Raw genomic sequence first — 72,089 nt, 5'->3', positions numbered from 1 at the left:
ACACAAGTTAGATCTCTCTCATACTGCATCTCATAACATGCCTAGTATATTCACTTATGCTTCACAAAGTAGTTAGATTCCTCACTTGTACTGATCTCTGGATTCGTACAAATCTGGAACCAACTCCTTATCTATGAATGAATGTCTTCGCACGATGAGGTCAATGTCTTCTAAACTGATTTATATTCAAAATCTTCTGAGAATGCATATGACCTCTTCCCCTTCCCTCGCACCTTAATGCTGTCACAGGTACATGTCCATGGGAGAATCCATTGGTTCTCATAGTCTGCATTCATTTGCAGAATTCTTACAGCATCATATAAATTCACCTGAAGCAAGTTCCTGTTTGTCCAGCAAGCAAAAATCTTTGAAGCCTTTGAACGTGTTGAAGCCTTTCAGTTTAAAGTTCATGGCTTCGGAGAAATCAGCAAGGAAGGGTGGCAGAAAGCGTCGTGGAGAAACATCTAGAGATCTGCCAGATGACCTCTAAGAACTGTACAAGACAGATCCTGAAGAGGATTACAATCAGCGCAAGACCCGAATCCAATGGATTCGAAGATATTGGGCAGAACAATGGTTCAAATACCGATTTGTAACCCAGGAATATGCTGAGAAAATGCCATCAAGAGACCGTGGGGAGACATCCTATACAAGAATCTTAACCCAGGTCCAGAGATGAAGCCATTGAACAAGGCTTCTATCCCTGCATGGTCCGTGGGCCACAGCCTGTTGATGCACACCCATCGTCACTACTATGGTGTCGTGACGACAATCTGTTTAAGCGCAACTTCCAGTTTGCCCAGAACTCAGCGAAGCAGAACAAGAAGACATTGGGACTAGACTTCAACCCTGGTCCCTCAGCTCTAGGGGTTGATGGCACACGAGATGCAGAACCCAATGTCATCGGTCCTTTCTACAACCTTGAAGGCCTCATCACCCATATCTTGGTTCAAGGGACTGCAGTGAATGAGCCTGCAGTTGATGCTGAATCAGATGAAGCGCCTGCAGCGCCGAAGCCAAAGAAGTTGAAGAAGCCTAAAGCTTCAAAGCCTGCCCCTTCACCAAAAATCTCACGGGCGAAGCCACTGGCAACTGCACCTCCTGAAGACAGTGTGCAGTCCGAAGATTTATCACGCATCTCCAAGCCCCAGAAGGTCAAGATGCCTCTGCCACACACCGGCCAAGAGCTAACAGCTGCTGCCATTCTGCGCAATGATGCCATTGATCTATCAAGTGATGAAGATCTTGCAGATGACGCTCTTGAGCAACTCATCAAGAGCAAAGAAGAAGCAGAAATCTTCAATGATATGCCTCTCTTTGATGTAACCATCATCCACAACTTCATTGATGAGTGGTTTGACACGCCAAACATCAGCTTCGAAGATCTGCAACTACCCATTGGCCTCAGTGTCGCCTTCCATGGCGCCATTGCTTCAGAGTTAGCTATCGCCCAGCGCATTGTTGAACTGAAGCAAAAGATTGACTATGAAAAGGCTCAGTTCAATAAGCATATGGCCAAGCTCAGCGTGCAAGAGGTGAAGAACTTCAAGATTATGTTGCACGAGGTCAAGGAAGCCTTTCTCAAGAAACGTGCAGAAGCTCAAGGTTCTCGTGAGCGCATGAAGATTCTGGCTGACAAATGTGTGTAGGCCTACAATGAGGCTGAGAAGCGCAAGGCCCCTGGGCGTCCTAGCATCGACCCCAGGATGGCAGCAAAGAAGATGAAGAAGCCCGCTACGGCTGAACCTGACGCACCAAGGCAGGAAGCAGATCCCATTGTCTTCCCAACTAGAATGACTGGCTCGAAGCCAAAAAGTCGGTCAACCGCTTCAGAACTCAAGAAGACGAGGACTGCTGAGGCTGAAGCCAGGAAGAGGAAACATCCTGAAGCCTCTCCTATTGCCCCCTCCAAGAAGAAGAGGAAGAGCAAGAAAGATCGGGCTGCTCCCACAGAGCCTTTGATAGTTGAACCCATTTCCATGGTTTGTCCTGATGCTGAACGCCAACTGACAATCCATGAGCCTGCTTTCACAGAGGCTCATAAGACTGAAGACTTTCCAGCAGCTGATCCCATCACTGCTGAAGACATTGGTCACCATGACCATGTAGAAGATGGTGCAGTCCTTCCTCAGCTCGAGCACAACGAACTCATCAGCATTGGTCGTCCTCTGATGCCAATCACCCAGGATGCTTCATGGGCTGATCGCCCACAAGAGGAAGAAGACTTTGAGGCCCAGCCAACTCCAACTACACAGGCGTCGCCTGCGTTGCGCAGGCTTCGCAAAGGACCAAGGCCTCCAGTCTCTGTGTCTGAAGCTGAATCTGCTGAAGACATTCCGGCTGCATCAGCCGATGAAGAAGAAGTCCCACAAGCTACTAGTCCCCTGTCCCACCAAGAAGCGGTTCTCGAGGAGAACGTGATTGTGACCGACCCTCCAGCTCGTCAAGTGGAGGTTGAAAATCTTGAGGCTGCCACCACCACCACCAATGAAGCCACTGACGCTGTCATGGCTGAAGCTAATGTGGAGCCCTCCCCAACAAAAGCATCAGAAGTCAGCAAAGCCACTGATCCCACTGCTTCTGTTCCTGCACCTGCTGCCGGTCCCCAGTTCGACTATCATGTTGAGCACATGCCTCAGGTACAGAAGCCAATCCCAAGATTGCCCAGGTTCCCAGGTCCTGCATCAACACCTGGATCCTTCAATATCAATGGCTTTAGAGCAGACAACACATTCTTCAATAGCTCCAGGAACCCCTACTCAAGGGAAAGGATATCATCTGATCGGTTCTGGAGCTATCCGCAGCAAAGCTATTACTCCTGCATTCTATAAAATCAAGGTCGCATCTTCCCCCACAAGCGTCTTGACATTGAAGCTATAGCTGGTCTGCCATGTCTGGAAGAAGCTCTGGATTGCTTCAAAGAAGTTGGATTGCTGCCATTCGTCACTGACCAAGAGCATTGGAATGAAGAATTGCTGCTCCAATTCTATGCCACACTTCATATCCGCGGGTATAACAGAGATCCAAAGACTTGGGTCTTGGAGTGGATGACAGGAAACGTTCATCATGAAGCCAAAGCCTTTGACATCATTGAGCTCACTGGTCTGCCCACTCCCGGAGATCTCTACGAATCTGGCTATCAACTTCACAGTGAAGCTGTGGAGAGCATATTTCAGAAGCCTGAACCTAACATGAGTCAGATGCTCAGTATGATGAAGCCATTACCCCAAGATGCTGCATATCCCAAAGAGTTCTTTGTTGAAGACCTAGAGTATCTGCCAAGGACTATTTATCACATCATAAGGCGAACTCTCTGGCCCATCAAAGGGCACTCTCCACATGCCAAGCTTGAAGGTGCAATGAAGACTTTGGTCTTCTGTATTCTTCATGGAAAATGCTTCAATGCATAGGACTTCTTCATAACTTGCTGCATTAGGCTCTGATCTGTTTGGCTTGAAGTTCTACGCCCCATGGGTCATGCGGCTGATCAAACTTCACTCCACTATCTCATATCAGCCATCTGCTCGCAATCATCGGACTTTTCTGCCTGATGTGGATATGTCGATTGAAGCCATCCATCTTGAGCTTGCCAAGGAACCCCTAAGTCTTCAGAATGCAGAGCATCAGAGTTTTTCTCAGAACATTGAAGGAGTTGAAGCAGTCGCTCATGTGTATCCTTTTTCTGGCACTACACGTGCACCGCATCCTGCTCTCACTGAAGCCACTGACAGTACAACTGCTCCACGACCCAAGAAGCGCACTCGTGTTCTCAATGACCGAGAGCTTCTTGTGGCTCTTCATCAGAAACAGGATAGGCATCATGACTGGCTGAAGCGTCAGATGCAAAGCCTCTTGATGGATGTTAATCACATTCGCATTCTTGCCACCAAGAATGCTTTTGTTGCCCATGAAACCTCTCGCCGCACATGGAAAGGGCTAACGCTGATGTGTTCTGAAGATGATCTTCAAGAGGATGGCTTCACTGAGCGATTCAAGTTTGACTCCACACCTCCTCGAAGGGCAGTGCTGCGACGAACTCCATCCCTTGAAGACTCTGAGTTCTCTTCCTCTGCTGCAACTGTGAATGCCAGAGTGATCGAGGATGACGACGATGCTACTTCACCGCCGCCTCCTTCAGCACGCTTCAACACTGCTCCAAGCTCTTCTGCACCGCCAAACACCACCAACGACCCTGCTGCATCACCTACTCTTCATGGGAACGAGTAGATGCTCTATGTCTTCAGACCTTTTTGGTCCTTACTAACAAAAGGGGGAGAAGCATATGAGGTTGATAGTCTTCAAGCGGGTCCATATGGGCGGGTGCTTTATATTTTGCTTCATGCTTACAACTCTCGTTTTTCTACATTTGGTTCTTTGAGTTGTAACACTTAAACTCGATGGTCGTCTGCTACTTATCTGCCACCTTGTGTTGCGATGATAAATTTCGCATGTGTGACGATAAATTCCGCACTTAGATCATTCTGCAGACGTCCATTTTCCATTATGCATGTCATTATCTTCATATACTTTCACATGCATAGTGGATTGTCATCATAAGTTGAAGTGGATCTCCACAAGTACAACCTGCCATGTGCATTTGCATTCCAAAAGCAAATTACTTATATGCACATCTTCAGGGGGAGCCCTTGTAACTTATGAAGACAATTCCTTATCCTTTTCAATTTCACAGATTATATTCCCCGTTGAAAACTTCAACTAGTTTGTCATCAATCACCAAAAAGGGGGAGATTGTAAGTGCATCTAGTGCCACCCCTAGTTGGTTTTGGAGTATTGACGACAAACCTAGTTGAGGGACTAATGTGTTTGTGACAATTGCAGGATAACACAGGTAGAAGTCCCTCATTGATTCGGTTTTCCTACCAGAGATGACCCCTAAAAATGTATGAAGACATTGAAGTCAAAGGTGGTATATGAAGATATTCACATTAAAGACTATGAGAAGAGAAGACACCACATGAAGCCTATGGAGCTCGAAGACTTAGATCTTTCGTAGTTCTCTTTCTTCTGTGTTGAGTCATAGGAACCACCGTACTCTTAAGTGGGGTCCAAGAGAACCAGTCAGAATGACTGAAGTGATGCCAAACCAAAACCTATGTCTTTGAGTGAAGACTATGAGAGCAAAACTTGTCCAGAGTCGGACAAGTCAGCTTTGCTTGCAGCCCAAGTAAAGTTGTCGTGTGAGTTTGAAATCTGACCGTTGGAATACGTGTCAGTTCCTTAGTGACCCAGGGTCATTTCGGACAAATCATGTCGGGTTGCCAAGTGGCTATAAATAGCCCACCCCCTACAACCATAAACGGTTGGCTGCTCAGATTCAGAGTACGGCTTTTGTCGTTCGAGAGCAACCCACCTCAAAGCCTTTGAGAGAGAATTCCTTGCGAGGATAAAGCCCTATCCACCTAGAGCCAAAGAGAATTAGGCACCACTTAAGTCTTCTTGTCTGTGTGATCTGAAGACTTATTACACTTGAGGACTGTGCATCCTCCAGCCGGTTAGGCGTCGCGTTCTGAGCATCCAAGAGACATTGTGGATTGCCGGTGAATGAAGTCTGTGGAGGTTTGGGAGTCTACCTTGAAGACTTACCAGAGTGATTGGGCGAGGTCTGTGTGACCTTAGCTCAAGGGGAATACGGTGAGGACTGAGTGTCCTGAGCTGTATGTTCAGGACTGGGTGTCCGGGACTGAGTGTCCTAAGGTTTAAATACCTAGCCGCCCTAACCAGACGTACAGTTGTCACAGCAACTGGAACTGGTCCAACAAATCATTGTCTTCAGCGAGTCACTGGTTTCATCTTCCCTTCCCTTTACTTACTGTTACTCCTTGTGAAGTCTTGTGAAGTCATTGTATGTTCACACTATCTTTTGTCTTCACTGAGTGACTGCCTGTTCTGTGTGGCTTCACAATATCTTCCTACCCGATCCTTACTACATTGCTGCTATTAGTCATTGTGCTTTCACTCTATTGAATACTTGACTATGGCTTGCCTAGTGTAGTCTACCTTCCGCTGCAGGGTAATAGGTTTATTTCTATCGTTTGTCTTCATAACTTCCACGTTTTGAAGACTTTCATAAAAATCGCCTATTCACCCCCCATCTAGTCGATATAACGCACTTTCACATAGCCATAGCCAGAAACCCTAATCAGTTTGGTCTTACCGATAGGGATCTTGGTCTCACCAAGATGGGATTGCAAACTCTTTGTTTCCCTTCATAACGTTTTGGTCTAACCGAGATGAGCTATCGGTCCCACCGAGTTGGCAATGCAAACTCTCTATTTCCTTTTCGTAACATTTCTGTCGTATTGAGATGAGTGATTGGTCCCACCGAATTTGCCTGACAAACTCTCTGTTTGCTTATTACTGAAATCGGTCTCACCGAGTTGAAGTAACCGGTCAAAACGATATCAAGTTTTGTGCATCGGTCTCACCAGTTGGTACTATCGGTCCCACAAAAAAGCCTAACATTCACATTTTGAACTAGATCGGTCTCACCGAGTTTCACCATTCGGTCTCACCGAGTTTGGTAAATTGTGTATAACGGTTAGATTTTGTGTGGAGGCTATATGTACCCCTCCACCCTCCTCTCCATAAGTGAGAGAGGCATTAGAAAGCGCCTACACTTCCAGCATTTATTTTCTGAGAAAGAACCACCTACTCATGTGTTGAGACCAAGATTCCAATCCAAACACAAGAATCTTGATCTCTAGCCTTCCCCAAGTTTCTTTCCACTCAAATCATCTTTCCACCATATCCAAATCTGAGAGAGAGAGTTGAATGTTGGCGAGACTATCATTTGAAGCACAAGAGCAAGGAGTTCATCATTAACACACCATCTATTACCTTTTGGAGAGTGGTGTCTCCTAGATTGCTTAGTTGTCACTTGGGAGCCTCCGACAAGATTGTGGAGTTGAACCAAGGACTTTGTAAGGGCAAGGAGATCGCCTACTTCGTGAAGATCTACCCAAGTGAGGCAAGTCCTTCATGGGCGATGGCCATCGTGGGATATACAAGGTTGCTTCTTTGTGGACCCTTCGTGGGTGGAGCCCTCCATGGACTCGCGCAACCATTACCCTTTGTGGGTTGAAGTCTACATCAATGTGGATGTATGATAGCACCACCTATCGAAACCACGCCAAAAATCTCCGTGTCTACATTGCGTTTGCTCCCTCCAAACTCCTCCCCTTTACCTTCATATGCAATGATTTACATTCCACTTTTATACTCTTAGAATTGCATGTGTAGGTTGATTTCTTGACTTGTGTTAAGTTGCTCAAATCTGTCAAGACTTAAAATTGGGAAAAGTCTAGATTTTTATTTGGTTAAGTAGTCTAATCACCCCCCTCTAGACATACTTTCGATCCTACACTAAGTGCTAATGCTTTGGTCTGGTACTCTATTAAAAGGAGGCCTTAATATCGTTTAGTTTCCACTAGGACCCCGCTACCACGGGAGGGTAGGACAAAAGATGTCATGCAAGTTGTTTTCCATAAGCACGTATGACTATATTCAGAATACATGCCTACATTACATTATTGAATTGGAGCTAGTTTCGTGTCATCCTAGGTTATAACCGTTGCATGATGAATGCCATCCGACATAATTATACATCATTGATCCATTACCTACGAGCTTTTCACATATTGATCTTTGATCATTTACTTTTCCGTTGGCACTCTTACGATTGCTACAAAACTGCTACTGTTACTTTTGCTACCATTACCGCTACTTCCATACTACTTTGCTACTAAATACTTTGCTGCAGATATTAAGTCTTTCGGGTGTAGTTGAATTGACAACTCAGCTTGTGATACTCGAGAATATTCTTTGGCTCCCCTTGTGTCTAATCAATAAATTTGGGTTGACTACTCTATCCTCAAAAACTGCTGTGATCCCGTATAGTTGTGGGTTATCACGGCCAATATCAACATCAACAAGCAACCCATGATATTCAACATTGGAGATCTTGTATGGCTACACCATCGCAAGAACCGCTTCCCCAACGAACGCATGTCCAAGATTCTACCTCGAGCCGACAGAACCTTCAAGGTGCTAGCATGCTAAAACAACAACGCTTACAAGATTGACCTCCCACGCGACAAGTACAACATGAGCGACGTATTCTATGTCAAAGATCTCTATCCCTACCATGGTGATGAAGAATTCGATCCAAGGTCGGATCTTTCCCAAGGGGGAGGGGGAGATGACACGGAGCATCCCAAGGTCATACCCATGGACCTACCTACATCTCCCATGACACCACTTGGACCAATGACAAGAGCTTGAGCAAATGCTATTGATGATAAGGTGAACTCACTACTCTCTGAACTACCACTTTCTACACATGAGACATGGCTACTACCTCAAGTGGAAAACCTATCTATGATCAGGTGCTTGGAGGAAGGCCACAGATCAGCGACACCCAACGGACAAGACGACCAGGACACCAAGTACAAGGAACAACAAGAAGAGTAGTCAAAAGTCTACAGCCATCGGAAAACCGGTCTGGACCGGATGTCTGAATCCTAGAAGCTCCAGCCAGCCAGCCAAGTCCCAGCATGTGACAACTCCAGCGCCCGGACGACCGACATGGACCGGACGTCCAACAACTCCCTCCAGCGGCTGGACGACCGAGCCCCTATGGACATCCGATGCCACTCAACAAAAGGGAAAATCTCGGAAGTCCGAAGCCTCCGAACGACCGACAACTAGATGACCGACCATCTCCAGAAATCCGACACCACCTGACCTGAGCCGAAGTGTCGGACGTCCGACCTCTTCTGGACGTCCGAACCCTCGTGAGCCATCGGACATCCAACAGCGTCCGGATGACTGACGCCTGTCTGTGCACAGCGTGTTGGGCCGAGGCCCTTGTACCCTTTCGCCCCCTTAGACTATATAGGGTTAGCATTGGTTTAGCTCATACTTGAGATAGAGATTTGCTCATCCATAAGGATCTACTCCACCGAGAGAGACCGCGACCTCCACAGAGAAGATCCACCTTGGATTCAAGACTGCTAACACGAAGACCTTCAAGACCTCCTCACGAAGAAGAACTAGCTACTTGTATCGTCCCTTGTTGACCGTGGATCATGTATCTCTTTGTGTTTCGAGGATCTACCACATGCGTAATCGAATCTTGTTGGTTTGAGTGTTTCCTCTCATATTTTCCCTCGTGTTTCCCCCCATGTTCTTCGTGTTCTTCGTAGGATCCCCTCCATTTCGTGAAAGATCGGGCATCAAGGGTTCTACCCTACATCATAGAGTCTCATCCCAACATGCGAGGGAATCATAGCTTCCATCATCCTTTCCTCACATGGGACAATGCTCTAATAATGATGATCATCACACTTTTATTTACTTATAGCTCAAAAATTACAACTCCATACTAGAACATGATATGACTCTATATGAATGCCTCTGACGATGTACCGGGATGTGCAATGATGAAGAGTGATATGTATAAAAAATATGAATGGTGGCCTTGTCACAAATACTATGCCAACTACATGATCATGCAAAGCAATATGACAATGATGGTATTGTGTCATAATAAACGGAACGATGGAAGTTGCATGGAAATATATCTTGGAATGGCTATGGAAATGCCATAATAGGTAGGTATGGTGGCTGTTTTGAGGACGGGTATATGGTGGGTTTAATGCACCAAAGAAAGTTGTGCGGTACTAGAGAGGCTAGCAATGGTGGAAGGGTGAGAGTGCGTATAAACCATGGACTCAACATTAGTCATAAAGAACTCACATACATATTGCAAAAAATTATTAGCCATTGAAAAAAAGTACTACACGCATCCTCCTAGGGGTAGATTGGTAGGAAAAGACCATCGCTCGTCCCCGACCGCCACTCGTAAGGAATACAATCAAAAAATAAATCATGCTCTGACTTCATCACATAATGGTTCACCATATGTGCATGCTACGGGAATCACAAACTTTAACACAAGTATTTCCACCAATCCACAATTACTCACTAGCATGACTCTAATATCACCATCTTTATATCTCAAAACAAATGCAAGGAATCAAACTTCTCATATTATTCAGTGCTCTTTATATGAAAGTTTTTATTATACCCCTCTTGGATGCCCATTATATTAGGACTAAATTCATAACCTAAGAAAATTGCCATAATATTTATAAGACTCTCAAAATAATATAAGTGAAGCATGAGAGTTCATCAATTTCTTCAAAATAAAACCACCGTCGTGGTCTAAAAATATATAAGTGAAGCACTAGAGCAACTACCTAGCTCAAAAGATATAAGTGAAGCACATAGAGTATTCTAATAAATTCATGATTAATGTGTGTCCGTCTCAAAAGTTGTGTACAGAAAGTATGATTGGCAAACTGAAAAGCAAAGACTAATATCATACAAGATGCTCCCAGCAAAACACATATCATGTGGTGAATAAAAATATAGCTCCAAGTAAATTTATCGATGGATTGAAGACGAACGTGGGGATGCCATCCGGGGCATCCCCAAGCTTAGATGCTTGGTTGTCCTTGAATATTACCTTGGGATGCCTTGAACATCCACAAGCTTAGGATCTTGCCACTCTTTATTACATAGTCCATCAAATCTTGACCCAAAACTTGAAAACATCACAACACAAACTCAACAGAAAACTCTTAAGCTTCGTTAGTACAATAAAGCAAATCACCACTTAGGTACTATTCTGAACTCATTCTAAATTTATATTGGTGTTATATCTACTGTATTCCAACTTCTCCATGGTTCATCCCCTCTGATACTACCTATAGATTCATCAAAATAAGAAAACAACACAATGAAATAGAATCTGGCAAAAATAGAATAGTATGTAGTAATCTAGAAACTTCATATACTTCTGTAACTCCAACAATTCTGAAAAATTTAGGACAATCTAGGCAATTTGTATTTAAATCTTGTGTAGAAACATTCAAATCAAAAGCACACTTCCATGAATTTTTAAAATTCTGGCAATGAGCGCAAAAGTTTCTATTTTTCAGCAAGATCAAGACAACTATCATCGTAGACCATCCAAAAGGTCTTGCTTGGCTCAAATACTAATTAAAGGGTTAATTAGATAAATGCCACTGCAATTATGGCAATTCATTAAAAATGCCACTACAATTTCCAAAATTTGAAAAATGCCACTGCAATTTTTGCAAATTTTGAAAAATGCCACTCCAGACTTTGAAAAATGCCACTAGAAATGACATCAAAGGGAATTTTTCGAAGTTTGGAAACTGTAGTGGCATTTCTCGGAATCGCCAGATTTAGAGTGGCATTTATCAAGTGAATCCCTAAATTAAACACCGAACACAATTATTACAGAGGTAATAATGCGTATTTATTGAAAATAGAACCAAAAACAAAAACACAAAATTAAAATTGGGTTGGCTCCCAACAAGCGCTATTGTTTTACGCCCCTAGATAGGCATGATGATTTCAATGATGCTCAAATAGAAGATAAGAATTGAGACATAATGGGAGCATCATGAACCATATGACTAGCACATTTAAGCCTAACCCACTTCCTATGCATAGGGATTTTGTGGGCGAACAACTTATGGGAACAAGAATCAACTGGAATAGGAAGACAAAACAAGCATAACTTCAAAACATCCAACACATAGACATGAAACTTTATATTATTGAGATATGTAGAAGAACATATTCCTCTCTCATAATAATTTTCAGTAGCATCAAGAATGAATTCAGTAATATAGCTATCACATAAAGCATTATTTTCATAATACATATGCATAGAAATTTTATTACTCTCCACATAAGCAAATTTGTTCTCATGAATAGTAGTGGGAGCAAACTCAACAAAATAACTATCACATGATACTTCATTTACATAATCAATTTGAGCACTAAAATCATGATGACAAATTTCATGGGTATCATTATTATTTATAGCATAAATGTCATCACAATTATCATCATAGATAGCAAATTTGTTCTCATAATCAATTGAGACCTCTTCTGAAATAGTGGAATCATCATTAAATAAAGTCATGACTTCTCCAAATCCACTTTCATAATTATAATAACAAGATTCAACACCCTCCAAAATAGTGGGTTCATTATTTCCTAGAGTTGACACTCTTCCAAACCCACTTTCATCAACATAATCATCATATATAGGAGGTATGCTTTCATCATAATAAATTTCCTCATCAAAACTTGGGGGACTAAAAATATCATCTTCATCAAGCATAGCATCCCCAAGCTTATGGCTTTGCATATCATTAGCATCATGGATATTCAAAGAATTCATACCAACAACATTGCAATCATGCTCATCATTCAAATATTTAGAGCCAAACATTTTATTGACTTCGTCTTCTAATACTTAAGCACAATTTTCCTTTCAATCATTTTAATGAAAGATATTAAAAAGATAAAGCATATGAGGTAACCTCAATTCCATTTTTAGTTTTCTTTTATAGACTAAACTAGTGATAAAACAAGAAACTAAAAGATTCAATTGCACTCACCTCCGCCGGCAACGGGGCCAGAAAAGAGCTTCATGTCTACTATGCAACTTTTCTTCTTGTAGACTCGTGTTGGGCCTCCAAGCGCAGAGTTCTGTAGGACAGTAGCAAATTTCCCTCAAGTGGATGACCTAAGGTTTATCAATCCGTGGGAGGTGTAGGATGAATATGGTCTCTCTCAAACAACCCAGCAACCAAATACAAAGAGTATTTTGTGTCCCCAACACACAATTTGTTGATGCTATGATCACCGGTTCAAAATTTTGAACCTGCCTTAGGTATCACACATGCACCCACTCGTTCTCTCTTGGTTTCATCTCGGGGTCTCTCTCTCCTCTCTCTCTCTATATATATATATATATATCTCACACACACACATACCACTTCTCTTCCTCTTTGTGCTTGTCAAACCTAATTGATACCCCGAGGTACCATGATTCTATCTCACTCATCGTCAGGCCGCTCTTCGACACATGCCCTAGGTCACTCTCCCATGCATTAATTTTAACCAAGCCTTTCATCTATCTTTTTTAAGCATACATTCATCCTCTCCACCCTCTCTAGATTGATCGATCTCTGAACCCACCCTAGTCCTCTTTCAATCGATCTAGCTAGACGGTACATGACCGACGCGCACACACAGACCCCCCCGCTACCCTTCTCTCCACCCCACACGGCCATTTCTATCATAGGAACACACCAAACCTTTATCTCTTTGCACGACACGCACTCAATCTCTCAACATGTATCGATCTCATCAAGATGTGTCGGGCATTAACAAAATGGGATGTCAACACTAAGATGGGAAGTGACATATAGTGGAGGCAACGCAAAACTTTAAACGAACGTTTGTCCGTATGCATGTCGGACAAATTACAACATTGGAAATACAAGCATGGTCTAGGTCCACATGCGAATGGCACTCGGCAGAATGTTCAAATGAGGCATGCGGGAGGATGGAATCGACCAGAGGGCGACATGGTCGATGGAGAAGAGGGTTGGATAGGACTGAGAAATAAGCAATGCCACATGATTATACTTGGATGGCTCAAATAAACATTAAGACTACCCAAAGTGGGAGTAACATAGGTGGTAACCTCACACATCTCTAGGCAAAACAGATGATGTGGTGAGTAATTAATGAGGAAAGAGAGGCATGTGGTAACATAGCTAGTTACTGTAACATCACACATACCAAGACAAGATGAGTCTAGAACCTAATAAATGAAGTGTTGCCTGACACCCCACATATGTCACTCCCCACTATGGAGGTAGTAACATAGACTAGTCTAAGTTACTACCCATTGTGACTAGTCTAAGTTGTCTCGTTTTCCCTTACGTCTTGGTCACGGAGTAAGATACGCAGGGACTAGTACTACAGCCAGAACATGGTAAGTTGGACCCTAAATGCGAGCACGGACCGGACACCTCAATTATTCCTTCAAACAGTCGGACACCTAAATTAGCACACCATCCAGCTACTTAATCAAGTGTTATGCTTCACGAGTTGAAAAGGAAAAGGGTGGTACTGTACCCAACCACCACACTTGGGGCTAGGGTAACAACTTGGTACTATACCACATTTGAACCAGGGCACAAAAACCACCCGTTCTGCGCCTAATGCATAACGAGGAGCACTGATGCTCGAATTTGGTCGGGAAAACATGGAAACCGACATGTGGGGCACGCCTGTCAGGGTGACATTGTTGGATCACGGGTTCTGGCACAACCCTCGAGGTTCGAACACTGGGGTGCGCGCGAATGTTTTCTCCCTATCGATCCACACCCTAGCTCGTTAAGATTTTGCGGACGAACTCAACGAACTCACAAGACAAAGACACAAGATTTATACTGGGTCGGGCCACCATTGTGGTGTAATACCCTACTCCAGTGTGGTGGTGGTGGATTTCCTCTTGGGATGATGAAAAACAGTACAAGGGGAAGAACAACCCCCTGAGGTTAAGGTGTTCTTGTGCTTGGCGAACTTGTGTGGGTGAGATGCCTATGAATGAGTTCTCCCCGCGTCGTCCTTATTTTCTCTCCCCCTACTATCGTGGCTAGCTCTACTTATATAGGCCCTGGTCCTCTCCCCGAATATTGAGCAGGAAGGGAGCCAACAACGGCCAATTTGAAAGGGGACAGCTAGTACAGCTTATCCTGACAAAAGTAGTCTTCGCCTGCAAAAGGCTCTGGTGGTGATGCCGTCTTGGGCTCCATGGTGACCTCCATCTTGCCGTCCTGCTGGTCTTGGTATCGTTGCACCGATATGGAAACCTTTGCTTGATGCCTCGGTACTCTGCACCTGTGCTTGCCCACTTGGCACCAAAAGAGGAAGCAAGGACGCTGCGCGCGCTGGCGCCCGCCTGGTCTCGATCGTCATGGATCACGTCACAAGGACCTCACGAGGTTTGCCTTGCCTTGATCTCTCCGCCCCTCGCGAGCCTGCCTAGCGAGGCCGCTCCTAAGGAGGTCTTCTATCGTCTGCCTCGCGATGCTTGGCCCCTCGCGAGGGTCTTGAATACCTCGTCGATGAAGATGGGCCATATAGACCTGCTAGCGCAGCCACGCCGTGGGCCGCAGGAAGGCATGTCTAGGGACCCCTATTCCCAGAATGCCGACAGTAGCCCCCAAGCCCAAGGCGCGCTCGGGCTCGGCTTCGAGGCGAGGCCAAAGGTCAAGTGCGGAGCGCCGCGGGCCCCAAAAGCCAGCGACCTAGGTTGACGCGTGGCGGTTGATTGGACGTGGGCGTCTCCGCTTCCCCATGCTGCCTTGGAATCCGCTTGGCTATGCGGCCACCACAACCTACACAGTTATTCTCCCATCGCCTACGCCTTTCTTCCCCAGTCCCTCTGCTTCCTCGAGACTCTACTCCTACTCTCCAATCTGACTTGCACTCCGCCTGCTTCATCTCCATGGCGCCGAAACAAGCAGACAAGGGAAATAAGCCTCTATCTTCGCCAAGTAAGCCTCCAGCCGCCGAGCCTGCAGTCGGCCGATCCTTGGTTCTCAATGAAAAGGCCATGGACAAGGTGCATCCCATGCTCGCCACCAATTTCAACAAGTTGGGGAGACGGTGGATTAGCCTGCGTTTCGCGCTCGCATTACTTGGGCGGCCACTGAGGTCCCAATCTTCATCGATGCCCTTTGGGCAGGAATGATTCCCCCTTTCTCCGCTTTCTTCAACGCGGTGCTTGAACATTACTAGATCCATATGCTGCATCTCGACCCCCAATCCCTGACTCTCCTTGCCATCTTCGCCTTCTTGTGTGAAGCCACGGTGGGCATCGCTCCTTCTGTGGCCCTTCTCCGCCATTTCTTCTCATTGCATCTGACTGATCCCCGGAAAAGCTCGGGGTGCGTGAGCTTCCAGGTTGTGGCCGTGATGGCGGGCGTGGGGATCGACTTCGAGCGTCCTCCCTCCATGAGCGAGTTTCGGACACGGTGGGTATTTGTCGACGCCGCTGTGCTTAGCCCTCTGCTCCACGGCCCGTCAGCGCCTGCCATTTCCCACTCCGACTGGGGCCACGAGAGGCTCGAGAGCCCCTGTCTTATCCCCGTCTAGCTCAGGCTAAGGATGCTGAAGGACCACGGCGTGACCGCACCGATGTAGTGAAGGAGTTCATCAAGCGCCGGGTTGCGACGCTTCAGCGCCATTCTCACCCGATGTGGACCTTGCTCAGCAGTCAGGACCATATGAGGTTTCAGGAGTCCGGGCTCCCCCTTGGGACGCGGCAAACGGTGCTCAAGGTCCTGACAGGTGTCCCTTCGCTAGAAGACTTGCCTGGGAAGTGTCGTATTTCGGGTTCTGGCAGACCCTTGAGGTTCGAACACAGGGGTGCGCGCAGAGATTTCGCCTCCTACCTACCTGCACCCCTCCGCCTCGCTAAGATCTAAGCTATGGGAAGAACGACACAAGAGACACAGGGTTTATACTGGTTCGGGCCACCATTGTGGTGTAATACCCTACTCTAGTGTGTGGTGTGGTGGATTGCCTCTTGGGATGATGATGATGAACAATACAAGGAAGAATAGCCTCGCGAGGGTCTGTTCTTGGCTGGGGCGATGAACTGCTGGGAGGAGTTCAGTCACCCTTCTCTCTCTCTCTTCATGATTGTTGATCTGATTCGATCTCCTCTCTACTCGATCGTTGGTCTCGATCCCCCCAACCTCTACGATCCTGTGGGTGGCTGGTCCTATTTATAGAGGCCCTGGTCCTCTTCCCAAATATTGAGCGGGAAAGGAGCCAACAATGGAGGGCTAATTTGAAGGGGGACAGCTAGTACCAGCTATCCTGAGAAAAGTAGTCTTCGCCTGCACAAAGCTCTGGCGGTGACGCCGTCTTGGGCTCCATAATGACCTCCATCTTGCAGTCCTCCTGGTTTTGGTCTTGTTGCACCGAAATGGCAACCTTTGCCTGATGCCTTGGTACTCCGCGGCTGCGCTTGCCCCCTTTGCACCAAAGAGGAAAGGAGGACACTGCGCGGGCTGGCACCCGCCTGGCGCCCTTGGTCGTCATGGCTTGCGTCACGGGCACCTCGTGAGGTACCCCGCCTTGATCTCTCCGCCTCCTTGCGAGCCAGCCTGATGAGGCCGTGCCTGAGGAAGCTCCGTGTCGTCCGCCCCGCGAGGCTTGGCCCCTCGCGAGGGTCTTGGGTCTGTGTTGATGAAGATGGGCCGTGCTGGGCCCCCCTTTGAGCCACGCCGCAGGCAGCAGGCAGGCAAGTCTGGGGACCCCCGTTCCCAGAACGCCGACAGTAGCCCCCGGGCCCAAGGCGCGCCCAGACTTGGCCGTGCAGGGAGACGGAAGGGCAAGAGCGAAGCGCCGCGGGCCCTAACAGCCTGCGGCCTTGGGCGCCGCATGGCGTTTGATTGGACGTGGGTGTCTCCACTTCCCCATGGCACCTCAGCAACTGCACGGATTGGACAAGTCCCTGCATGCAAAGTGGGTCATGATTACCTACGATCGTGGAGGACGGCGGTTGGCCTTCGCCGGCCATAAGTATAGAACGGCGCGCGCCCTTCCTGTCCATCCCTCCTTGCTTCTCCTTCTTCCCGGTCCTTGCTCCGTCTTGCTGCGATGGCTCCAATCCACCGGTTCTCGACGATAGAGAAGGGAAAGGCTCCCCGAGAGGAACCAGACCCGCTCCCGCCGAAGAAACGGCTCGTCCTCCGCGGCCCGGACGAGGGGGCTCATCAGGTGGTGTCGAGGCCCTGGTGTGAGCGGGCACCGCCAGGGTTCCCGCTTCCCTTGTACTCCCACAACGAGGGCCCTGAAGGAGCTGATGCTGATCGCCACGGGCGGCGCCGCCGTCGGCGCCGACGGGTCACGAAGGTGTGGGTCGTCCCCCCTGGGGTCCACACCGAGGGCTCCTCCCGAGAGTTCGTGTTCCACGCTGCCATGCCTCCTCAGTCTTGGATTCGCCTTCCTCCCTTCTTCACCTCCATCATCCTGTAGGGAGAACTCCTGGAGCTATGGCTGCAGCATGCCAGCTGCAGCACCCTCGTGACCGAGGCAGAGGTCGCGGTCGTTGCCCCGGGCAAGGTCTTCATGACTCGGGGCTGGAGCGAAATCGCCCGGGTTTGCAGGACAAGAGGTTCCTTCGCGATCCACTTGGAGTACGACATTGCTTCGGTGATGTTCTTCAGGGTCTTTGATGCGAACGGGCGCCGGCTGGAGTGCTGCCCCGGGAGAGGTGGCCAGGACCCTGCTGCGGCGAGGACTGGGCTCGCCGACCGCTCCCTTGGCAGCTCCTCAGGCGGTGGAGGCGTCGGAGGTTCCAGCGACCCCGGGGAGCTCTTCACGACTCTGGAGACGAGCGACGACAGCTATGAGCCCCCGAGCCGGCGCCACTCCTGGAGCAGGGCGGGCTCGTCAGGCCGCCGCCGACTCTGATCTGGATGGGGTTGGCGCCGGTGCTTGACGGCCTACTATTGATGATGGCGTCTTTTGCAGGGGCACGCGTAGTTAGTGTCCCTTTAGGATCTGTTCCCTGCGAGGAATCAAAGACGTGTCCCGTGGGGGCTTGTAAGGTGCTTGTGATCCTATTTTGTTAATATAACCCTTGCCATAGAATTGTGCGAGTTGCTCATTTCGTCTTAGCTCAGTTCTCCCTTTTGAACCTCACGAGGGTTTGGTGCTCTGCGCCGACAGGTCCCAGTCCCAAGGCGGCTTCAGCCGTCGCTGGTATGCCAGGTCGGGATGCCGTGGTCAAGGCCAGGAGGTGAGCGACCTGGAGTCCGGTAAGAGCCCCTGAGTCGCGATGCTCAGGAGGTCCCCTTTGGCGCTCAAGCAGCCGTCGTTCGGTGAGAAAGGGGAGCGGCGTCGCTAACACGGGATTGCATTAGGTGCGGGGATGGTGCCACGGTAGCTGGCGCTTCCAGGTGGTGACTTATCTCGAGAATCAGGGGTCGCTCCCTGGTGTGTCGCCGGGTCCATGCATCGGCAGGCGTGAGGTTGCTCGGCGAGGTCCTCGCGTGTCCCTCCCCTCTCGCCCTTGCTCCCCTTTCTACTCTACGTCCTCGGGTCCCGGCCCTCGAGTGAGTCTTAGCCGTCGCTGGTATGCCAGGTCGCGATGCCGTGGACAAGGCCAGAGGGTGAGGGCTGGAGAGCCAGTAGGAGCCCTGAGTCGCGATGCTCAGGCACCCCCCTTTAACGTGCAAGCGGCTCGCGTAGATGAGAGTGAAGGAGACACCGCAAGGGCCTCGCCTGATGCAGCTCCTTTAAGAGATCCTGTAGACCCATCAGAGAAAGAACGAGGGGTTGCCACGACAATTGACAGTCAGCCATTGGTTGCTTCCGAGAGGTAATGAGGCACTGAAGGCTTGACGAGGTGGCGCCATGCGGGGCTGCCACGGCCAGAGCTCAGCCATCCAGGTTTGTCGGCGTTGCAGGGACGGACCCATGCACAAGCGTCGTGCCATTTGGGAGCAGTTCCGTCAGTTGAGCGGGCAACTAGGTCAAGCACATTAGCCACGAAGGAGTGGATTCATTCAAATAGATGCTGGGAAGGCGGACATCACTGGGTCAGGCCCGAGCGACTTGGGGATCATGCAGCCCGAGGGGCGCCCCCAACAAGGTAAGCAAACAACATGAAATAAAAGGGACACACGCCGCAGGGACGGTCCCATGCGGCCTGGGAATAATGCAGCCCTGGGGGCGCTCCCAGCTGGGAGTGAAACTTGAAAGATGTCACATGATGATGTTGAGGATGAAGGAGCATTGGCGTAGCAGACTCAGTGGGCTGAGGAAGCCGATCCTCATGAGCCCCTAGGCCCAGGGGCCTCGGGAGGCTCCGGAGGCGCTGGTGGCTCCTCGCGGACCATCTCCATCTCCGCCAGGGCTGCGGAACGCCTGGCCTCTTGTGCCTCCATGATGCCCCTCATGAGGCGATTATACGTTGCAACCGCGTTCGGCAAGCCGTAAGGCATGCGAACGTAGCTGTGGGGTGGACCTCCGCAGCGCCCCACTCGCGAGGGCCAGAGGCGCTCTAGAGAGGCGACTCGATTGAGCCCTGGCATGTCGATGCAGACGCGCAGCCCACCATCCTCGCCTGGATGGGGAGCCATTGCTGGTAGGCGGCGGCCGCCTTTCATGAATCTTGACTCCTCTAGCTCCTGAATGGCCTTGCTGACGAACTCCTGAGGGTCTGGCTCTCCTTGCCTTACTCCTTCTTGAGGGAAACGTGCTTCGAAACACGCCTCCATGCGGTGCCCAAGCACCTCCCTCGTGACCTTAGCCAGGTCGGTGGCCCTCCAGGGGAGAGCCCCCGAGCCCCGGTCTGGGTCCAGTGACGCGGCCGGAAAGGATCGTTCTAGGGAACACACCACGTCCTTCTCTTCATAGGGCACCGTGATGACTCCGCCACTTCCTAGCATCTTGAGGACATTGTAGCCGTGGTGAGTTACGGCCATGAACTTGGCCAGTGCTGGGTACCCAAAGATGGCGTTGTACGGCAGGCGAATGTGAGCGACATCGAAGTCGATGAGCTCGGTGAGGTAGTTGTCGCGTGCCCCGAAGGTGACAGGGAGGCGGACCTGCCCAATCAGGACCGTGGAGCCATCGGTGATTCCGGAGAAAGGCTTGGTTGGCTGAAGCTGGCTGTAGGGCACTTGGAGATTGTTGAATGTTTCCACGGACAGGACATTGAGCCCTGCCCCGCCATCGATGAGGGTCCTGGTGACAACCACGTTGCTAATGATTGGGGAACAAAGCATCGGGAGGACTCCGGCTGTAGCCGCACACTTGAGCTGGTCTGCTAAGCAGAACGTGATGGCGCATGCCGACCACCTGAGAGGGCGCGTGGCTTCGAGCTTGGGGAGGACTACATTCACTTCACGGGCGAACTACTTGAAGATGCATTGAGAGGCTGGGGCTTGAGCCCCGCCCAGGATGCAGGCGATCACGCGCGGCTCCTGGAAGCCCCCAGCCCCCTCGTCCTGGTGGCGGTCCTTGTTTCTCCTTGGCTACGACGGCAGCGGAGGGAGGCCTGCGTTGCCTTGCGGGCGATCCTCGCGAGGCTGATCCCTCTAGTCTCCCTCGCGAGGCGGGTCTTGCCAGCGATCCTCGCGAGGTTGAATGCGCCACCCTTGGCGCGGGGCACGGTCTTCCCAGCGTCCTGCGTTCCTTCCTCCTCCTCGACCGTAGCCCCGGTCACCACGGTCGGGGCGACGGCCGATCCTTCCTTCTCGCACGGCTCAGAGCTCTTGACATTCGTTGGTGTTGTGGGCGTGGAGGTCGTGGTACACACAGTACCGACTGCCCTTGGAAGGTTCGGGCTGATCTCTGCCCCGCTTGGTGTCTGGTTCTGCCGCGAGCACGGCAGCCCCCTTGCGCTTCACATCCTTGGCCTTGGGCTTCTTCTCTTCTGGGTCTGCGGCAGGCAGCTCGAGGAGGGAGAGACGCCCTTCCTCAGCCCTGGCGCACTTGGTTGCCAAGTTGAACAGCTCCAAGGAAGTGCACAGGTCTTCATGCATCGCCAGCTCCTCCTTCATCTTAACATCGCGCACGCCGTCGGAGAAGGCTGAGATGATGGCCTCCTCAGTCACCTTGGGAATCTTGAGGCGTGCGTTGTTGAAGCGCTGGATTTACTTCTACAGGGTCTCCCCGAGTTCTTGCTTGATGTGGTGCATGTCGCTCACGGCGGGTGGCCGGTCGCGAGTACCTTGGAAGTTGGCGATGAAGCGGTTGCGTATCTTGTCCCAGGAGGAGATCATGCCTGAAGCCAGGTTCAGGAGCCAGGTGCGGGCCCCGTCCTTGAGCGCCATGGGAAACCAGTTCACCATGACCTTCTTGTCTCCGTTGGCAGCTTCGATGCCCAGCTCGTAGAGTTGGAGGAACTCTGCAGGGTCAGCCGTGCCGTCGTAACGAGGAGGCAGGTCTGGCTTGAACTTGCCGGGCCACGCGACGCTGCGTAGCTCGGTGGTGAAGGCACGGTAGCCTGCTATGGCCATGGGAGGCCTTGGGTGACGGAGCGCTTGGTCTTGCATGTCCCCACGCGCTGCAGCTGGGAGCAGCGCGGGGTCTTGACGTGCGGGAGTAGGAGCATGGTTGCGACGTGCTGGAGCAGGGAGTGCCCGGGCAGCTTCTTGCGGGCGAGGGACTTCTTGGCAGCTCTGCTCTTGCCGCGCTGGCACCTGACGGAGCGGGTTCAGCCCAGGGACCACGCGCCTTGGAGCCATGGCGCCTTCTTGAGGAGGAGGCGGCCGGGGTGCCACCAGACCCTTGGTCGTCATGGCTTGTGTCACGAGCACCTCGTGAGGTACCCCGCCTTGATCTCTCCGCCTCCTCGCGAGCCAACCTGATGAGGCCGTGCCTGAGGAAGCTCCGTGTCGTCCGCCCCGCAAGGCTTGGCCCCTCGCGAGGGTCTTGGGTCTGTGTTGAAGAAGATGGGCCGTGCTGGGGCCCCCTTTGAGCCACGCCGCAGGCCGCAGGCAGGTAAGTCTGGGGACCCCCGTTCCCAGAACGCCGACAGGAAGAACTATCTGCTATACCGCTGCAAGAACAATGCTGAATTCGCAGGGAGCATGCCTCCCTTTAACGAGTCGGGGCTGAGTCCGGATGGCCTGGTGGGGTCCTGCAAGAGCCCTGTCAGCGTGGTTCCCCTCTTCGTCTCTGGCGCCGAGATCGTCCCGAATGTGGGTGCAGGGGGACGAGCGCCTCCAGAGGTTGACGCCATGAGTGCTGATGTGGGGACGCCGCTTGGGGCTCCTGCGGCGTCGTCCTCAGGATCCCGTGATTCTGGGACGTCGGTCGCTGAGACGATCCAGCATACGGCTCCCGAGGCTGAAACTCTGGAGGCCTCGGGAAGTCGCGGTGAGACGGCGCCTGACTGTTCTCCGCACCCAGGCACCCCTGAAGTTGTTCTCTCGAGCACTTCTCTAGCTGCACCCCGTACTGGCCTCCATGTTCAGCGCTTCGGTCAGCTTTGCGTGGACTTCGAGGAGCTCCGCAAGAGGAAAGGATCTCCGAGCGGGAGCGGTATCTTCGGGCCATTGAAGCGACGAAAGTACATCGACGTCGACGAGTAAGTATTGCACCTCGTGATTTCTTGATTGCTGCTTTCCTCCCTGATGTTGGCTCTTCAGGACCCCTTCTACCAGGGCCGTTGAGTCCCCCGAGAAGCAACCCCTACCTTCTTCGGCACCCTCGTCGTCCTTGAGCATCCCAAGCCTGCATGCCGCGCCCAGAGCCAAGTCGGTCGAGGGGGTGCGCTCGCCTTCAAGGTGTTTTGAATCTGCGGCTCCGTCAAACTTCCTCCACGGCCGGGCTTGGAGCTTGGCGGGCGTTTCCCGGACTCCTCGTCTAGTCATGGACAGCATCTGGTTGGCTTCGGTCTTTAGCTCCTCCTCAAGCAGCGGGCCCCGACTGGCCGGGGCCCCTTGTGAGGTCGGGCTGGCACCTGGAGCGGCACCAGCCCACAGCCCCCTGCTGAGAGGGGGTGCGCTGCTCCACGTCCCGCCTACAGCCCTCGTGGCGGAGGACGAGGTGGGCCATGTGTCGGTGTCAAAACCGGCGGATCTCGGGTAGGGGGTCCCGAACTATGCATCTAAGGCGGATGGTAACAGGAGGCAGGGGACACGATGTTTACCCAGGTTCGGGCCCTCTTGATGGAGGTAATACCATACGTCCTACTTGATTGTTCTTGATGATGGGAGTATTGCAAGAGTTGATCTACCACGAGATCATAGAGGCTAAACCCTAGAAGCTAACCTATGGTATTATTGTATCTTGTCCTATGGACTACCCCCCCCCCACAGTTTATATAGACATCGGAGGGGGCTAGGGTTACACAGAGTCGGTTACAAGGGAGGAGATCTACATATCCGTATTGCCTACCTTGCCTTCCACGCCAAGGAGAGTCCCATACGGACACGGGACGAAGTCTTCAATCTTGTATCTTCATAGTCCAACAGTCCGGCTGTCCGGAGACCCCCTATTCCAGGACTCCCTCAGTAGCCCCTGAACCAAGCTTCAATGACGATGAGTGCGGCGCGCAGTATTGTGTCCGACATTGCAAGGCAGGTTCCTCCTGCGAATACTCCATAGAAGATTTTGAACACCAGAATAGTGTCCAGCTCTTCAAAACAAGTTCCACATACTACCTTAGAGAGAATAATATTTCCACAAATCCAATCTGCTGATACGTTTGTCAACATGACATCACGTCATGGCCCGGTCATTATTCGAACCATTTTTCTCAACCAGCAACATACATAACGCGGGGCGTTTTTCTTGACATGTTTTGTCAAAGCAGAGATCGTGTCCCCCTTATTACGGGATTCTCATCAATACGGACATGGGTAACCCAACCGCGCCATCAATTATGGCGCTTGGGGAATAAGAGGTCTTACCAGGTGAGTGGGGAGGCACACCGCCTCTTCCGCCCTCATGAAGGTACAAGGATTCACTCTTTTCACCCACGCCTTCTTCCCGATTCATTTCCTTCTTCTCAGGCTCCGGCGCCCAAGCGTTCATCTTCTCTGCCCACAAAAGGCCTTCCAAAGATGTCCGGATCCAGAGCAAGAGGAAAATGGATGGCCTCTACCATCCGAGAGAAGGATCTCAAAAAGCTTTAGGAGGCCGGGTATCTGGCCAAGAAAATCAGCCACCGTCTCCCGACGGCGGGACAGATCGTCCCTACACCGGAACCCCATGAGAGGGTTGTATTCCTCCCTCATTTTGTCTGTGGTCTAGGCTTTCCCCTCCACTCGTTCGTTCTCCGCATCATGTACTATTATGGGATCGATCTTCTAGATCTGTCCCCTAATTCCTTCCTCAACATATCGACATTTATTGTCATGTGCGAGGCTTTCCTCCGCATTTTGCCAAACTTCAGTTTATGGCTGAAGGTTTTTAATGTGAAGCCCAAGGTTGTGGGCGGGGAGCACGCCAAGTGCGGGGGCGCTATGGTGAGCAAGATGCCCAACGTCATATGGCCAACGGGAACCTTTAATGATTATGTCAAGGAATGGCAACAATAGTGGTTTTAAATCACTGAGCCGTGCGGCAAGGAATGGGCCGCCTCTCCTGAGTTTCGATCTGGCGCCCCTCTGCGGCTTACATCCTGGGTCAAGAAAGGCCTGGTCTGGTCCTCGTCCGATGAACTGTCGGTGCTTCAGACACGCATTAAATATATGGGAGATAAGAACATTGAACTTGTCAACATAGTCCATGTGATGTTAGTCCGCCGGATACTGCCTTGTCAACACCGGACTTGCAATCTATGGGAATTCGATCTGGCCAGGCACCAAACTTTGCGAAGGTTCTTTGGATCCTTGCACGAGGACATTTGGAAGGTGCTTTTTAAGTCCAGCAAATCATGGCCGGACTCTGCCGAAGACCGCGGGTACCAACTGTCCCGCCTTGCAAGTTCGGTGAGTTTATCAAACTATTCTATCTGAATGACCCAAAGGAAGCACTTAACGCATGTTTATTCAACTACCCCAGAGGTGGATGAAGAAAGCGGAGCAGATCCATTGTCCGGCCCCGCTGCCCGAAGACCTGGCCATCCCACTTCTGACCAAGATGCTGGTCTTGGCGCCCTACAAGGTGCCGAAGAAGACAGCCAAAAAGGAGGCCAAAAAGACTTGGGGCGGCCTTCGTCGTCACGGCACTTCGGACATAATACCCGAAGGCTTTGATGCTCGTTCTGCCTTTGAAGAGGATAAAAAGGAGGAGAAAGATGAATCCCCTGCGGGTGGAAGGAGGAAGAGGACGGCCTCCGCACCCTTGGAGGCCGAATTGCCCAAAACTTGAAGGGCTTCTCTTCCGGAGGAGTCCATTGTCACCGCCGATAGCGACCTGGCATGGGATCCCAGGGCCCAACCCCTGGTCAACTCATAAGTATATAAAATCCGAGTACCTTTAAGCGTCCGGACTCATCGTGGCTTAGTATTTTAACCTTAAGCCATATTTTTTGGTAGTCCGGTGAGGTCCCGTACCAAACAATCCTCATCAGAGGATTTGCTGATCTCGAATGCTATGGAGAGTGGGACACCCCGAAAGGCCCCTTCCTCGAAACGGGTGCATAACACCGAGGCTTCGTCCCAGGAGGACCCCAGCCAAGGAGGAAAGGAAGAAACCGTGAAGGCGGCGCCTAGAGGTCAAACCGTAGGGGCTCGACACGTGGGGGAAAAGATTCCCATAGCGTCTGACGGCGGGGGCGACCTTGAGTTCGCCTCCTCACCGCATGCGATTCTAGAGGTTTATACTGCTCCAGAATCATGAAGGTAGCCTCCTTCGGCTGGAGGGAGCGTGCCTGTTCCGCCGGCGACCTCTGTCCATCCAGAGGTGTCAGATGCTTTGTTGGTGGCATTACGAGATGCCTCCATTGTTGACGAACATCCTGCCCTTATGGGTGCGGTGATTGAGAAGATTCAGTCAACCGAGAGTGGACTAAATGAAGCATGTATCAGCCTTATAAGAGGCTTTGAGGTATGTTCTATAAGTTGCCAAAGAGTGTCATGGTATAGATAGTAGCCCCTGATACCTTGGTTGGTGAAAGAAGGAACCGGACAGGGGATCGCATTGATGATCACAGGAAGACTCATTGAGTGATATTGATTTCTCTTCTGTTCCAAGCAGATAACTGTATCGGTTGCTGCCTCTCATACTACGGAGATCTCCGGACTGAATCAAAGTCTGGAGTGGGCCATAGAAGAAATTGGCTAATTAAAAATGCAGTTGAGGGATAAACAAGGTATGCACAAGCGTTGCATGCATTTATTGTGAGATAAATGTTCAGTATGAAATAAGCCGCATAATTTGTGCTAGGGGTTATGACCGAAGTCGAGGCCCTCAAAAGGGTCGTTGCCGAGGCCGAGAAAAAGGTGGTCATGGAGCAGACTCTTCGTGAGAAACACGAAGCCAGAGTTAGTAAAGCAGAGCAGGAGCTGCAAGAGGTCGTAAGTAAATGCGAGGCCTTGGAGCAGAGTTTAATGGAGAAAGAGTCCGAACTCACCAAGGCACGTCAAGCCACGAGCGATGCCCCGGGGGAAACCCAAAGCACCCTGCAGGGGATCCAAGAGGCGAGGAAGATCGCGGCGGGTAAGGCTATGCCCATGTAAAGCAAGTATTTGAAGGGAAAACTATGTTTCTGATTGTGAATCTAGACTTCTTAGGTGTATTTGCCGAGCTACCTCACAGTATATCAGATGCCGCTCAATTCTACCGATCCGAAGGAAGGAACACCGCTGATAAGCTCTTTTTGAAGGAAATATGCCCTAGAGGCAATAATAAAGTTATTATTTATTTCCTTATATCATGATAAATGTTTATTATTCATGCTAGAATTGTATTAACCGGAAACATAATACATGTGTGAATACATAGACAAACAGAGTGTCACTAGTATGCCTCTACTAGACTAGCTCGTTAATCAAAGATGGTTATGTTTCCTAACCATGAACAAAGAGGTGTTATTTAATTAACGGGATCACATCATTAGGTGAATGATCTGATTGACATGACCCATTCCATTAGCTTAGCACCCGGTCGTTTAGTATGTTGCTATTGCTTTCTTCATGACTTATACATGTTCCTATGACTATGAGATTATGCAACTCCCATTTGCCGGAGGAACACTTTGTGTGCTACCAAACGTGACAATGTAACTGGGTGATTATAAAGGTGCTCTACAGGTGTCTCCAAAGGTACATGTTGGGTTGGCGTATTTCGAGATTAGGATTTGTCACTCTGATTGTCGGAGAGGTATCTCTGGGCCCTCTCGGTAATGCACATCACATAAGCCTTGCAAGCATTGCAACTAATGAGTTAGTTGTGAGATGATGTATTACGGAACGAGTAAAGAGACTTGCCGGTAACAATTTGAACTAGGTATTGAGATACAGACGATCGAATCTCGGGCAAGTAACATACCGATGACAAAGGGAACAACGTATGTTGTTATGCGGTCTGACCGATAAAAGATCTTCGTAGAATATGTAGGAGCCAATATGAGCATCCAGGTTCCGCTATTGGTTATTGACCGGAGACGTGTCTCGGTCATGTCTACATTGTTCTCAAACCCATAGGGTCCGCACGCTTAAGGTTTCGATGACAGTTATATTATGAGTTTATGCATTTTGATGTACCGAAGTTTGTTCGGAGTCCCGGATGTGATCACGGACATGACGAGGAGTCTCGATATGGTCGAGACATAAAGATTGATATATTGGAAGCCTATATTTGGATATCGGAAGTGTTCCGGATGAAATCGGGATTTTACCGGAGTACCGGGAGGTTACCGGAACCCCCCGGGAGGTATATGGGCCTTAGTGGGCTTTAGTGGAAGAGAGGAGAGGTGGCCAGGGCTGGGCCGCGCGCCCCTCCCCCCCTAGTCCGAATAGGACAAGGAGAGGGGGCCGGCGCCCCCCTTCCTTCTCTCTCTCTCCTCTTTCCCCCCTCCCGAATCCTATTCCAACTAGGAAAGGGGGGGGGAATCCTACTCCCGGAGGGAGTAGGACTCCTCCTGGTGCGCCCTCTCCTGGCCGGTCGCACCCCCCCTTTGACCCTTTATATACGGAGGCAGGGAGCACCCCTAGACACAAAAGTTGATCCACGTGATCATATTCTTAGCCGTGTGCGGTGCCACCTTCCACCATAGTCCTCGATAATATTGTAGCGGTGCTTAGGCGAAGCCCTGCGACGGTAGAACATCAAGATCGTCACCACGCCGTCGTGCTGATGGAACTCTTCCCCGACACTTTGCTGGATCGGAGTCCGGGGATCGTCATCGAGCTGAATGTGTGCTAGAACTCGGAGGTGCCGTAGTTTCGGTGCTTGATCAGTCGGGCCATGAAGACGTACGACTACATCAACCACGTTGTGATAACGCTTCCGTTGTCGTTCTACAAGGGTACGTAGATCACACTCTCCCCTCTCGTTGCTATGCATCACCATGATCTTGCGTGTGCGTAGGAATTTTTTTGAAATTACTACGTTCCCCAACACTTTTGGTCGCAGTATTTGGCACCGAATTATCCGGTGCCTTTTGCCGATCAACTGAAATAGCTGATCGAACTGCATAAGGCGGCGGAACTAGACATGAAAGATATGGTTATCTAGCTATGGCCTGCCAAGCCGATTCCAAGCAGCTACTTCGGGCTCATGAGGCGGCTTGTAAGCGCTTGCCCTCGACTTGATGTCATCAAGCGGTCGGTCTGTATAGAAGGAGCGCGAATGGCCTTCTCCCTTGCAAAGGTGCACTGGGGGAAGATGGATGCCGAAAAGCTAGTGACCGAGGGACCGCCGAGGGGAAGGAGCACCACAAGCCCGAATTGTATTATAAGAGTGTCCTGAAAGGATCCTACCTTGCTGCGGAGCTGTGTACCAAGGACATTATATTTCCATGAATTCCGATCATGCTCTCCTTTGTAATGTTTGAACAAGGTCGTTTATATGTCGCCTGTTATATAAAAGTTTACCCTCCTGTGCGGCCGTTTGTATGTTAAGGCTGAGAGTTGGCCAGTCGTCGGCTTCTGCCCCCATGTAAGAAGTACAGGGGTGTTCGAGATAAACCTGAGCACTCTTTATCCCAGTTTTGGGTCCTCCGAAGGACGTGCTGAGCACAACGAACCATGCAATTGGACTATAGGGCTTTATCACTCTCACTTAGCCATAGGAGCTTTAGTATGGTCGGTGCAGCCCCTTGCGTTCGGAAGACCGTAATAGGGGCTCTATAAGCGCCTGATCGGAGAAAAAGCCGATCCATCGCACGCTGCACTGGTTATGGCATTATGCGGGAGAAATCCTTAAAGATTTTGTAACCGCTCGAATAGCTGACCAGCTCTCGCCGTATCATGACGGTCAGTTTTCGGCTTTCTCTACCGAGGTGCTCATCCGGAAGAACCGGGACACAATCACAGTAGTTCTCCCAGTGCTACCTTAGCCGATATAGCGGAACGTAAGGTACCAAAACATGGGAGCCAAGAAAACACAACTATTGACCCAAGACATGATTCGGAGCTGATGCATACAATGCTATAAGTTCGGGGTGCCGAACTTCCATGAAGGTGTTCGGACTTTTATTGCCGTGTTACGGGGAAAACGAATCCCATGGCATGTTTAAGGCATATCGCTATGTACGGATGCCATTTGACGAAATGATTTCAATAAGAAATAATCAACAGGTAAACGTCATATAAATCCACATGTTGTATTTGAATAATACATCTATGCGTATGGGTACAAGTAATGTGATAAAAAGGAGTTGTGATAGCAGAACCTGCTGTGACCAGGGGGGAAGAGGTTGAGTGTGGATCCGTATTGTAGCCGCACGTTCACTGCGGGGAATGTCTAAGGATCCCTTGACACGTTCGAGTTGCCTCTGTGGAGTGCGTCCTGGTCGGTGCAAAGGTGAACCTGCGAAGGAAATATAAGAAATGTTTGCGTGCCGGAGGGCGGTTGAACCGCTGAGTTCGACCTGTCATGGCCTTCGCCAGAGTGTTTAGTTGATCTCTGGATGCGCCGGGGTATCCTTCCGCGAAGTAGTTCGGAGCCCCTTGACGGTGTCCGGGAGCCTGGGCGTCGACTCGAGGTTCGGCTGCAAGGTGTTGCTCGTTGTTCCTGCTACTAAGGCAGTGATGTATTTGTTGGTGCCAAAGGAAGGTTCGGCCTTGCCATGAACCGTGATGACACCGTGTGGAACGGGAATTTTGAGCTTACGGTAGGCATAATGTGGCACCACGTTGAATTGAGCGAACACGGTTTGCCCGAGCAGTGCTTGATAGTCACTGCTGAAAGGGGCAATTTCAAAGATTAACTCTTCGATACGGTAATTTTCTGGTGATCCAAAGATTACCTCGAGGGCAATGGAGCATGTACAGCTAACCTCCATACCTGGTATGATGCCTCTAAAAGTGGCTTTAGTGGTCTTGATCGCTGAATGATCGATGCCCATCTTGCGCACTGTGTCCTGGTAAAGTAGGTTTAAACTGCTACCTCCGTCCATAAGGACTCGAGTGAGGTGGAACCCGTCTACTATTCGGTCGAGGATTAGTGCGGCTGGATTGTCTCGATTGGCGTTAACCGGACGATCTGTGCCGTTGAGGGTGTTCGGCCCTAGCTTATATTGTGGGACGACGAGTTCCATTGAGCCGCCGTCCCTAAGGGTGCATCTCTGGTCCAAGTGGGCAATTTGGGTGGTATTTACCACATGCACCGATTGAATATGGGGGGAAATTTATTTTGCCCTCCTGTGTTCGGCGATCTGGGCTCTTCGTCGCTGTCATCGCTTTGAGACCCTTCTTCGTTTTTGGCGCCTGCCTTGCCGGATTGTTTCAAGACCCAGCATTCTCTGTTGGTATGGGTGGTTGGCGTTTCTGGGGTGCCATGAATTTGGCATTGGCGACCGAGTATGCGGTCCAGACTGGATGGACCCGGATTTGTATTTTTGGGCGGCCCTTTCCGCTGACCGGACTTTGAGCCCCTGAACCCGGCATTAACTACCATATTTTTGGTGTTTTCACCATTTTTGCGGTGCTTGTGTTTGTTGCGTCATGGTTTGCCGTTGCTATCCCTAGCTTGTGATATGTCAGGTTCGCTTGCTGTATTGGTACTATGAGCCAACCAGCTATCTTCGCCGGCACAAAAGCGAGTCATAAGTGTCGTCAGAGCTTCCATGGATTTTGGCTTCTCTTGGCCGAGGTGCCGGGAGAGCCATTCATCATGGATATTATGCTTAAATGCCGCTAAGGCCTCTGCATCCGGACAGTCGACAATTTGGTTCTTCTTGGTTAGGAACCGGGTCCGGAATTTCCTCGCCGATACCCCTGGCTGCTGAGTTATATGACTTAAGTCGTCAGCGTCCGGCGGTCGCACGTAAGTGCCTTGGAAATTGTCCAGGAATGCCTCTGCCAGGTTCTCCCAACCTCCTATGGAGTTTGTCGGCAAGCTATTGAGCCAATGCCGAGCCGGCCCTTTGAGTTTGAGTGGGAGATACTTGATGGCATGTAGGTCATCCCCGCGGGACATATGAATGTGGAGGAAGAAGTCTTCTATCCATACTGCGAGGTCTGTAGTACCATCGTATGATTTGATGTTTATGGGTTTAAACCCTTCTGGGAATTCGTGATCCATTACTTCATTAGTGAAGCAGAAGGGATGTGCGGCGCCTCTGTGCCGGGCTATATCGCGATGCGGTTCATACGAGTCTTGTCTGCCGTCTCCGGCACGGCCGGATTTGCTTTTAGTGTATCCGGTGTGACGATCATCGTCGCGTATTGGTGCGTGCCCCCGTGATCCATAGATCAATCTTGCATGTTTTGCCTTGTTTTCCAATACGTCCCGCAGGTCCCGTGTGTTGCCCCTGGCCTTGGTATTTTTGTTTGAGCGGCGGTGGGGTGCAGGCTAAACTTCAAACCGAAACGCCTCTCTGGCTCAGCCACGAGGTGGTCGGTCAGCCGCATCGTACACTGGTGATGTAGGTTTCAATGCTTCCTCCTTGAAGTGGGGTAGCAACCTACGCCTTGGGTAATTCTTGGAGGGGCGCTCGAGTTCGTATTCCTCGGCCGCAAGGACTTCGGTCCATCAGTCTGCTAGCAGATCTTGATCAGCTTGAAGCTGTTGTTGCTTTTTCTTTAGGCTATTTGCTGTGGCCATAAGCCGGCGCTTGAAGCGCTCCTGCTCGACAGGTTCCTCAGGCAGCGAGGCTCACCTCGTCTTCGGAGAGAGGCATGTAATTGTCCTCCTTCGATTCTCCATCTGCTGCCCGCTCTGGAGGGCTAGCTTGTTCACCCTCCTGCTCTAAGTCGTGCTGAAGGGGATTATTGTCGTCTTCGGCACTATCCGGAGTGTTATTGTCTCTTGTGCCGGTATCACTACTTTTGCTATGGAGAGACTTAGAGCGGCGCCGCTGACGTCGGCGCTTGGGTTGCTTCTTGGAGGGGTCTTCCTCCGCTCTCTCGTCGCCATTGCCTTCTTTGGGGGTGTCCACCATGTATATATCATATGATGAGGTGGCAGTCCAGTGCCATGTGGGCGGTGGTTCCTATTCGTCTCCTACATCGTCGTCCATACCGTTGATGTATTCGGAGTTGAAGTCGAGCACGTCGGTTAAATTGTCGACAGTGGCTACTAAGTGGGTGGTGGGGGCAACAAATTTATTTGTCGTCCGCATCCCATTCTAGCCAGACATAGTTCGGCCAAGGTTCTCCTCACAAGGAGAGAGACCTTAATGAATTTAGCACATCGCCGAAAGGCAAATGCTAAAAGATATCCGCGGAGGCGAACTCCATGATCGGTGCCCAGTCGGATTTGATAGGCACGGATGCAGGCTGCCCGGAGCTCGTGGCCGGAGACGAATCCCGTGGTTCGGCGACACAACTCTCATAAGGGGTGAAGTCAGTATCCGGCTCCATCGCCACTAAGAGTGCAGCCTCCATGGCAGGGCCTATCCCTCCGTCCTTGGATGGCGCAATTTGCTCCGGATTGAAGGTCGGATTAGTTGCAGATGCGATCTCCCGAACACTGTCCGACGGCAGACTTACGTCATGCTCGTCGTGATTGTGCGGCGCACCTAACACAGGCTCGAATCCGTTTAAGATCAAGTCTCCGCGGATATCGGCAGTGTAGTTTAAGTTTCCAAATCTGACCTGATGGCTAGGGGCGTAGCTCTCGATCTGCTCCAGAAGGCCAAGCGAATTGGCCCACAGTGCGAAGCCGCCGAATACAAAGATTTGTCCGGGGAGGAAAAACTCACCCTGGACCGCATTGCTACCGACGATCGAAAGAGCCATCAAGCCTTACGGTGACGACACAGTGGAACTCTCAATGAAAGCACCAATGTCGGTGTCAAAACCGGCAGATCTCGGGCAGGGGGTCCCGAACTGTGCGTCTAAGGCGGATGGTAACAGGAGGCAGGGGACACTATATTTACCCAGGTTCGGGCCCTCTTGATGGAGGTAATACCCTACATCCTGCTTGATTGTTCTTGATGATATGAGTATTACAAGAGTTGATCTACCACGAGATCGTAGAGGCTAAACCATAGAAGCTAGCCTATGATATGATTGTATCTGGTCCTATGGACTAAACCCCCCGGTTTATATAGACACCAGAAGGGGCTAGGGTTACACAGAGTCGGTTAAAAGGGAGGAGATCTACATATCTGTATTGCCTAGCTTGCCTTCCATGCCAAGGAGAGTCCCATCCGGACACGGGACGAAGTTTTCAATCTTGTATCTTCATAGTCCAACAGTCTGGCCAAAGGATATAGTCTGGCTGTCCGGAGACCCCCAAATCCAGGACTCCCTCACCGTGCGTTGGAGTTTGAGCGCAGGCGGAGCATCGTTCTTCATGAGCTCTTCCAGGAGGCGATGGGCGCGATGAGCCGACTTTGTGAAGAACTCGCGGGTGTCGATGCGCGCCTCGAGGCTGAGGGTCTTCGGCTAGCGGAGGAGTGGCACAAGCTGAAGGTGGCCATCAACCTCGGGCGCCACCGGCGCGAGTTGGACAACAGGAAGGCCGAGGCTTCCCTTGCGGCCTCCCATGTGGCCTTATCCCGAGCTCTGGAGGAGGCTCGGGAAGCTGACCGCCGTCGCGAGGCTACGGAGAAATGTGCTTGGGAGCTCCAAGCCTGGAGTGCTATCTTGGATTAGCAAGTGGAGGCACGCAGGGCTGCTCTTGCGTCATTGAGGGGGTCACCCGACAAGGAGGAAGAGATCTGGCAGCGCAAGGAGGCACTGACGCTGGAAGCCGTGGAGCGCAGCCTTGAACTTGAACGGCTGGAGACGAGGGAGCGCCAGGTTGCTCAGGCGGAGGATGATGTTGGCGCGCACGAGGTCAGGGCCCAGGAGGAGGTCGACCATCGGGTGGCCGAGGCTCGCGCAGATCTCGAGAGCAGGCACAACCTGAAATTGGATCTCGTGGAAGCTGGGGCCACTGGTAGGACTGCTGCCCTCAAGTCCCGGCTGGTCAAGGTGGAGCGGCGCGAGTAGGCCACCGCATCAGCCCCGGCCTCGGTGCAGGCTGAGCTGGTTTCATCCCGTGCTGAGCTGCTCTCTCTTCGGCAGCGGGTCGCCGACGCCGAGACCGTCACGCGGCAGAACAGGGACGAAGTGCTTGAGCGGCGGACGTTGGAGCGTGTGCACGCCCCCATGCTTGAGGACCTCAGGAACAGGGCCAACACCGCCCTGGGCCATATCTACAATGAGAATGCTCCTCATCCCCATGCAAACGACTACGCCATCCACCTCCGCTTCTTTGGGGATGTGGTGACGCGCCTGCAAAACCGTTCCGAGAGGGCTCGCCAACTTGTTGAGGAGAGGAGTCGCTGTCTGCTCGGGCGCGTGTTCTCCCGCATCTTCAGCCACCTCAGGAACATCTACCCCGACTTCGATTTTGATGCCGCCATTGCTCCTGTACCGGAAGCCATCCGAGGTGATCTGGCGTGATGGGTTGAAGACAATGTGGATGCGCTAGTTAGGGCCTTCGCTCTGACGATGACGGGGTAGTGGTCGTGGCAGACGAAGGCATCGTGGTTGACGACGGCGACGCCGGTGCCGGTGAAGGTGGAGGTGACGCCAATGATGGCGACAGCAACACCAGCGGTGCATCAAAAGATGATATGGGAGATTTAGCGAGCGACATATCTTGATGATTCCTTGTTCCCCTCTCGTTTACCCTATAAAAACTTGGGCGTGGCCCTGGAAGACTATAAGAGCATTTTGAGAGGGGGAGCCCCTCATGTAAACAATCATAGCTTTTATCCTTTTGTGCTAAATTGAGTACGCGTCTTCACGAGCTGACGCATGCCGGGGCAAGGTTGTTGTTGCGGTTTACCTTAGCTTGGACGAGCCCAAAACCGGCCTGAGAGATTGCGGGTTTTTGAGGAGCTCCTGATGAGTTCGTCGACACGCCCGAGGGGGTCGGGTGATAAGCAAGCGCCAGCCACGGCTTGGCGTGTGCGTGGCTCGTGTGCTTCATGCCTAGCCCGGCTCGCAAGGGGCCCGCGAGGGGGGGAGCAACTGGCGCAAAATCCGAAATAAGGCAAGAACGAGACCGCGAGAAATAGCTTGAACGAGAAAAGGCACCCCCACGCGCATCAAATAAAATTCAACTTCAACTTGAATCCAAATCCAGAAGGCAGGGTTACAGAAAAGAGATGCAAAGCAAATGTCTGCTTCCGGCGCCTAGTATAGTCTTCGACGTATTCTCACCAGCGCGGAGCTAAGTGCTGCCACTAGGCGTGGGAGGGAGCCTCCGAGGCCCGAGGGCGGCTCTGCTGAGGCTCCGGGGCGTGTATAGCCCCATTCATTATTACGTGATAGTGTCACGGGCGGCGATCTTCACAAGCGTGAGCCTTACTACATATTGCCTGATGAGGGCCCCGCCTTGCGCCACCCCCTACCACCGTTGGGACGACCGGAAACCAGGACGGCCCAATGAGGGTAGAGGGGACGCCAGCGGTGCACTCGGCGACCACGGGTTCTCTGCCGGGGGAAAGGTCGCCGTCGCCACACCGACAGAGGTCCTACCTCCGGGCGTTGCCTTGCTCCGTGTGACATGGGGAGGGGCTTTGCTCCTGGCCCCGTCCATGCAGCCCCCAATGGGTCTCTCCTGTTGGGGCGGGCATTGCCTTGCCGGAACCATCGTTTGGTGTCGTGACCTGGTTCATCTGTGACTCTTTGTTAGCGTAAGCTTGCCCCTGAGGGATTAATGGTACCCTGTATCTATCATCGACGGCGCGGCCAACGGTGCTCTCTGGCGGCTCCTGGAAGGATTCAGCTCCTAACTCCTCCTCCCATCCTGGCCCGAGGAACGAGCTGGGGATCGTCCTCCGGCGTGTACCCCTGGTCCATCATGCTGGGCACATAGGCTTCCGTGGCTGTCACCCCAAACACCTCGCCATAGTGCCCCACGCTCCACGTCGCCCGGCCCAGCGCGATGTCCTGAGGATGATAGCGCGACGCCGCGCTGGGGACATGGGGCGTAACGCTCGTGCCCATGCTCATTGGATGCATCGTGGGGGCAACGGGGGCCCCGGTGCCGCCGGCCGTCCTGGAGTCGATGAAGCCCCCAGACGCACCCGAGGGCGCGTGGTTGCGGCGAGGCCCGTCGTGAGGTCCAGTAGTGGCCCGGGAAGGGAGCAGATAGCAGAAAGGTGGCGCTCCTGATGCCGCTGCATCCAGCAGCTCAGCAACACGTTCCAGCAGTGCGTTGCGGCCGCTCTCCATCAGCCGGCACCGCAGCAACTCTCGCGCCACCGTGAGCGCGGCCCGCATGTTTTCCTGCTCCCGCCGGGTGTGTGGTGTCGTTACTGCGGCATGGCTTGTGGCCCTTTCAGCGGCTCGCGCTTGTCATGGAGTGAGGGCGGATGACGCCTGGCCGCACCGCCTCGAGCGCGGGGTTGAGGTCCTCATGGGCAGGTGGCGCCGCCCGGGCTGGCCAGGCTGCCCAGCGGTCGGAGTCGGCCCTTGGGTCGCCGGACATCGGGGCCGTGGAGCATCGGTCGGTCGATTGGCGAGGAAGAGACTCCGGCGCACCCCTACCTGGAACACCAAATGTCGGATCATGGGTTCCGGCAAAACCCTCGAGGTTCGAACACTAGGGTGCGCATGAAGGTTTTCTCCTTATCGATCCATGCCCTAGCTCGTTAAGATCTCACGGATGAACTCGACGAACTCATAAGACAAAGACACAAGATTTATGCTGGTTTGGGCCACCGTTGTGGTGTAATACCCTACTCCAGTGTGGTGGTGGTGGATTGCCTCTTGGGCTGATGACGAACAGTACAAGGGGAAGAACAGCCTCCTGAGGTTGAGGTGTTCTTGTACTTGGCGAACTTGTGTGGGTGAGATGCCTCTGAATGAGTTCTCCCCCGTCGTCCTTCTTTTCTCTCCCCCCTACTTTGGTGGCTAGCTCTACTTATATAGGCCCTGGTCCTCTCCCCGAATATTGAGCGGGAAGGGAGCCAACAATGGCCAATTTGAAAGGGACAGCTAGTACAGCTTATCCTGACAAAAGTAGTCTTCGCCTGCAAAAGGCTCTGGTGGTGACGCCGTCTTAGGCTCCATGGTGACCTCCGTCTTGCCGTCCTGCTGGTCTTGGTCTCATTGCACCGATATGGAAACCTTTGCTTGATGCCTTGGTACTCCGCGCCTGCGCTTTCCCCCTTGGCACCAAAAGAGGAAGCAAGGATGCTGCGCGTGCTGGCGCCCGCCTGGTCTCGATCGTCATTGCTCACGTCACGATGACCTCGCGAGGTTTGCCTTGCCTTGATCTCTCTGCCCCTCGCGAGCCTGCCTGGCAAGGCTGCTCCTGAGGAGGTCTTGTGCCATCCACCTCGCGAGGCTTGGCCCCTCGCGAGGGTCTTGAATACCTCATCGATGAAGATGGTCTGTACAGACCTGCTAGCTCATCCACACCTTGGGCCGCAGGCAGGCAAGTCTGGAGACCCCTGTTCCCAGAACACCGCCAGACGTGGCGCAGACTAGTCCAATGGAGGAGCTGGCCCACGACCTCCTCACCACTGGCAATCGTTCATGTGGGTCGTGGGGGCCAGCAACGTGGCGCAGCTCCCGCACCGCCTTTGGACATGGCGAGGTTGGTGCTACCACGGTCGCACGACCAGAAGATCAACACCGGCTCGTCGAGGATGCACGGGGCGCCGAAATGCGCGCGCGTCGTGACGTGTCTTTGGAGTGTTCTAGCGCGGCCAACTTCATCCACAGGACCTAAGACCATGCCGGCTCGTCTTGCTTTTTTAATGATATGTGGGGATCACATGTGAGCAAATGGCATCTCCAAATTTGCCACGACCGCAACTAACTCCCCTAGCTTGCTAAAAACCATCGTCCCTCGCGTCGTCGCACACATGCGTTCCCAGCCGGCACCAGCTACCCGCATTCATGTCGTCCGTTTGTATGTCGTCATTAAGCAGGCCCGATGCCCGAGGAACCAACTCCGACAACTTAACGACGCACCCGTATGCTTGGCCTCACTGGAATGTGCTACTTAAAGCGGAAACGCCCAGCTAAACTCCACACCATAGCGCATCCTCCTACCTGTCACCACATCCACCATGACAGCGAGCGGGAACGCTCTACGGGAGAGTTTATCTTAGGGGATGAAACTCGAGGTCGCCGCCCTCGCTCAACTCACCGCTCACAACGCAATACCGGCATAGCCGGACGCAGACGCGACGGAACAAGCGGTGGCCACGCTGGCGGCCGATGACGAGAGCACCGCCAACCACGCTTCCTACTTGTCGCCGTCCAACATTCGGTGGCGCATGTGGCAGGTGAAGCGACAGATCATCCACGTCCATCATCATCGGCCTCACGTCCACCAGCACCACCAAGCTCGGGGACTCCTCTGAGGATGAGCAGGGCATGGGAGGTGGCAGGGTATGGTGTGCCAACTGGCTGATCCGTCTCCTGTCTTCTACTCTTCCTTGCCGGAGACCGCGCCTTCACTTCACAGGTCTTGAACCCGCCCCCGTTCGTGGAGATGGCAGATGGAGGATGTCGTCGCTGATGCGGAAGTATGAAGGAAAATGGACATCGGTCGCCGCAATAGAATATGTTTAGGGTCGGGTTTCTTTTCTTTTTCTGTCCTATAAAAGTTTGAAATGTAATGAAAATCTGTCGTGTTTCCATGAATATCGTCCGGTGTATATGAACTTTCACAATAATAGTAAGGTATATTGCATGAAAATATATGGAATGATTATTTGTTTTTGTGTGTACTAGCAAGATGCCCATGCATTGCACAGAACATCAAGATGCATTTTTTTACAAAACACCTGTTGTGATTGACCCTTGCAGGAGTAATCCCATGTGTAAAAACTAATGATATCCCAAGAATTTCATCGGAAAAAATAGTGTCTCGAGAATTTCACCAAAAAGATGATATCTCGACAAAGATGAGAGATAAGGCGAGGAGGAGTGGAGCGTGGTGGTGATTGGTGGTCGGACTAAGCGAAGGCATGGGGATGGACGACTCCGGTAGCGGCCACCATGCCATATTGTTCTAGAGGCTTTCTTTCTTAATTACTCAACAATGAAGTTGTGCAGGATAAGGATGAACGAGGGAGGTGTGAAACATCTCCAACGTATCTATAATTTTGATTGTTCCATGCTGTTATATTATCAATCTTGGATGTTTTATAATCATGTTATAGTCATTTTATATCATTTTTTGGTACTAACCTATTGACACAGTGCCAAGTGTCGGTTGTTGTTTTTTCCATGTTTTTTACATCTCAGAAAATCAATATCAAACAAAGTCCAAATGCCACGCAACTTTGCGGAGAATATTTATGGGCCAGAAGGAACACAACGGGGCCTAGCTGCGCCAGGGGGGTGCACCGAGGGAGGCACAACCCACTAGGGCACGCCAGGAGGCCCAGGCGCGCCCTGGTAAGCTGTGCCCACCTCGGATGCCCCCCGGATCGCCTCTTTGCTCTATAAATACCCCAATATTCCCAAAACCCCAAGGAAGTCGATGAAATATTGATCCAGCTGCCGTAAATTCCAGAACCACCAGATCCAATCTAGACACCATCTCGTATGGGGTTAACCACCTCCATTGGTGCCTCTCCGATGATGCGTGAGTAGTTCTTTATAGACCTTCGGGTCTTTAGTTAGTAGCTAGATGGCTTCCTCTCTCTCTCTCTTGATTCTCAATACAATGGTCTCTTGGAGATCCATATGGTGTAACTCTTTTTGCGGTGTGTTTGTTGGGATCGATGAACTTTGAGTTTTTGATCAGATCTATGTTTTTATATCCATGAAAGTATTTGAGTTTCTTTGATCTCTTTTATGTATGATCTCTTATAGCCTCGTATTTCATCTCCGATATTTGGGTTTTGTTTGGCCAACTGGATCTATTTATCTTGCAATGGGAAGAGGTGCTTTGTAGTGGGTTCGATCTTACAATGCTTGATCCCAGTGACAGAAGCGGAACCGACATGTATGTATCGTTGCTACTTTGGATAATACGATGGGGTCTATCTCTACATAGATAGATCTTGTCTACATCATTTCATCATTCTTATTGCATTACTCCATTTCTCCATGAACATAAGACACTAGATGCATGCTGGATAGCGGTCGATGTGTGGAGTAATAGGAGTAGATGCAGGCAAGAGTTGGTATACTAATCTTCGACATGATGCCTATGTAATGATCATTGCCTGGATATCGCCATGAGTATTTTAAGTTCCATCAATTTCCCAACAGAAATTTTTTCATCCATCGCTTTGCTATTTTTCTCGAGAGAAGCCCCTAGTGAAACCTACAGCCCTCAGGTCTCTTTCTCATATTATTTGCCTTTGCGATCTACTTTTATTTTTAGATCTGTTAATCTAAAAATACTTTTCTGCACTTTATTTTATTTGCGATCTATTTATCCAATCTATCACAACCATTTTCCCATTCCGCACAAATTTCTGGCACCTTTACCCGAAAGGGATTGACTACCCCTTTAACACATCGGGTTGCGAGGATTTTTTATCTGTGTACAGGGTCTGTTTACATCTGTTGCTTGATTCTCCTACTGGTTCGATAACCTTGGCTTCATATCTAAGGGAAATACCTACCACCGTTGTGCTGCGTCATCCCTTTCTCTTTGGGGAAATACTAACGTAGCTTCAAGTGACATCAAAAGGAATTTCTGGCGCCGTTGTCGGGGAGGATGTTCAACATATACCAGGCTCCTAATCACAAATCTCACCTCCTTGCAATTTACATTATTCGCCATTTGCCTCTAGTTTTCCTCTCTCCCGCTTCAAAAATATTTGCTATTTTATTCACCTTTCTTTTCCATTGGTCGTTTTCTTGCCGGATCTGTTTTTGTGTGCTACCTTGTTTGTTGTTATTATCATTATGGATAGTTCTTCCTCTATTGCTTGCACTCCCAAGAATGAGGTTCTCAACTTTAAACAAAGTGGAGGAGAAAATTTAAAAGATGCTTGGTATAGGATTTGCAATGCTCATAATAGATCTACCCGTAAGCAATCCACCGTTGTTCTTCTTCGTTGTTTTCATGTTGGCATCACCACTTGGTATAGATTCGTCCTTGATACGATTACCGATGGAAATTTCTTGATGTGTCCTTCTCTTGATGCCTTTAATGCTATGGGAAATTTAGTGGGCTCACCACCCCTTATGATTAATGAAACAACTTTGACTCTTGAGCATGTTATGGAAAGACTAGATGCTATGGAAAAGAAAATGCTCACCGAATATCATATGGGAACTATAGATAAAAAGATACATAATTTTTCCACCAATATGGGGTCAAAAGAGGGAGATATTCTTAGGTTGCTAAGGGAAAATGGTACCACAATTCATGAAAGAATAGAAGAAAGCCCTTCTCAGATTGATAAATTAGAGGAAATTTTCAGTAATCTAAGTATGGCTTTCTCTTCCGCTAAAACTATCGAAAAAACTCCCGTTAAAATTGGTATAGTTTCCAAGAACAAGGATGCAACCTCTGGTAATAATAATAAAGAAGATCTTAAGATGGTTGGTATCCACCCGGATTTTGTTGAAGTGATAAGAGATCCTTTTTGCAAGAATGAAATCTTTGGATTTATTCCTAGAAGTGTTGTTATTGAAAATCTTTATGCTAAATCTTTGAAGGATTCTAAGTGTTTGATTGAAGAGTTGGACAATGATGACAAAACTTAGATCCTTGCTTTATGCCTAGCTAAGGGCGTAAAACTATAGCGCCTGTTGAGAGGACCCCCAATGAATAAAATTTATTTTTGCTTCTTGTTTCCTGTTTTTGAGTGTTAGCACAATTATTCTAATGTTATGATTAATTTTTTTATTTTTTTTATCAGTGTTTGTGCCAAGTAAAGCCTTTAGGATCTTCTTGGGTGATAGTTGTTTGATCTTGCTGAAAAAACAGAAACTTTTACGCTCACGAAAATAATTATCATTTTGTATCATAGAGCAATAAAATGCCCATTCCACTTGCAGTAGATCATACAAATTTATTAGGTCGTCAAAAAATTTCAGAATTTTTGGAGTTACAGAAGTATTCGAATTAGTCAGATTGCTACAGACTATTCTGTTTTGACAGATTCTGTTTTCTATGTGTTGTGTGCTCATTTTGATGGCTCTTTGGTTTTCTTTGATGAGTTTCTGCCATAGAAAAGTTGGAATACAGTAGATATAATACACGAACAAAATATGAATTTGTTTCATACAACACTTATAGTAGTTATTTATTATTCTTATACTAACGGATCTCACGAAGGTTTTGTTGAGTTTTGTGTGATTGAAGTTTCCAAGTTTTGGGTTATCTTACAATGGATGAAGGATTATGGCGTAGAAGAGCCTAAGCTTGGGGATGCCCCGGCATCCCAAGCTATTATCCAAAAGTGAGAAACCAACTAAGCTTAGGGATGCACCCGAGTGGCATCCCCCTCTTTCTTATAACGACATCGGTATTTTACTCGAAACTATATTTTTATTCGTCACATACTATGTGTTTTGCTTGGAGCGTCTTGTATGATATGAGTCTTTGCCTGTTTTATTTTGTATTTTAAGTCTTGATCCCTTCATGGACACACTTATTTGAGAGAGCCAAAATTATGGAATGACTTGTTAGAATTGGTCTCTATGCTTCACTTAAATTTTTATGAGCTATGGACTTGCTCTAGTTCTTCACTTATATCTTTTTTAGCATGGTGTGCTTTAGTATTTTGGAAGAAATGATCTCTTGCTTCACTTAGATTTATTTGAGAGTTAGTAAAATTTTCAAGAAATTCCCTCTTTCTTCACTTAAATTAATTAGAGAGAAAGTAATATTATGTTCATGATCTTCACTTATATTTATTTGAGCTTATCAAAAGCAACACATGAAAATAAGTCCCAAAGTGATAAATATCCAAGAGGGATATAATAAAAACTTTCATGAAGATCATTGGAAAAAATAAACATGATTCTTAGTAATAGTTTTGAGATATGATGATATGATATGTCAGTCATCTTGATGAGTAATTATGCTTTATTAAGAATATTGGTTTTAAGGTTTGTGATTCCCTATGCAAGAACGAAATTCAATAGTTATGCAATGAAATTATATCCTACATATGGTGCATTATTCGGTGTTAGTTTTGCTTAATGCTCGCTTATGAGATTATTCGTTTCTTGGTTGGTCGCTTCTCAATCTTTTGCTAGCCTTCATTTTGCACTAAGTATGATCACTACTTGTGCATCCAAAAACCTTTAAACTAGTTTTTCCACATGAGTCCACTATATCTACCTATATGTGGTATTCTTTTGCCGTTCTAAGCAAATTTGCATGTGCCATCTCTAATTTTCAAAATTAAACTTCTCTTCTGTGTGTTCGTTTCGCTCGCGGAGCGGTGAGGGGTGGCTAATATTTTTATCTCTAAGTCGTTTTCGTTGGTGGGACGGATACACCTCCCAAAATGTTTTTATCTCTAAGTTTTTCATTTTGAGCTCTAGCACCTCTACAAATCCCTACTTCCCTCTGCGAAGTGCCTATCTTTTACTTTGTTTTTATTTTTTTGAATTTGAGTCTCCATCTTCTCTTATAAAAGCATTAACTAGGAGGAAATATGATCGTACTTGAGTATTGGACATAGCCAATATGCGAGTGTGTTTCATGAATGGATCAATGGTTGAGCATGATGGGCTAGGGATAGCTTATTTTAGCGTTGATATTTTGAAAGACATGGTTGCTTGTTGATATGCTTGAGTATTTAAATTATCATGTCAAAACAAGACTATTGCTTTGAACAATATAAAAGTCCAAATGTCCATGCTATAAAGAAAGAAATATGATATGACATGTTAGGCAACATTCCACATCAAACTTTTTGTTTTCATCACTTCCCTACTCGAGGACGAGTAGGAGTTAAGCTTGGGGATGCTGATACGTCTCTAACATACCTATACTTTTTTATTGTTCCATGTTGTTATATTATCAACCTTCGATGTTTTATAATAATTTTTAGTCATTTTATATCATTTTTTGGTACTAGCCTATTGTGCCAGTTGCTATTTTTCATGTTTTTTACATCACAGAAAATTAATATCAGACGGAGTCCAAATGCCACGAAACTTTCTGAAGAATTTTTATGGGCCAGAAGAAACACAACGGGCCCTGGCTGCGGCTGGGGGGTGCCCCGAGGGAGGCACAACCCACCAGGGCACACCAGGAGGCCCAGGCACACCCTGGTGGGTTGTGCGCACCTCGGGTGCCCCCCGAACCTCCTCTTTGCTCTATAAATACCCCAATATTCCCAAATCCCTAGGGGAGTCGACGAAATATTCATCCAGCTGCCGCAGAGTCCAGAACCACTAGATCCGATCTAGACACCATCTCGGATGGGGTTCACCACCTCCATTGGTGCCTCTCCGATGATGCGTGAGTAGTTCTTTGTAGACCTTCAGGTCCGTAGTTAGTAGCTAGATGGCTTCCTCTCTCTCTCTCTCTCTATTCTCAATACAATGGTCTCTTGGAGATCCATATGATGTAACTCTTTTTGCGGTGTGTTTGTTGGGATCGATGAACTTTGAGTTTATGATGAGATCTATGTTTTTATATCCATGAAAGTATTTGAGTTTCTTTGATCTCTTTTATGCATGATCTCTTATAGCCTCGTATTTCTTCTCTGATATTTGGGTTTTGTTTGGCCAACTTGATCTATTTATCTTGCAATTGGAACAGGTGCTTTGTAGTGGGTTCGATCTTATGGTGCTTGATCCCAGTGACAGAAACGGAACCGACACGTATGTATTGTTGCTACTAAGAATAAAATGATGTGGTCCATCTCTACATTGACAGATCTTGTCTACATCATGTCATTGTTCTATTGCATTACTCTGTTTCTCCATGAACATAATACACTAGATGCATGCTGGATAGCAGTCGATGTGTGGAGTAATAGTAGTAGATGCAGGTAGGAGTCGGTCTACTAATCTTGGATGTGATGCGTATGTAATGATCATTGCCTGGATATCGCCATGAGTACTTGAAGTTCTATCTATTACCCAACAGTAATTTGTTCATCGACCGCTTTGCTATTTTTCTTGAGAGAAGGCACTAGTGAAACCTACGGCCCCCGGGTCTCTTTCTCATATTATTTGCCTTTGCGATCTACTTTTATTTACTTTTATTTTCAGATCTATTAATCTAAAAATACAAAAATACTTTGTTGCACTATATTTTATTTGCGATCTATTTATCCAATCCATTACAACCTTTTTCCCATTACGCACCAATTTCTGGCACCGTTACCTGAAAGGGATTGACAACCCCTTTAACACGTCGGTTTGCGAGGATTTGTTATCTCTGTGCAGGGGTTGTTTACATTGTGTTGCTTGGTTCTCCTACTGGTTCGATAACCTTGGTTTCATATCTGAGGGAAATACCTACCGCTGCTGTGCTGCATCATCCCTTCCTCTTTGGGGAAATACCGACGTAGCTTCAAGCAACATCAAGGTGCAGGTATCCTTTTGCAAAATTGCCATAGTTTGCTTTCTATCCATCAGATATAGAATGGACTGTCTGTATTGCAAGATGGCAGGCACACCATCATCCCCAACTGGGTTTTTTATAAGAGTAGAGATAAACTTGGTCCAAGTTTAGAAGGTTTGACCTGAGACAAAGCTAACACGTAAAGTAAGTAAACAGATAGTGTCTACATACACTATTTATCTTAGGCACTCCAATAATATGTCGACAACACATGCATTCCACATCTTTCTATATCTACGGGGACCTATGAAAGGGTTAACGTAAATTGCCTAACTAACTCTCTCCTCCCCCTTGATTTTCATTGTGGTGGGCCCCTCCCTCTCCCAATCTCCAATCAACACCCCACATGTTTCACATTGCATTAATTAAGTAACTAGGATTACATAGGTGTAGCATTACTCATCCTAAAAAACCCAACTAAGCCAACCTCCTAGCATATCGCATAGGAAAAGACCTGGCCGCACCGTTTTAGTCGAGATTACCGGATTACTAGTAGTATTGATGGATCACGTGAAGCACTAAGTTTAAAAGGAAAATGGCGGTACACACATTGCACGCCTGTCACGGTCACATTGCACCCCTCACATGGTCGGTCCTGCACACTGCTCATCCAAACGGGCGTGCTTCGACTTGCTCTTCACTGACATGTGGGGCCGCATTTGGAGAAACCATCCATGCACCAAACTCCCCCACCCACCAGGCGAAAATCCCCCCCCCCAATTCCCCCGAATCCTGAATTCAACCGCCCTTTGACCAACTAGCCAATAATATTCCCCAAACCCCCCTCCTCCCCCTGTCTCCCTCCACTCCATTCGCTCCACCAAAGGTGCCCTCCCCGTCGCACCGATACGTCGGTGCCGCGGTTCGTCCAGGGGATGCACAACTATCCTCTCGCTCCCACAGTACGCTCTCGTAGACTATCGTCCACCAGCCATGCCACCAGCGCTGGCGATGTTCTTGTGGAGACGCACGGCTATCAGCTTCTCCCATGGCACGTGCATTCTAGACTGAGGCCCCATGCATGTCGGAGTAGCGATGAATGTTAGCTCATAGTCGCTATCAATCTGACTACTTGCCGAAATAGTCTACAGTCAATATGCTCTACCTAAGAAGCTTCCTTGCCCTTGTTCTGCACTCAATCTGCTTTGCTGAGATGCCATGCCATGCCCAATTAGGTGCTTAAATAACCTACAGTATATTAGGGACATGTATGTATTGTGAAGTAGACTGTCATGGTCTAGTAGACAATCGGTTAGGTGAAATAGCTCGACACCGTTTTATACTCAATCTTTGCTGCTAAGATGGCCTTTGATGGCTGTGTGCTCGGCCTCATTGATTCCTGAAATAGCCTGCCATAATTTAGCACTCAATCTATTTGCTGAATTAGCTTTACATATATTGTGTTACTTAGATCTGCTTGTCCAAATATCTTGCCATTGCTTTAGACATCGACGTAGGTATTCTTTCTGGACTTTATAAAAAAACATATATGATTTTACTCGAAGATTCTCCCCTGCATATGTCGAGGGGGTTGAAAACATCGTGAACTTTCTCAGAGCTGAGTACGGTGGTCCAAAATCAGATATGCTCTGCCCGTGTACTAGTTGTATGAATTCAGTTTCAAGACCACAGTCAACTATGCAGAATCATCTACACTTGTATGGGATGTCAGTCACATATACTAGGTGGGTTCATCATGGTGAACTTGTGAACGTCAATGTTACTGACTATGTGGAAGCAGCAGATCACCATCTTGATCTTCCTGATGCTCGGGTGGAAGAGGACGAGGAGGAGGTGGCGGTGGAGCTAGTGAGTTTGACCAACATTGAAACAATGCGACGAAATGCTCGTGCATTTCGTGAACTTTCACCTGCACAAGAAAAACGATGGGCTCGCATGTTGGATCAATGCAACGTGGCAGTCACCCCAAGAAATAAGTTCTCAGTATTCTCAGCTATAGTCACCCTTCTTCAGGTGAAGACATCTGAGTGGATGACCAGCAAACCATTCAATGCGATGCTGGCTGCTTTCCGCAAATCTTACCCAGATGCGTCTGAGCTTCCACACACCTACAGTAAAACGAAGAAGTTACTTGGTGCAGTTGGAATTGGATATGATATGATCCATGTTTGTAAGAATAACTGTGTTCTGTTCCAGAAGGATTATGCCAACTTAAGTGAATGCCCAAAATGTAAATCATCAAGTGGAAAGATGGCGATGCTGTGAAGAGGATTTTTCATAATGTTCTGAGACATTTTCCAATTATACCAAGATTGTAGAGGTTGTTTCATGATGTTGAAACAAGAGAGGATGTACTGTGGCATTCTAGGAACCAGGAGTACAGAGATCAGAATGTAATGAGCCATCCATCTCATAGTAGTGACTGGATAAGCTTCAATCAGAAATATAGAAAGTTTGCTGCTGAGCCAAGAAACATTAGACTTGGCTTAGCTAAAGATGGATTCAACCCATTTGGTCAGTAGAGCACCACATATAGCATGTGGCCAGTGCTTGTTATACCTTACAACATGCCACCAAATGTCTTCACCAAAGAATCAAACTACATGATGTCCATGCTCATCCCAGGTCCAAAAAGTCCTAGAAAGGATCTTCATTTATTCATGGAGCCTCTTGTGGAGGAACTTTAAAAGCTGTGGAGGGGTGTTCTCGCTCGAGACCTATATAGCAGCCCACCAGCTAATTTCTTTCTCCGTGCTATTATAATTTGGTGCATCCATGATTATCCGGCTTTGGGCACTATGTCAGGGCGAACAACACATGCTTACAACACATGTGTTCATTGTGACAAGAATCCGCTGTCATACACAATACTTAGCAAGATATTTTACATTGGACACCGTCATTTCCTTGCCAAGGACAAGTCGTGTCCTATAAAATACCAAAGACATGTGTTCAATGCAAAGCATGAAAACTGTGATGTGCCAAAGAGGCTCACCAGCAATGAGTTGCAAGAGGAATTAGAGAAGGTCAGGAATATTACACCAGGAAACCATACTGATAATGGTAGCGGGAAAAGGAAGTGTGGTAGGCCAGAAGAGAGATTATTGTTTACCCGCAGGTCCACTTTGTGGGACTTGGAGTGTTGGAAAGATTTGGATCTGCGGCATAATCTTGATGTGATGCACATCGAGAAAAATTTATGTGACATCATTATCAACACACTTCTTAATATTGAAGGCAAGACAAAAGATACCTTAGAATCTAGGATTGATTTGACACACCTGGGTATCAGAACCGACTTGCAGGTGAAGGCTGATGGTGCATCACGGGATATGGCACCAGTTGTGTACGTCTTGGACAAGGTAAAAAGATAGGAATTCTGCAAGATCCTGTCACGTGTGAGATTCCCACATGGATTTGCTTCCAACCCTGAAAGGAGAGTCAGTGCAGATGGAAACAAGGCATAAGCATTGAAAACTCATGACTGCCACATCCTACTTCAAAGAGTTTTACCTGTTGTCCTTAGACGGTTGGGCCGCCCTGACTTTTGCAGAGTAGTTGCTGAGTTGGGACAATTCTTTATGGAAGTCTGTAGTAGAAATATCAGGATAGATGCTTTGGAGCATCTTAGAGACAAGATACCAACTATCCTATGCAACCTTGAGAAGATATATCCTCTAGCCTTCTTTGATGTGATGGTGCATTTGGATGTTCATCTACCTGATGAGGCACTACATAGAGTTCCAGTACAGTATGGCTGGATGTACCCTATTGAAAGGCGGCTAGGCACTTTCAAGGGCTCTGTTAGGAACAGAGCTAGACCTAAGGGTTCAATTGTAGAGGCCTACATTGCTATAGAAGCATTGACATTCTGCTCAAAATACATTGATACAGTTGATCAGCTTAGCAAGAAGGTGGGTGTAGACAATCCCGAGCTCAATGTTTTCGATTGTTATTTCGAGTTACAGGAAAGAGTTGACAAGATGACAAACCTAAAGATTTGGAAAAAATAGTTTTGTTTGTGTTGAATAATTGTCCTGACATTCTACCTTATATCGAGTAAGTGCTAAGTACTGCAGCTTATACATCATAATCTACTAAACTTGCAGCATATTCTTATATATTTAGATGTTTGACGCGATCACTATGTTGTGCAGCATCTACAAAAGGAGTTACTGGCGCAAAATCCAAGAAACATTGATAATCTGGTTATGGCAGGATTTGCAAAATGGTTCAAGAGTCGTGTATGCTTTTGAATTGCACTGTTAGTTTTTTAATGTATTGAGTACATAAGATGATCAGCTTGTCTATTTTCTAACCATAGGTTCAGAAGATGCGGGAGGATGGGAAGGTAGTTAATGATGCCCTTTATGCACTAGCAATGGGTCCTGATAATCGGGTAAGACATTACCAATCTTGCATTGTTGGAGATGTGCGCTACAACACCCTTGCAGGCGACGAAGGTAGGAAGACACAAAACAGTCTCGTCATGAGCATGGATATGTACGGCGATGACACAACTAAAATGTATGCTAACATAACAGACATTGTTCAATTCTAGTATATCTCCAGTTTCGAGGTTCATCAATGTGTGGTTCTGTTCTACTTTCGTTCGTACAACCTATTTTCCAAGATCACAAAACCCAAACCTGATGATTATTTCAAATCCATCAATGTCAAGGCGGCGTACCACACCGACGAGCCTTTTATTCTGGCAAATCAAGCAACACATATATTTTTCTTGGAAGACACATATGCATGTAGCAATGTCTGGAGATTATTGCGAAGGTTTGAGCAGAGGAATTTGTTTCAAGAAGTTGCACAACAAGATGATGCTTGCACTACTCCTGATATAGAAGATTCCACGGAAGTTCGTTGTATCTTTGAGTACCTCACATCAATAAGGCTGGCGAAAAGATTCCCTGTCGGGCTGTGGACATACAAGAGTTGATGGATAATAGGCCAACGTTCGAGGTCATTGAGGATGAAGAAGAGGATGACACTGGGGGGAATTACGATTCAGACTTATATACATGGTGAAGATGTTGACGTTGGTGCTGCGGATGGTGATTAGATTGCTTTTGTCGTATTTTCCTGTGAGAAGACGACTTTTTTATCTACTATGTGAAATTGTGTTAGCTGTGATGACTGAAACTTGATGAAGTTGTTGTTTAGTATTTTGTGGTGATAACATCACTTATTATGTATGTTGATTTGTCTTTGGTGATTGTATGATGACTAAAACATGATGACATTGTTGTTTAGTTGTACTAATATTTGGCTCTGAAACTAGTATTTGATGACATAGTTTGATGTTGGACTTCAATTTGCTCTTCATCTTTGAATGGGAACGAAGCTGGCCCGACAGGTCCTCTGCTAATTTATTTATTTATTAGCAAAAGGGCATCTGACATTTATTTATTTATGATAAAAAGGGGATACCCCCTGTCGGTGTCCAAACCGGCAGATCTCGGGTAGGGGGTCCCGAACTGTGCATCTAAGGTCAATGGAAATAGGAGACAGGGGACACGATGTTTACCCAGGTTCGGGCCCTCTCTACGTAGGTAATACCCTACGTCCTGCTTGATTGATCTTGATGAATATGAGTATTACAAGAGTTGCTCTACCACGAGATCATAATGACTAAACCCTAAAAGTCTAGTCTGGCTATGATTATGAGGATTCGGCATATCTACCGACCTAGCCCTCCGGTTTATATAGACACAGGAGGGATCTAGGGTTACACAAGTTTGGCTATAGAGAAAGGAATCTACATAGTTGGCCGCCAAGCTTGCTTTCCACGCCAATGAAAGTCCCATCCAGACACGGGTGCAGTCTACGGTCTTCGTATCTTCACAGCCCATCAATCCGGTCCATGGCTAACAGGCCGGACGCCCGAGGACCCCTTAGTTCAGGGATCCCTTAGTAGCCCCCGAACCAGTCTTCAATGACGAGGTGTTCGGCACATAGATTATCTTCGACATTACAAGGAGGGTTCCTCCACCGATGACTTCTGAGTAGTGTGTTTGGCCTTCCATTTCATGTTTTACCCCTTGGCTTCTATGAATCAACAACTTCAGTTTCTACATGTCGAGCGAATGCGAGAGGTCAGGCTATTTTTTGCATATACCACCCCGACCGTACCACAAAGGTTCCTATTTAAAGAGAATAGATCTCAGATCCATTCCACACCCCGCGGAAAATCCTCAGAGCTTGCTAAGAACAAAACCACCCCAATATGGCTAGCGCTCCTAGCTCTTGCTCTCGTCCCCACGGCTCCAAAAAGGGTGATTGGGAGAGATGTTCCGTATACCACAGTCAGCTAGTGAAGCTGCAAACACATGGCTTTCTTCCCCCCGCAGGCTTGGTCCCCGTACGAGCATGGATGATGTCCTTAAAGGGCAGTGTCGGTGTCAAAACCGGCGGATCTCGGGTAGGGGGTCCCGAACTGTGCGTCTAAGGCGGATGGTAACAGGAGGCAGGGGACACGACGTTTTACCCAGGTTCGGGCCCTCTTGATGGAGGTAAAACCATACGTCCTGCTTGATTAATATTGATGATATGGGCAGTACAAGAGTAGATCTACCACAAGATTAGAGAGGCTAAACCCTAGAAGCTAGCCTATGGTATGATTGTATGCTGTCCTACGGACTAAAACCCTCCGGTTTATATAGACACCGGAGAGGGTTAGGGTTACACAAGGTCGGTTCCAAAGGAGGAGATACACATATCCGTATTGCCTAGCTTGCCTTCCATTCCAAGTAGAGTCCCATCCGGACACGAGACGAAGTCTTCAATCATATATCTTCATAGTCTAACAGTCCGGCCAATGGATATAGTCCGGCTGTCTGGAGACCCCTTAGTCCAGGACTTCCTCAGGCGGGGCTCAAACGGAGAACTCCCCCAATCCGTCCAGGGGAGAATGAGTATGCTTCATCCCCTTCTTGTTAAGAGGTGTCGAATTTCCAATCCATCCCTTCCTCTGAGGTCCGCTGGAGTATTACGGCCTCCAACTGCACCGTCTCACGCCTGCCTCTATCCTTCATATTTCGGGTTACAATGCTCTATGCGAGCTATTCCTAGGCAGCGAGGCCATTTAGATATATGGAGAGGACTGTTTTGCCTCGTCCCTCGTAATCAAGGTGGGTCAATTTTTGAAGTGGGAGGAGCCGAAGTGTGGCGCATCGCCGGGACCGGATACCTGTCCGGCACGCTGAAGAAAGCTTCTGAAGAGTGGCCTTCCGAATGGTTCTACATCGACAACGTCGCTCTACCCGACCCCGTCCGTATGGGCCTCCCCGAGTTTCGAAGTGCTCCGGCGAAGAAACACCATAGCTTGTGACCTCGGAGCCTCGAGGAAGAGGATAGTGCAGAGATCAGCCTGCTGCTGGGCAAGATTAAGACGCTTGCCCTATCCGGATTGTCAATAGTCAAGGTAATGGTGATCTCTATAGCGCGGGGGGTCTAGCCACTCGAATACAGAGGGCTGCCCATGTGGCATTATAACGGGGACAACGACGCCTCACGCTATGTTCGGAAGATCCCGAAGACCCCCGCCACCCTAGCCAAAATACTAGTCGAGCTAAATAAAGGGGAGAAGGAGGAGTTCACCTGTCTCCAATATCGAGACGGATTTTCCATGTATAATCCTCCCAGCTGGGTAAGCATCAGCTCCACTATTTTACTCATGTCCCTGAACCATTCTTGATAGGCAGTATCTTATCCACTTATAATAGGAATGGCGAAAGGCTGTCGAGGGGATCCATGACTCTGCTCCTCAGCTGGAGAATCGCAACCGGGATCTTGACCCCGGATATGAAGAGGATCCAGACATATTTGTGGAGCTCGAGGATGGAATATTCTATCAGATGAGCTATGATGGTACAGATGTACCCATCATCACCGATTACCCCGGTCTCCTTCCTTCCTCACATGTAAGTAATCCGGAGATACCTTCTCCAAGAGAGTGTTCTCATTCCTCCTCACCCACCGCATTATCCTGTGCTCAAAAGGGGAGGCGTACGACGCGCCATGCAACCCCGGGGGCATCTCCGAAGAGAGCGTCCCCCACACCCGTCAAGCCTTCAAAGAGGAAGGCAAACGAAGATACGGCCGAGCCTTCATCAAAGAGGTATGAATTTGCAAATATGCACCTTGGCAGTCACATCCGACTATGACCTTTCCGTTTACCCTATATCAGGAAAAAAGTGTGCCAGACTATATCCGAGGGTCCGGCTAGTCATAATTCCTGCAACCAGGATCCACATACTGCCATGAAGATGGGGGCTGATGCAGGGGTGATGCCGGAGTGTCCTCCAGCCGAGGATTTGGATGATGTATCCGTCACCAACTCGGAAGTGGAGATTGCCATGAATCATCGGTGCCGCAGGGACGTTTTATAAGACCCTGGTTTTTCAGAAGAGGCATTTAACGCGTTCAGCTCGGCTGATACATATATCCGAGTTGCTCGAGATGGGCTTAACAGAGCCACAAAGCAGCATTTAAAAGATGTGCATGTAAGTTTACTTTGTCTGACTATGATAACCATATGCCAGTAGCCCCCGAGACATGAAGCAGTTGTTACAACTGATTTAAGTATCGTTGTATAACCAGGTTCTTACGGAGAAGAACGACCTGTTAGCCCAAGAGCTAAAAGTGCCAGACGTAGCTAACTGCTGCATGTGCCGAACTAGAGAACTAAGAAGGTGTCACCTGGTAATGTTCCCCTCCATCGAGAAAACAGAATGGTATACCAATAATGTTAAACACGGTTGCTGACCTCATATCAGGATGACTAGGTCAACTGCAAGAACAACTGAAAGCTGCCCCGGACGGAGAACGAGAAGCCAAGAAGCTACTAGCCGCGGGGGAGCATGTGCTCACAAAGTCATACTAGAGAAGAACAAGCTCCAAGATTCAAATACCCGATTGGGTGAGGATCTGAAAGATGTACGGGCCCAATTGGCCGACTCCGTGAAGGAGAATAAAAGGTTGTGCGGTGGCATGTTCAGTATGTGGCCGACTTTACTTTATAATAGTTCGGAGATATCAGGAACTGACACAGTTATATTTGTAGGTATGCTGACCGGCCGTCCCGAAGATGAGATGTCCGGATTCTCAGGTGATCTGGTACAAGAGCTGCCGCGTCTTCATGAGAAAGCTCGGCCGGCAATGCAAAGCGTTGCCAAAGCTTTGTGACCAGCTGCCTCCCCTCCAGGAAAGATGGAGGAGATCCTAGAGCTATTCAAGGGGGCGTGGTGGCGCTCTCGATTGTGGAAAATATCGGCATGCCGGGAAGGGGCTCGAGAAGCCTGGGCCATGGTGAAGACATGGTACACCAAGCTTGAACCGAATCATATGGCTCGGGTCAGACCTCTAGGGTCAGATGGGAAGGAAGTTCCTGTTAATTTGGTGTATGACCAAGTACAAGTAGCTGCCAAATATTCCCAGCAGGATTGTAAGTTAGATAGCCTGCTGGAGTGTAAAGAGGAGGAAATTTTTGAGTCGAAATGACTGTGTATTTTTATGTCTAGCTGAATTGTAAAACAATTGTCATGGCAGACCTTTTCGCTTTTCCCTCTGGACTCGAAGGCACAGAGTGTTTCCGAATACCCGTGCGGCCGAATAGACCGGGGTATGCGTGGAAACCAGACGTAGGGGTCATAGTTGCTTGAACAGACAATTTGTATCTAGCTAGTTATGTTATATTACATTATGTAAGAAACATCTTTCAGAGAGAATAGTTCCGTTAAGGGTTCCTTTCCCTGGGTGTGCATGCGTTAGAGCGCATGTCCAAACAGTGATTGAAAAAATCAAAGTATATATATCTTCTGGGGGTTCGCAAATGGAGCGAATGCAAAAAACATCTTTAATTCACCGATCGAATATTACCTTAAGAACGCTAGATTTCGGCTTCACCCAGTCTGAGGTACACATCCGGATGACCCGGCAGTAACAATCATAGAGGTGCTCCCTTTATGCCCTAGCCGAACTAACGGGAACGTAGGGCATAAGCACAGGAGCCAGGCAACCCAGCTTGGCCAAAACTTGAGTCATATCGATGCATATAATGGCGAAGAAAAGGTACATATGGGGAAAACGCATATGTGATGAGCTTGATTCCTGGAGAATAATAGCAAGCTTCTGTAGAAGAAGCCCCCAGGTATAATGGACGTACATATTTGAAGGCATATGTGTGCGGCCGAGGTGCGCGGTCTAACCGCATGAAAGCTTTAAGGCTAAAGAGAAAAACTAAAAGAGATAGAAGGAAAGAAAAAAAAGTATAATTGAAACAGCAGGGAGAAGGAGACAAACAAAGAGTTCGGCACTTAGGCATACAATCTTTGGAGTCTAGCTGTGTTCCAGGGGTTCGGCTCGAGGCGATTGTCTGACGCATCACGCAGGCGGTACGCTCCTACGGTGAGGACTTTGTCAATGATGAAGGGACCCTCCCATTTGGCTTGAGTCTATCCTTTTTCTTCTCCGGCAAGCGTAGAACGAGTTCGCCAACATTATAAGTATTGGTACATACTTCTCTGCTTCGATATCTGCGGGCCTGTTGTTGATAAAATGCGGAACGGGCTTTTGCGACGTCACGCTCCTCCTCCAGGGCGTCTAGGCCGTCCTATCGATCGAGCTCGGCCTCTCTCCCTTCGTACATGTGCACCCGAGGTGAGTCATGTATAATGTCGCAGGGTGGCACAACCTCTGCACCGTACACCATGAAAAAAAGGTGTGTATCCGGTAGTTCGGCTGGGCATGGTCCGCAGCCCCGAGAGTACAGAGTCAAGCTCCTCGACCCAGTGTGCGTATGATTCCTTCAAAGACCGCACCAGCCAGGGTTTGATGCCGCTTATTACAAGACCGTTGGCCCGCTCGACTTGACTGTTTGTCTACGGATTATAGACATAGGCGTAATCGAGCTTGATGCCCAGATTAGCGCACCAGGTTTTCACTTCATTGGCTGTGAAATTAGACCCGCCAGTGATGATGCTGTGTGGGACACCATAGCGGTGTACGACGCCGGATATAAATTCTATCACCAGCCCGGACTTGGCTGTTTTAACTAGTTTGGCCTCTATCCACTTAGTGAATTTATCCACCATGACCAGCAGATATTTTTTCATACGACTTCCTCCTTTAAGGGGTCCAACCATGTCCAGTCCCCAGACCGCAAAAGCCCAAGTGATGGGGATTGTTTGTAGGGCAGTGGGGGGCATGTGGCTTTGATTGGCGAAGAGTTGGCATCCGATGCAACGTTGGACAAGGTCCTGTGCATCTGCTCGGGCCGTTGGCCAATAAAACCCTATGCGGAAGGATTTGCTAACAAGGGTCGGAGCTGCGGCGTGGTGCCCACCGAGATCAGCATGAATCTCATCCAGGAGCTGCCGCCCCTCCTCCTCGGAGATGCATCTATGAAGGACTCCGGTAGCGCTTTTCTTGTAGAGTTCTCCGTCGTGAACCTTGTAGGCCTTCGAACGCCGGACAATGCGGCGGGCCTCATTTTGATCCTCAGGAAGTTCCTTCCTATTAAGGTAGGCCAAGAAGGGTTCGGTCCATGGGGCAATGACTACCATAATGAGATGGGCCGATGGTGTTATTTCGGTGGCTGAGCCTCCGATGATATCGGTGTCTTTGGAATCTGGGGTTGTGTTCGGATCTGGACTAGTGTTGCCGCTTTCCCCTTGCCACACCACGGATGGCTTGAAAAGCCTTTCCAAAAAGATGTTAGGTGGGACTGGGTCGCGCTTGACGCCGATACAAGCAAGAACGTCCATCGCTTGACTACTTTCTCGGGCCTCATGATGAAACTCGAGTCCCTCGAACCGAGCTGACATTTTTAGGACGGTATTACGATAAGCCGCCATCTTTGGATCTTCGGCATCGAAGTCTCCATTCATTTGAGATATTGCAAGGTTTGAGTCCCCGCGCACTTCCAGGCACTGTATGCCTATGGAGACAGCCATCCAGAGACATACAATAAGGCCTCGTATTTGGCTACATTATTGGAGTCTGTGGATAGTATTTGGAGTATGTACTGAAAGACGTCTCCTATGGGGGACATCAAAATGATGCCCGCTCCCAGCCCTGCCAACATTTTGGAGCCATCAAAGTACATAACCCAGTTGGAATATGTGCCGTACTCTTTAGGGAGTTGAGCCTCTGTCCATTCAGCGACGAAGTCAGCCAGCACTTGGGATTTAATAGCTCGACGTGGTTTGTATGTAATATCAAATGGAAGCAGGTCAATGGACCATTTGGCAATCCGGCCCGTGGCATCGCAGTTTTTTATTATGTCATTGAGTGGTACTTCGGAAGCCACCATGATCGAACACTCCTGGAAGTAGTGTCGTAGCTTTCAGGATGCCATGAAGACCGCGTATGCTATCTTTTGATAATGGGGGTACCGGGATTTGCATGGTGTAAGGACAGTGGATACGTAGTATACTGGCTTCTGAAGCGGGAATTTATGTCCGTCCTGTTCTCGTTCAACAACGAGCACGACGCCCACCACTTTATGTGTTGCCGATATGTATAGTAGCATGGGTTCGCCGATGTTTGGCGCAGCCAGGATTGGGTTGCTTGCTAGGAGTGTTTTTATTTCTTCAAGTCTGGCTGTTGCCGCGTCCGTCCACTCGAAGCGATCGGTTCGATGTAGAAGGCGATAGAGTGGCAGTGCCTTTTCTCCCAATTTGGAGATAAAGCGGCTTAGAGCTGCCATGCAACCCGCGAGTTTTTGGGCTTGTTTAAGGTCTTTTGGCGTAGCCAACTGTGATAGAGCTCGGATTTTAGCTGGATTTGCTTCAGTTCCTCTATTGGAGATGATGAAACCCAGCAGCTTTCCTACTTGGACGCCAAAAACACATTTTTCCGGATTGAGCTTAATGTCATATGCGCAGAGGTTGTCAAATGTGAGGCATAGGTCATGTATTAGTGTTTCGACATGCCTTGTCTTGATTACGACGTCGTCCACATAGGCTTCAACTGTTCTTCCAATTTGTTTCTCCAGGCATGTTTGGATCATGCGTTGGTAGGTAGCGCCGACGTTCTTGAGCCCGAAGGGCATGGTGTTGAAGCAGAATAGCCAATATGGGATGATGAATGATGTTGCAGCTTGGTCGGACTCCTTCATTTTAATTTGATGGTATCCGGAATATGCGTCGAGGAAACACAGTGAGTCATGTCCGGCGGTAGCATCAATGATTTGATCAACGTGGGGGAGGGGGGAGGGATCCTTAGGGCAACCCTTATTGAGGTCTTTAAAATCGACGCACAGGCGCCAGGGTTAATCCTTCTTTGTTACCATCACTAGGTTTGCCAGCCAGTCTGGATGTTTTATTTCTCTAGTGAATCCGGCCTCGATTAGCTTGGCTAGCTCCTCTCCCATGGTTTGACGTTTGGGTTCGAAAAAGCGTCGCAGTGTTTGTTTGACCGGTTTGTATCCCTTTAATATGTTGAGGTTGTGCTCAGCCAGTTTGCGCGGGATACCTGGCATGTCAGAAGGGTGCCAGGCGAATATATCCCAGTTTTCGCGAAGAAAATCCCTTAGCGTGGCATCAACCACTGGGCCTAGTTGTGCCCCAATAGATGTTGTCTTTTTGGGGTCCATTGGATGGACCTGGAGTTTGACTATTTCTTCCGCTGGCTTGAAGGAGGTGGACTTGGGGCGTTTGTCTAAGATCACATCGTCCCTGTCCACCGTGGAGCGCAGTGCGGTTAATTATTCGGCGGCGAGGGCTTCAGATAATGCCTCAAGGGCCAGGGATGCAGTTTTTATTTTCTGTGCAGAGTGCTATGTCCGAATCACTGGCAAGAGTGATTATGCCTTTCGGCCCAGGCATCGTAAGCTTCATGTACCCGTAATGAGGTACATCTTGGAAGTGTGTAAATGCCTCCCGCCCTTAAAAGGGCGTGATATCCGTTGTTGGAAGGGGCCACTTGGAAGGTTATTTCTTCGGACCGATAATTCTCCGGCGTACCGAATACCACGCCGAGTGTTATTTTTCCCGCACACTGCGCCTCCTGACTGGGAATAATTCCTTGAAAGGTCGTGCTGCTTTGCTCAATGCATCTCCTGTCTATTTCCATTTTGTGGAGTGTATCTTCGTATTTGAGGTTTAGTCCGCTGCCGCCGTCCATGAGGACCTTGGTGAGCCGAAAGCCGTCTACGATTGGACTGAGGACCAAGGTGGCTGGTGCTTAGACTGTCCTGTATTTTGGTTCGTCACCGACATTCAAAGTTATAGCCGTGTCGTTCCAAGGGTTAATTGCTGCTATTTGACAGACTTCGGCGAGTCCGCGTAGTGCTCTTTTGCGCCTATTGTTTGAGGCGAATGTCTCAAAGACCATCAGTACTTTGGGGTCATTGTCCTCTAGGGGTGTTGTTCGGGGTTATTCTTGGTGAGGATATCCTCGCCACTCTTGGCCACTTGCCAGGGTATCCAACATGCTCTAAGCCTATGTGTTGGTATGTTACCCGGTGTTGTGTGTATTTTGCATGGCCCATCAAGCCATCCTTCCAGAATGGTTTCGTGCCCCATACTGGACTTATATTTCTTTACTATTGAACCGGGCGTGTTGCAAGGGTGCGCCCTTTTCGACTGAATGAGGGGTTGAGGGGGAGAGGTGATTCCCAATGGGCTGCTTGAGTTTTCCAAGCACTTTCCATTGCGATGTACTTCTGTACGATAGTTGCAAACTCAGTGAAGTGTAGGATGCGACGGCGGTTGATGGCGTTGAGGATTCCTTCGTCCCTGCAATTGTTGCAGAACACTAAGATCGCTTCCTCGTCACGACAATCTTTAATCTTGTTTTTGACAAGAAGGAATTGGCCCATAAGTGGTGGACCGTTTCTTGAGACTGTTGTTGTATGCTCATGAGAGCGCTTGTATTCTGGTGGGTGGGTGGATTTAAATCTGAACCCTGACCCAGTTTTGGATCCGGAGTCTGAAGGTCTTCCGAACTTAACAGATCGGGCTCCGGGATATCCACTGATTTCTTAGGCCCGTCATCCGATTCTATTTTCGAATGGCAGGATGCATCTCCTCGTAGGTAGGTGTCTGGCTCTTCAAGACTGGAGATCCGGACATAGTCTGTCCTTAGTATGGAGGAAGATTTGTCGACTCGCTCCTCGACTACCGCTATCTGGTGGGTGATTGGTGGAGATTTCATTTCTCTCTGATCGGGTTTGAGCCCAATTCGATCGTAGTCTGTAGGAACCCCCAGGGCGGCGATGCAATCTAGGAGCTCGTTTAAGGACGAAAGCTCCGCTGGATCCATCTACTTGGAGTGTTTGGAGTCAACACGAAGGGGGTTTTCGATGACCCGAGAGGTCATCATCGGCTTAACGACCGAACGTGCGGTCATGGTAAAGCCGCCCAGCCGGAGGGTTTGGCCTGGAGCCAGCGTTCCTTGGGTGGTGATATTATCCTCGAGAACAAGGCAAGACATCGATCCTGTCATTGACATCACAGTGGAACTCTCAATGAAAGCACCAATGTCGGTGTCAAAACCGGCGGATCTCGGGTAGGGGGTCCCGAACTGTGCGTCTAAGGTCGATGGTAACAGGAGACATGGGACACGATGTTCACCCAGGTTCGGGCCCTCTCTACGGAGGTAATACCCTACATCCTGCTTGATTGATCTTGATGAATATGAGTATTACAAGAGTTGCTCTACCATGAGATCGTAATGACTAAACCCTAAAAGTCTAGTCTGGCTATGATTATGAGGATTCGACCTATCTACAGACCTAGCCCTATGGTTTATATAGACACGATAGGGATCTACGGTTACACAAGGTCGGTTACAGAGAAAGGAATCTACATAGTTGGCCGCCAAGCTTGCTTTCGAAGCTAAGGAAAGTCTCATCCGGATACGGGTGCAGTCTACGGTCTTCGTATCTTCACAGCCCATCAGTCTGTCCCATGGCTAACAGGCCGGACGCCCGAGGACCCCTTAGTCCAGGACTCCCTCACCCCCCGATTTCGGTGGACATAAATCATTAGATGTTCACAACACTATGCCCAGCCTGCTAAACAGGTTTCATTCATTACTAGTTTTAGCAAAGTGCTCATGTCATAGCCACTGAATACATCATGAGTGTTACATACACTACAAATAAAGAGACAATCATTCTATAGAGCACAATGATTTTGCCTGTTATCTTCACAAGCTCTTTCATCTCCTCATTGCTGTCAAGGTCGTTCAACAGCTGTTACTTGGCCATGATTAGTGGAACTGCGTCTTTAACCTTCTCCTCTGCATCTTCCTCTTCTGTTGTTCCTTCAGTTACTTGTCCAACACCCCAACCTGTTGGTATTGGGATTCCTCGGCTAACCAAATAATCAGGGTAGTTCCGTTCCCCCTCATCAGCAACTTCCCAAAAATATAGATCACACAAATCCTCCCTTTTTTGCATGAATCAAATTGGAAGATCATCAACCAAACTGTTAAAAAAATAAGAAACTGAAAGCAGGCGAACAACACTTAAACATATTATTACACCATGATTTGAGCATTTGTAGAAGACTCGGCTAGGGTTGAGGATTGTAGTTGAGATGCCACGGATGACTCTATGTGATTTGCAGCAGTGGCACCACACCAACGGCAGCGGGTTGCGATGAGCAACCGGCTGTGGTGAGTGTGCCGGCGAGGGTGTGATGAGACCCACAAGCGATGGTATGGGTGGCGACTTGGTGCATATCTGGTTGTTGCCTACTGAAGAGCAGGTGGATGAGCCTCCATCGGACATGGTAGTTGCGGCCAGAGCTTCTGATGCTAGGCAGAGTAAGTAGAGAAGAGGAGAAGCGAATGTTGGATATGTCAGTTTCATTACTTGCAGAGTTGCATAGCACTATATATACTCATAGTCTAGGTTTGGATTTGAACCAACTACAGGAGCACGTCTCTCTTTTTTCTAAAACTCAGCAACATCTCTTTACTGGTACACTAGCTTGTTCGGTACGCCTTCTCAAGTCTTTGATTTTCTTTTTTTTGCGAGGATGGGAGGAGAAAATTTAGGGTTCTTGGGACTCGAACCCAAGACCTCTTTTTCAAAACCAAGGGTGCTAGTCATTTATGTGGCAAACATTCCCTGGAGGAGGAGGACAAACGAACACATTTTCCTGGCAGCTTTAGTTACAACACAAGACCAAATGGTGGCAGTTTCGGCAATGTTATCTGGCGAACAAGCCCAATTTTTGTTTTCTTCCTATAAAAAAGTATGCTACGTGGTGCCGGCTTAGTCAACAAACGATGTGCCAACCTTGACCGTTGGATTGACATTCAACGTGTGTCATGTTTATTCAATCTCTTCTTCCTCCAGCCGCTAAAGCCAAACCAGCGCCGGCGTGACCGCCTGCACCCGCCTCCCACGGTTGGTTGTGCTGCCGCGCATGCATCGCGTCCACATCCCACCCTAAAACATTGTGCATCTTCCCCGACTCCTGTTCGTTCCCATCCAGGCCTCACCATCATCTTCCGCCTTGGTTCGCTAATCGCGGCGCTACCCCTCGCTATTGTCAACATGGTCAACAACTAAGAGGAATAAGGAGATGATTGTACATGGTGTGGATGACAGTAGGGACCCACCAGGATCATGGTAGTAGGTGATACGTCTCCAACGTATCTATAATTTTTGATTGCTCCATGCTATATTATCTACTGTTTTGGACATTATTGGGGTTTATTATCCACATTTATATTATTTTTGGGACTAACCTATTAAGCGGAGGCCCAGCCCAGAATTGATGTTTTTTTGCCTATTTTACGGTTTCAAAGAAAAGGAATATCAAACGGAGTCCAAACGGAATGAAACCTTCGGGAACATGATTTTCTCACCGAACATGATCCAGGAGACTTGGACCCTGCATCAACAAACAAAGGAGGAGGCCACGAGGTAAGGGGGCGTGCCTACCCCCCCCCCCCCCAGGCGCGCCCTCCACCCTCGTGGGCCCCTTGTTGCTCCACCAATGTACTCCTTCCTCCTATATATACCTATGTACCCCCAAATGATCAGATATGGAGCCAAAACCCTAATTCCACCGCCACAACTTTCTGTATCCACGAGATCCCATCTTGGGGCCTGTTCCGGAGCTCCACTGGAGGGGGTATCCATCACGGAGGGCTTCTCCATCATCACCATAGCCCCTCCGATGAAGTGTGAGTAGTTCACCTTAGACCTACGGGTCCATAATTATTAGCTAGATGGCTTCTTCTCTCTTTGTGGATCTCAATACAATGTTCTCCCCCTCTCTTGTGGAGATCTATTCGATGTAATCTTATTTTTGTGGTGTGTTTGTTGAGACCGATGAATTGTGGGTTTATGATCAAGTCTATCTATGAACAACATTTGAATATTCTCTGACTTCTTTTATGTATGATTGGTTATCTTTGCAAGTCTCTTCGAATTATCAGTTTAGTTTGGCCTACTAGATTGATCTTTCTTGCAATGGGAGAAGTGCTTAGCTTTGTCTTCAATCTTGCGGTGTCCTTTCCCATGACAGTAGGGGCAGCAAGGCACGTATTGTATTGTTGCCATCGAGGATAACAAGATGGGGTTTTCATCATATTGCATGAGTTTATCCCTCTACATCATGTCATCTTGCTTAAGGTGTTACTCTGTTTTCATGAACTTAATACTCTAGATGCATGCTGGATAGCGGTCGATGAGTGGAGTGATAGTAGTAGATGCAGGCAGGAGTCGGTCTACTTGTCTTGGACATGATGCCTATATACATGATCATACCTAGATATTCTCATAACTATGCTCAATTCTGTCAATTGCTCAACAGTAATTCGTTTACCCACCGTAAAATACTTATGCTCTTGAGAGAAGCCACTAGTGAAACCTATGGCCCCCGGGTCTATGTTTATCATATTAATCTTCCAATACTTAGTTATTTCCTTTGCTTTTATTTTACTTTGCATCTTTATCATGAAAATACCGAAAATATTATCTTCTCATATCTATCAGATGTCACTCTCGTAAGTGGCCGTGTAGGGATTGACAACCCCTTATCGCGTTGGTTGCGAGGATTTATTTGTTTTGTGCAGGTACGAGGGACTCGCACGTAGCCTCCTACTGGATTCATACCTTGGTTCTCAAAAACTGAGGGAAATACTTACGGTACTTTGCTGCATCATCCCTTCCTCTTCGGGGAAAACCAACGCAATGCTCAAGAGGTAGCAAGAAGGATTTCTAGCGCCGTTGCCGGGGAGTCTACGCAAAAGTCCATATACCAAGTACCCATCATAATCCTTATCTCCCACATTACATTATTTGCCATTTGCCTCTCGTTTTCCTCTCCCCCACTTCACCCTTGCCATTTTATTCGCCCTCTATCTCTCTCTATCCTCCCTCTCTTTTCCCGTTTGCCTCTTTTTGCCTGCTTGCTTTTTGTTTGCTTGTGTGTTGCATTGCTTGCTTGTCACAATGGCTCAATATAACACTAAATTGTGTGACTTTACCAATACGAACAACAATGATTTTATTAACACTCCGATTGCTCCTCTTACCGATGCTGAATCTTGTGAAATTAATGTTGCCTTGCTGAATCTTGTCATGAAAGATCCGTTTTCCGGCCTTCCTAGTGAAGATGCCGCTACCCATCTAAATAGCTTCATTGATTTGTGTGATATGCAAAAGAAGAAAGATGTGGATAACAATATTGTTAAATTGAAGCTATTTCCTTTTTCACTTAGAGATCATGCTAAAGCTTGGTTCTCGTCTTTGCCTAAAAATAGTATTGATTCATGGAATAAGTGCAAAGATGCTTTTATCTCTAAGTATTTTCCTCCCGCTAAGATCACCTCCCTTAGAAACGATATTATGAATTTTAAGCAACTTGATCATGAACATGTTGCACAAGCTTGGGAGAGGATGGAGTTAATCATACGTAATTGCCCTACTCATGGTTTGAATTTGTGGATGATTATACAAAAATTTTATGCCAGATTGAATTTTTCTTCTAGAAATCTTTTAGATTCGTCCGCGGGAGGCACTTTTATGGAAATCACTTTAGGAGAAGCTACTAAACTCCTAGATAATATTATGGTTAATTATTCTCAATGGCATACTGAAAGATCTACTAATAAAAAGGTGCATGCGATAGAACAAATTAATGTTTTGAGTAGGAAGATGGATGAACTTATGAAATAATTTTCTAGTAAAAGTGTTTCTTCTGATCCTAATGATATGCCCTTGTCTACTTTGATTGAGAATAATAATGAATTTATGGATGTGAATTTTGTTGGTAGGAACAATTTTGGTAACAACGCGTATAGAGGAAATTTTAATCCTAGGCCTTATCCTAGTAATCCCTCTAATAATTATGGTAATTCCTACAACAATTCTTATGGAAATTATAATAAGATTCCCTCCGTTTTTTAATCCAATATTAAAGAATTTATTACTTCGCAAAAGAATTTCAATGCTTTGATTGAAGAAAAATTACTTAAGATTGATGAGTTGGCTAGGAACATTGATAGAATTTCTCTTGATGTTGATTCTTTGAAACTTAGATCTATTCCACTTAATCATGATATCAATGAGTCTCTCAAAGCCATGAGAATTTCCATTGATGATTGCAAAGAAAGAACCGCTAGGATGCATGCTAAGAAAGATGCCTTCATAAGAGCGTGTTCTTCTAGCTCCTATGAAAATAAAGATGAAGATCTAAAAGTTATTGATGTGTCCCCTATTAAATCTTTGTTTTTCAGTATGAATCTTAATAATGATGGGAATGAATATGATCCACCTTTACCTAGAAGGCGTTCCAAGAATTCGAAGTTTTTAGATCTTGATGCTAAAATTGATGAAAGTGGGATCGAAGAAATTAAAACCCTAGATGTTGCTAAACCCACTATTTTGGATTTCAAGGAATTTAATTATGAAAATTTCTCTTTGATTGATTGCATTTCCTTGTTACAATCCGTGCTAAATTCTCCTCATGCTTATAGTCAAAATAAAGCTTTTACTAAACTTATCGTTGATGCCTTGATGCAATCTTATGAAGAAAAACTTGAGTTGGAAGTTTCTATCCCTAGAAAACTTTATGATGAGTGAGAACCTACAATAAAAATTAAAATTAAAGATCATGAGTTCTATGCCTTGTGTGATTTGTATGCTAGTGTTTCCACGATTCCAAAGACTTTGTGCGATTTGTTAGGTTTCCGTGGTTTTGAGGATTGCTCTCTAAACTTGCATCTTGCGGATTACACTATTAAGAAACCTATGGGAAGAATTAATGATGTTCTTATTGTTGCAAATAGAAATTATGTACCCGTAGATTTTATTGTTCTTGACATAGATTGCAATCCTTCATGTCCTATTATTCTTGGTAGACCTTTCCTTAGAACGATTGGTGCAATTATTGATATGAAGGAAGGAAATAATAGATTCCAATTTCCGTTAAGGAAAGGCATGGAACACTTCCCTAGAAAGAAAAATAAATTACCTTATGAACCTATTATGAGAGCCACCTATGGATTGCCTACCAAAGATGTCCATACCTAAATCTATCCTTGCTTTTTAGGACTAGCTAGGGGCGTTAAACGATAGCGCTTGTTGGGAGGCAACCCAATTTTATTTTTAGTCCTTGATGTTTGCTCCTGTTTAGTAATAAATAATTTATTTAGACTCTTTTTAGGTTGTGTTTTTTGTGTTTAATTAGTGTTTGAGCCAAGTAGAACCATTGGGAAGACTTGGGGAAAGTCTTGATATCTTGCTGTAAAAAATAGAAACTTTAGCGCTCACGAGAACTGCTGCAATTTTTATTTGGAAGGTTCTATTTAGTTAATTCTTCTTGAAGATGATTAATAGATAAATTCTCACGTCAAGAAATTTATTTTACAATTTTTGGGGTTCCAGATCTTGCGCTAGCTACAGATGACTGCAGACTGTTCTGTTTGTGGCAGATTCTATTTTTCGTGTGTTGTTTGCTTATCTTGATGAATCTATGGCTAGTAAAATAGTTCATAAACCATAGAAAAGTTGGAATATAGTAGGTTTAACACCAATATAAATAAAGAATGAGTTCATTACAGTACCATGAAGTGGTCTTTTGTTTTCTTTCGCTAACGGAGCTCACGAGATTTTCTACTTTAAGTCTTGTGTTGTGAAGTTTTCATGTTTTGGGTAAAGATTTGATGGATTATAGAACAAGGAGTGGAAAGAGAGTAATCTTGGGGATACCCATGGCACCCCAAGATAATCCAATGACACCTAAAAGCCAAAGCTTGGGGATGCCCCGGAAGGCATCCCCTCTTTTCGTCTACTTCTATCGGTAACTTTACTTGGAGCGATATTTTTAGTCACCACATGATATGTGTTTTGCTTGGAGCATCTTGTATGATTTGAGTCTTTGATTTTTAGTTTACCACAATCATCCTTGCTGTACACACCTTTTTAGAGAGCCATACATGATTTGTAATTTGTTAGAATACTCTATGTGCTTCGCTTATATCATTTGAGTTATATAGTTTTGCTCTAGTACTTCACTTCTATATTTTAGAGCACGGTGGTGGATTTGTTTTATAGAAAATATTGATCTCTCATGCTTCACTTAGATTATTTTGAGAGTCTTAAATAGCATGGTAATTTTCTTAAATAATCCTAATATGCTAGGTCTTCAAGATTAATAATTTTTTTCTTATGAGTGTTTTGAATACTAAGAGAAGTTTGATGCTTGATGATTGTTTTGAGATATGGAGGTAATAATATCAAAGTCGTGCTAGTTGAGTAGTTGTGAATTTGAGAAATTCTTGTGTTGAAGTTTGCAAGTCCCATAGCATGCACGTATGGTAAACGTTATGTAACAAATTTGAAACATAAGGTGTTATTTGATTGTCTTCCTTATGAGTGGCGGTCGGGGACGAGCGATGGTCTTTTCCTACCAATCTATCCCCCTAGGAGCATGCGCGCAGTGCTTGATTTTTGATGACTTGTAGATTTTTGCAATAAGTATGTGAGTTCTTTATGACTAATGTTGAGTCCATGGATTATACGCACTCTCACCCTTCCATCATTGCTAGCCTCTTCGGTACCGTGCATTGCCCTATCTCACATTGAGAGTTGGTGCAAACTTCGCCGGTGCATCCAAACCCCGTGATATGATACACTCTTTCACACATAAACCTCCTTATATCTTCCTCAAAACAGCCACCATACCTACCTATTATGGCATTTCCATAGCCATTTCCGAGATATATTGCCATGCAACTTTCCACCATTTCGTTTATCATGACACATTCATCATTTGTCATATTGCTTAGCATGATCATGTAGTTGACAAAGTATTTGTGGCAAAGCCACCGTTCATAATTCTTTCATACATGTCACTCTTGGTTCATTGCATATCCCGGTACACCGCCGGAGGCATTCATAGAGAGTCATATCTTGTTGTAATTCTTGAGTTGTAAGTAAATAGAAGTGTGATGACCATCATTCATAGAGCATTCTCCTAAAAAAAGGATAAGGCCAAATATAAATAAGAAAGGCCAAATAAAAAAACAAAGAAGGGACAATGCTACTATCCTTTTTCCACACTTGTGCTTCAAAGTAGCATCATAATCTTCATGATAGAGAGTCTTTTGTTTTGTCACTTTCATATACTAGTGGGAATTTTTCATTATAGAACTTGGCTTGTATATTCCAACAATGGGCCTCCTCAAGTGCCCTAGGTCTTCGTGAGAAAGCAAGTTGGATGCACACCCACTTAGTTTCTTTTGTTGAGCTTTCATACATTTATAGCTCTAGTGCATCCGTTGCATGGCAATCCCTACTCCTTGCATTAACATCAATCGATGGGCATCTCCATAGCCCATTGATTAGCCTCGTTGATGTGAGACTTTCTCCTTTTTTGTCTTCTCAACATAACCCCCATCATCGTATTCTATTCCACCCATAGTGCTATATCCATGGCTCGCGCTCATATATTGCAAGAAAGTTTATAGGTTTGAGATTACTAAAGTATGAAACAATTGCTTGGCTTGTCATTGGGGTTGTGCATGATGAGAGCATTCTTGTGTGACGAAAATGGAGTATGACTAAACTATATGATTTTGTAGGGATGAACTTTCTTTGGCCATGTTATTTTGAGAGGACATAATTGCTTAGTTAGTATGCTTGAAGTATTATAATTTTTAAGTCAATATGAACTTTTATCTTGAATCTTTCGGAACTGAATATTCATACCACAATTAAGAAGAATTACATTAAAATTATGCCAAGTAGCACTGCGCATCAAAAATTCTGTTTTTATCATTTACCTACTCGAGGACGAGCAGGAATTAATCTTGGGGATGCTTGATACGTCTCCAACGTATCTATAATTTTTTATTGCTCCATGCTATATTATCTACTGTTTTGGACATTATTGGGATTTATTATCTAATTTTATATTATTTTTGGGACTAACCTATTAACCGGAGGCCCAACCCAGAATTGCTATTTTCTTGCCTATTTTAGGGTTTCAAAGAAAAGGAATATCAAACGGAGTCCAAATGGAATAAAACCTTCGGGAACTTGATTTTCTCACCGAACATGATCCAGGAGACTTGGACCCTACGTCAAGAAACAAAGGAGGAGGCCACGAGGTAGGGGGGCGCGCCTACCCCCCAAGTGCGCCCTCCACCCTTGTGGGCCCCCTGTTGCTCCACCGACGTACTCCTTCCTCCTATATATACCTACGTACCCCCAAACGATCAGATACGGAGCCAAAACCCTAATTCCACCATCGCAACTTTCTGTATCCACGAGATCCCATCTTGGGACCTGTTTCGGAGCTCCGCCGGAGGGGGTATCCATCATGGAGGGCTTCTCCATCATCACCATAGCCCCTCCGATGAAGTGTGAGTAGTTCACCTTAGACCTACGAGTCCATAGTTATTAGCTAGATGGCTTCTTCTCTCTTTGTGAATCTCAATACAATGTTCTCCCCCTCTCTTGTGGAGATCTATTCGATGTAATCTTATTTTTGCGGTGTGTTTGTTGAGACCGATGAATTGTGGGTTTATGATCGAGTATATCTATGAACAATATTTGAATCTTCTCTGAATTCTTTTATGTATGATTGGTTATCTTTGCAATTCTCTTTGAATTATCAATTTGGTTTGGCCTACTAGATTGATGTTTCTTGCAATGGGAGAAGTGCTTAGCTTTGGGTTCAATCTTGCGGTGTCCTTTCCCTATGACAGTAGGGGCAGCAAGGCACGCATTGTATTGTTGCCATCGAGGATAACAAGATGGGGTTTTCATCATATTGCATGAGTTTATCCCTCTACATCATGTCACCTTTCTTAAGGCATTACTCTGTTTTCATGAACTTAATACTCTATATGCATGTTGGATAGCGGTCGATGAGTGGAGTAATAGTAGTAGATGCAGGCAGGAGTCGGTCTACATGTCTCGGACGTGATGCCTATATACATGATCATACCTAGATATTCTCATAACTATGCTCAATTCTGTCAATTGCTCAACAGTAATTCGTTCACCCACCGTAAAATACTTATGCTCTTGAGAGAAGCCACTAGTGAAACCTATTGCCCCTGGGTCTATCTTCTTCATATTAATCTTCCAATACCTCGTTATTTCATTTGCTTTTATTTTACTTTGCATCTTTATCATGAAAATACCAAAAATA

This window comes from Triticum aestivum, chromosome 5A (assembly GCF_018294505.1).
Source record: "Triticum aestivum cultivar Chinese Spring chromosome 5A, IWGSC CS RefSeq v2.1, whole genome shotgun sequence".
In the NCBI taxonomy this organism is placed as follows: Eukaryota; Viridiplantae; Streptophyta; class Magnoliopsida; order Poales; family Poaceae; genus Triticum; species Triticum aestivum.
The sequence above is the reverse complement of the archived record's forward strand: the minus strand, read 5'-3'. Positions refer to the sequence as shown.